At 40.9% G+C, this 72,089-nt stretch overlaps 3 protein-coding genes and 1 pseudogene across 6 annotated transcripts; all 4 read left to right on the forward strand.

Moving 5' to 3' along the window:
* Positions 1-2,757: 2,757 nt before the first annotated feature.
* LOC126065475 (zinc finger protein 215-like) lies at positions 2,758-4,268 on the forward strand (annotated as a pseudogene).
* Positions 4,269-15,492: 11,224 nt separating this feature from the next.
* On the forward strand, positions 15,493-29,236 carry LOC126065631 (arylamine N-acetyltransferase 1). Of its 2 annotated transcripts, none has more exons than XM_049865872.1 (2): positions 15,493-15,554; positions 28,274-29,236. In XM_049865872.1, exon 2 carries the CDS (start codon positions 28,280-28,282, stop codon positions 29,150-29,152), a length of 873 nt encoding a protein of 290 aa, XP_049721829.1. In that variant the 5' UTR covers positions 15,493-15,554; positions 28,274-28,279; the 3' UTR covers positions 29,153-29,236. The 2 variants fall into 2 exon arrangements, with proteins under 2 accessions (XP_049721829.1, XP_049721828.1); XM_049865871.1 differs by having other exon boundaries at positions 15,502-15,594.
* A 10,075-nt stretch (positions 29,237-39,311) lies between these two features.
* On the forward strand, positions 39,312-45,439 carry LOC126065939 (arylamine N-acetyltransferase 1-like). The gene is made up of 2 exons (XM_049866570.1): positions 39,312-39,400; positions 44,312-45,439. The coding sequence occupies exon 2, from the start codon at positions 44,318-44,320 to the stop codon at positions 45,188-45,190; it is 873 nt and encodes a 290-aa protein (XP_049722527.1). The 5' UTR covers positions 39,312-39,400; positions 44,312-44,317; the 3' UTR covers positions 45,191-45,439.
* Positions 39,332-58,261, forward strand: LOC126065937 (arylamine N-acetyltransferase 1-like). Of its 3 annotated transcripts, none has more exons than XM_049866568.1 (2): positions 39,332-39,400; positions 56,684-58,261. In XM_049866568.1, exon 2 carries the CDS (start codon positions 56,690-56,692, stop codon positions 57,560-57,562), a length of 873 nt encoding a protein of 290 aa, XP_049722525.1. In that variant the 5' UTR covers positions 39,332-39,400; positions 56,684-56,689; the 3' UTR covers positions 57,563-58,261. The 3 variants fall into 3 exon arrangements, with proteins under 3 accessions (XP_049722525.1, XP_049722524.1, XP_049722526.1); XM_049866567.1 differs by lacking the exon at positions 39,332-39,400 and adding an exon at positions 47,846-48,005; XM_049866569.1 differs by lacking the exon at positions 39,332-39,400 and adding an exon at positions 49,544-49,581.
* Positions 58,262-72,089: the final 13,828 nt, after the last annotated feature.

Below are 72,089 nucleotides of genomic sequence, written 5' to 3' on the forward strand. Positions count from 1 at the left end.
AAAAAATCTAGAATTCTCAAAGAGCTAACAAACCAAAACTAAACCCACTGCTGCTGAGTCTATTCTGACTCATAGCGACCCTGCAGGACAGAGTTGAACTGCCCCATAATAGGGTTTCCAAATAATGTTGGGACAGAAGCAGATTGCCACATCTTTTTCCTTCAGAGCAGCCAGTGGGGTCAAACTGCAGACCTTTCCATTAGCAGCTGATCACTTAACCACTGCACTGCCAGGCTTCTTCAAAGAGCTACACTATTAAAAAAATGATGAACCAGGGAAACATCAGCCCAGAAGAAAAGCAAGACCACAATAAATGCATCTGTCTTGGCTGGGCCCAGGGCAGAAAAAAAGTCTATCTCTTTGTATACTACCTAAGAGATCTGGAAAACCTTAAGCTGAGAAATCAGTACAAAGAAATTCACTTAAATGGAAGACTGAATGACTTATAAACATTTAAACTACGAATGAAAAGTTCAATGAGATACCATTTTACACAGTCAAAAATATTTTAAGTCTGACATTACCAAGTGTTGGAGAAAGTAAGAAGATCACCTTTACCTCAGATCCCAAAACACCTCCAACAGAACCTCAGAGTCCTTGTCAGTCCCCAGGAAAAATGAAAGACCTCTAATAGTCTCCAGAGTGTTCTGAGGAGCTACTTATTAGTTCAAGATGGTGCCACTCAAGGACAGCAATGACTGTGAGGATGGTGTTGGACCGGGCAGTATTTCATTCTGTTACACAAAGGGTCACTGAATTGGAACCTACTCAAGTGCACCTAACAAACACGAGCGTACATGTATTTGTTTGAGTGCCTGTTTACAACTTTTGGGGGTATACACCTAGGAGTGGAATTACTGGGTTATATAGTAAAAAAAAAAAAAAAAAAATTTTTTTTTTTTATAGTAATTCTGTTTAACTTTTGAAGAACTGCCAAACTTTTCCATAGTGGCTGAATCATTTTATATTCCCACCAGCAATGGGCCTCAAACCAAACCAAGCCCACTGCTGTCAGGTTGATTCTGACTCATGGTGACCCTATGGGACAGAGTGGAACTGCTCCATAGGGTTTCTAAGGTTGTAATCTTTACAGAAGCAGCGTGTTTTCTCCTCTGAAGTAGCTGATAGTTCAACCTCTGACCTTTCAGTTAGCAGCTGAGTGCTTAACTATAGTGCCACTAAGGCTCCTACCAATGGACAAAGGTTCAAATTTCTCCACATCCTCACCAACATTTATTTTCATTTTTTAAAATTATTATAGCCATCCTAGTGAGTGTGAAGAGGTACCACATCATGGTTTTGATTTGCATTTTCCTACTGACTAATGAAGATGCCCTCTGGTGTGAATGACTGAACACCTGGGTAACTGAAAGGTTGGTGGTTCGAACCCTGCCAGTGACTCCACAGTGAGGAAGACTTGGCTGATCCTCTCCTGTTCCCTTTGCAGATCCATTTTCTCCAACCCAACCAATGATACCAGGGTTCCTGAGGGTTCAATCCTGGTCCTTCTCCTTTTTACTCTATATTCTCTCTTTCTCTCCTCTCCCCTCCTGCACCCCTGCAATCTCATCCCTAATCACAGCATCAATTACCATCTTTCCAGAACTGACACAAATTTTACATCTCTAGTCCTAGACAGGAAACTCTGGTGGTGTAGTGTTTAAGTGCTACAGCTGCTAGCCAAAAGAAGAGCAGTTCGAATCCACCAGGCCCTCCTTGGAAACCCTATGGGGCTGTTCTACTCTGACCTATGGGATCGCTATGAGTCGGAATTGACTTGATGGCTCTGGGTTTGGTTTCAGATTTTTGGTAGTCCTAGACAGCTCTAAGCTCCAACTCCTCTTGGACATTACAAAAGCACCTCATATTTAACATGACCAAACTATACTTGGGATCTTCTGCAAGACCCTTTACCTGATGCACAAATAAATGAATGAATTGATGAATCAGTAAGTCAATGAAAGTCGCTGTCTTGTCGAAATTAGGTCACTGTTTTTGGTTGCAGGCAAATGGGTAAGAAATATTTTGTCCAGTATTCCCTGATACGATGGGGCAGGCGACTGAAGTCTGATACGTACCTCTCCTAACCCACCAGAAGCGCAGAGTGATTCCTTTCTTAGCACCAAAGTTAGGTACTTGTCTACGGAGTAGACGGGGCCTGAGGAGAGAGACAGGACTGGTCCCAAAAAGAGCAGGAACAGGCCTTTGGAACGCTTTACAGACTCAGGCTGCTGGAGCTTCCGGGTACTGCTTCGACAGCTGATGCGCGTGCGCGAAGGCGGTGCGGGGCGCGGCTTGGGATGGCAGCTTTTCTAAAATTCCTGGATGGCAGCAAGGTTTAAGGGCCGGATTTGGCCTATAATTCTAGCGTGACTGCCACGCCAGCTCCCTGCACCTTCCAGGACGGCGACTTCTGCGGCCGCTCTCATAGCTGGCACCTGACTGTGACTGAGCTCAGCCTTTGCCGGAGAATCTGAAGGAGGGAGCGAGCCGATGGAGAGGAAGAAAGTATTTGCTGCGGAAAGGAGAATTTGAGGCATGGAAAAGTTAGAAGTGGTCTCTCAGGTACCTGAATATTCACTTTGTATCTGAATCTTCTGGAACTTTTCTGCTTACTGAGATACAATACTAAAAAAGCTTGGGTCAAATCACACTGCATATAGTATATAGCACACAGGTGTCTAGCCCAAGCTTGAGAATTATTGGAATCTTCTGGAAAAACGAATTTGAACTACAGGGGGAGTTCTATCTAGGATGATGCAGCCTCTGAAAGAGTTGATGGCCATCTCAAAGCCTCAAAACCCAGCTCCGTGTAAACAAAATAAGCTCCTGAGAGCAGATGTGTCTCGGAAGAAGGAAACCATTCAAATAATGGAGATGTATGACTCTGAGGCCTCTTGTCAAAAGTTCAGACAGTTCCAGTATCTAGAAGTGGCTAGGCCTCATGAATCCCTAAGCCAACTCTGGGAGCCCTGCATTTGGTGGCTGAGACCAGAGATTCATACAAAGAATCATATGTTACAGTTATTGGTGCTGAAACAGTGCCTCATAATTCTCCCTGAAGAGGTCAGGACTTGGGTGAAATTACAACATCCAAAGAACAGCAAAGAGGTGGTGACCCACTTGGAGGATGTGATTGAAATGCTTAAAGACAAAAACCTACCCTGTAAGGATTCTGCCCTCCAGAAGGACGGCATCAAGGAGGAGGAAACAGAAGCTGACTCAATGACAGGCAAATCCCAGGAATCAGTGACATTCAAAGATGTGGTTGTGGAATTCAGCAAGTAAGAGTGGGGACAACTGGACCCTGCTGAAAAGAACCTGTACAGGGATGTGATGCTGGAGAACTACAGGAACCTGAATTTATTGCGTAAAGAGCATCTACTTTCCAAACCAATTGAGATCTCCAAGTTGGAGAGTAAGAAAAAACCACAGATCATGGAGGGAGAAATCCCAAGAAGGACCGTTTTTGACAGGGAGACTATTTCAGAAAACCAAGATTTAGTTCTAAAGCAGAGGATTTCCAGAGAAGAATCATCGCATGAAGTGATTATGAGAAGCAGATTCTCTTCCTTAGATGCCTGGAAAGATAACAGTTGGTTATATAGAAACCAGGAAAATCAGAACATATATTTGCCACAGGAAACTTTCATTCAGAAGACAATCCACACTAAGGAGAGAGACTTTAAATATGCTGAATATGAGAAAGGGATTCCCAGAGTGTAATAAATTTAAAACCAATTTCAAATTTAATTTAGACTTCATAGGTAAGCAACATTCAGAATATAATGAATGTGGGAATACCTTGAAACAGAGTAGATATTTTTCTACACCAAGAAACTCATACCACCATGAATTTCTATGAATGTTTTCAATGTGGGAAATTCTTCAGCTGGAGTTCATCCCTTATTTGACATCAGGTCATTCACACAGGAGAAAAACCATATAAATGCAGAGAATGTGGGAGATTCTTGAGCCAATGTACCTTAATAGACATCAGAAAATTCATACTGAAGCAAAGATCTATGAAAAATAATGGATGTGGAAACAACTTCAGTAAGAATGAAGACAGTAATAAAGATCAAATGCTCCATTCTGGAAATAATCCCTATGAATGTGTTGACTGTGGAAAATCCTTCAACCGAAGCTCCTTCCTTATTCGACATCAAATGACTCCTACAGGAGAGAAACCATTGAAACGTAAGGAATGTGAGAAAACCTTCTTCAGGAGGCCAAACCTTATTAAACACCAAAAACTTCATGCTTGAGGAAGTACTGTAAAAGGAAGAAACACAAGATTGCCTGCAATCAGAGGGCAGAACTCATTCAACTTCCAGAAATTCATATTGGAGGGAATCCCATGAATATACAGAATGTAAAAAAGTGTTTGCCAGAGAGAATTATTTAATTGATGTGATAATTAATATTGGAGAGAGGTCTTTAATGGGACAGAAATCTGTTTGAGGAAGCTATTCCAGGCTCCCAAATGAAGACACAAGGGTCTAAAGTTAAATGATATCACCATACAAATTTTCTTATATCCATTATACTCACTTTTCCCTAACTGATACATGGGATCTATAGTATATATTCATCTGATCTATTGATGAAGTAGACATTAGGGAGAAGCCAAGCAATATTCTAAGAACTGATATTTAATAAAACTCAAACTTTCAGTCCTTTATTTAAAAAAGTCACAAGAAAACAGGAGTTCATGAGAACACAGAAGGACACTTTTAAGGACTGAAATCTCGGAATTAATGGCAAAATCTACAGTGACAGCCAATTACTCCACCCCTGATTGTATCCTTGGTTGTCCTAGTAATGGGTAGAAACTAGAATTGGGACAGGGTTATCAACCGCAATGGAAGATAGATGTATTGTTTTTGTCATGTATTTTTTTATATGTATTCTTTAAAAACTACATTAAAAAAAAAAAAGTACTCTTCTGGGATCTAGGCTGCAGAGACATACATAGCCTTAGATATATCATTTATCCCAGACAGTGTAAGATCAATAAAGTGTCCTAATACTCTGTGCAACAGAACTGCTTCTTCTATAGGCTACCTCAGGATCCCAAAGGGATCTTGAGCCAAGAAACATGCCTTAGTCTACCCAAGAAGACTCATACTGGAGACATTCCCATTGAATGAAGGTGGTGGCTTTCAGTCAGAGTTCACACCTTATTCCAAAGCAGAAAAGGTGTATTGGAGTGAATCTCCAAGAGTTAATAAATGTGGAAAATTAAAAAAAAAAAAAAAAAGATGGTACCAAGACAAAATGGCTTCCAAATGTCTGGAGCCTGGGTTCAGTAAAATAAGGATGCTTATTGTTGTTGTTGGGTGCCATTGAGTAAATTCCAAATCATAGTCACCCCACGTCACAGAGCGGAACTGCCCCATAGAATTTTCTTTGACATATTTATTTCTCTTCGTTAAAGCAAGACACTTCAGGCCAACATTGGGGTTACTGTTAATGAAAATTTCTTATTAAATGTATTATCAACATCAATATTCCTTAACTTAAACCCAAAACCAAACCCACTGCTGTCAAGTAGATTCCAACTCTAACTTAGAGCCATGTAATTAAAAAAAAAAAATCACACCATATAAATTTCATGATAAGTTGTTAGAATCAACTCATCAGCAACGTTTTGTTTTTGTTTTTACCTCAGATAAAACATTAAATCGGCAGCCAAAGGAACTATCTTAGTCATCTACTGCTAATATAACAGAAATACCGCAAGTGGATGGCTTTAACAAAGAGAAATTTATTCTCTCACAGTCTAGTAGGCTATAAGTCCAAATTCAGGACACCAACTCCAGGAGAAGGCTTTCTCTCTGTGTCGGCTCTGGAGGAAGGTCTTTCTTGTCAATCTTCCCCTGGACTAGGAGCTTCTCTGAGCAGGAACCCCGAGTCCAAAGGATGCGCTCTGCTCCTGGTGCTTCTTTATTGATGGTATGATGTCTCCACTCTCTGCTAGCTTCCCTTTCCTTTTATCTCTTGAGAGGTAAAAGGTGGTGCAGGCCACACCCCAGTGCAATGCTCTGTGTATTGGATCAGGGATATGACCTGGTAAATGTGTTACAATCCCACCCAATGCTCTTTAACATAAAATTACAATCACAAAATGGAGGACAACCACAGAATACTGGGAATCATGGCCTCGCCAAGTTAATACACACATTTGGCGGCGGGGGGGCGGGGAATAAATTAGTCCATGACAGGAACTAAAAGCCACAAGGAAGGCAAGTAGAAACCATAGAAGCTTAGCTTGTTTTCTGTCAGTGATGTGAATCATATTTTATCAAAAGATGATGTAAGTTTTTCAAGCACTGAAATTTCTTCATGATTTTGACTCAAGGCTTTAATTGCTGGCTCTAGAACTAGAATTCAAAATCCAGTGCTGGATGACATTTAAGTTGTTGGTGGAATTGTTTGTTTTAATCAGCCACCCATTTTCTGGCTACTGTTCTCTTCATCCTTACAGTTTGTCCCCAAATGTGTCTCCAGTACCCCTCCTTTTTTTTTTTTTTTTTTTAACAAACCAACACACCCATTTGCTCTGGCTTCCTTAATTCTATAAATCTATATACTCTCTTGATTAGCAAAATTCATCATTAGAAAGGTGGGGAGGAGGAAAGACTGTGAATGCCTATTCTTTTATATATTCTTTATATAAGTGTAAATATATTTTTACAGACACATAAAATTTTTCTTTTTTTATGCACACAGATATAAAGAAAAGTCCCTCAAATAAGAAAATACAGTATTTTAGGATAGTCAACAGAGAAAAATAACCTTAGATTAGAATATCTTTCAAAAATTCTACATAAAAGACACTGGCCCAGGATCCTACCCACTTTGGACTGAAACCCGGGGACCTTCAAAGAAGACACATCCTTTTGGGTTCTAGTTTGGTTATGAGTTGCCTCCTGGGTCCCATTTCCTGTGAAGCATCCCTGAACCAAACCAATATCTTCAGGCAGAAACAAGTGGCTGCACATCAGTTGCCAGCCTCCCTGATGGCTGTCAGCCTCAGCAACACAAAAGCCTGATAACCTGGCTCTGTCACTAACTCACTGTGGGAACTTTGACAAACATACTCACCTCTGACCCTCGGTTCCCTAAACTGTAAGTTGGAGTTCATAATGTTCTTCATTGCTACAGGTTTTCAATGGGTTCAAATGAGAATGCATACAGAAAACACAAAGTACAACACCCATGGAATAGTGGAAGATTAAAGCAGGACCAGACTAGTTGCCTTCAGGTTGATTCCAACCCTATCGGACAGACTAAAATAGCCCCATAGGGTTTCCAAGGAGCTTCTGGTGGATTCGAACTGCCAATCTTTTGGTTAGCAGCTGAGCTCTTAACCACTGTGCCACCAAGGTTCCCAATGAAGGGCAGCTGTCTCTTAAACACATAGCCACCATAGTACACCCTAAGACTAAATTACTCTTCACAAGATGTGGAACATTCTTTAAATAACAATTGAATTGGATCCCCTTTGTTTAGATCTGAAAATGGATTGGAAAATCAGAATTGGAGTCAAGTAAGATGATTGAAAACCTGGAAATTAAGATCTATGAGGAAAAGCTAGGAAAGGATCAAAGCTAACAACATTTTAAGAGTCAAATTCTAGCACTTGCGTACGCTATTTAAGCATAGCCTTATGCAGCATAAAACATTATTTTCCTAAAAAGAAAAAAAATAAGTTATTTAAAAATCCATAGCGATCTTTAATGACATGTATTTCCCATCTTCTAAGTGGGAGGTTACCCTCACTGTCGGCCAATGAACTCCCTGATTTCCATGTGTTCTGCAAGTTAGATTGCAGTAGTGATCAATCTTTCTACCATTTAACTGGTGTTTCTGAGAACAGTTTTTTGACCCTGAATTGGTTAAAAGAAGGTACGTGAGCAATAGTACTACACCTGTGGCAAGAAATAAAGGTGGAGTATCTCAGCATGTTTTATGGTGCTGTGAAGGTCCTTCAAGGAAATGGTGAAGAAAGTAGGAGAAAAAATCAACAAGAAATAGAAGATTTGCAAAACCACAATGAGATACCATCTCACCCCAGCATTACTGGCGTGAATCAAAAAACCAAAAAATAACAAATGTTGGAGAGGCTGTAGGGAGATTAGAACTCTTATGCACTGCTGATGGGAATGCAAAATGGTACAACCATTTTGGAAAATGATAGAAATAGAAATACCATATGATTCAGCAATTCCACTCCTAGGAATATGTCTTAGAGATATAAGAGCCCTCACACAAATAGACATATGCACACCCATGTTCATTGCAGCATTGTTCACATCTAGGAAACAACCTAGATATCCATCAACAGATGAGTGGATAAACAACCTATGGTACATAAACACGATGGAGTGCTACGCAACAATAAAGAACAATTGTGAATCTGCGAAACATCTCACAACATGGATGACTCTGGCGGGCATTATGCTGAGTGAAATAAGTCAATCACAAAAGGACAAATATTGTATGAGACCCACTGTAACAAACTCATGAAAAGGTTTACGCACAAAAAGAAACAAACCTTGAAGGTAACCATGGAGGGGAGCCCCCAAGTGTCTATCAGTTTGTCATACTGTGGGGGCTTGCATGTTACTGTGATGCTGGAAGCTATGCCACCAGTATTCAGATACCAACAGGGTCACCCATGGAGGACAGGTTTCAGCTAAGCTTCCAGACTAAAACAGACTAGGAAAAATGACCAGGCAGTCTACTTCCGAAAAGGATTAGCCAGTGAAAACCTTATGAATAGGAGCACAGCATTGTCTGATATAGAGCTGGAAGATGAGCCCCCCAGTTTGGAAGGCACTCAAAAGATGACTGGGGAAGAACTGCCTCCTCAAAGTAGAGTCGACCTTAATGACGTGGATGGAGTAAAGCTTTCGGGACCTTCATTTGCTGGTGTGGCATGACTCAAATGAGAAGAAACAGCTGCAAACATCCATTAATAATCAGAACCTGGAATGTACAAAGTATGAATCCAAGAAAATTGGAAATCGTCAAAAATGAAATGGAACATAAAAACATCAATATCCTAGGCATTAGTGAGCTGAGATGGACTGGTATTGGCCATCTTGAATTGGACTATCATATAGTCCACTACGCCAGGAATGACAACTTGAAGAGGAATGATGTTGCATTCACCCTCAAAAAGAACATTTCAAGATCTATCCTGAAGTACAACACCATCAGGGATAGGATAATATCCATACGCCTACAAGGAAGATCAGTTAAAATGACTATTATTCAAACTTACTCACCAACCACTAAGGCCAAAGATGAAGAAATGGAAGATTTTTATTAGCTTCTGCAACCTGAAATTCATCGAACAGCACTGATAATTACTGGTAATTGGAATGCAAAAGTTGGAAACAAAGAAGGATCAGTAGTTGGAAAATATGGCCTTGGTGATAGAAACAATGCTGGAAATCAAATAATAGAATTTTGCAAAATCAACGACTTCTTCATTGCAAATATCTTTTTTCACCAGCATAAACGGCGGCTATACACATGGACTTCACCAGGTGGAATACACATAAATCAAATCAACTACATCTGTGGAAAGAGACAATGGAAAAGCTCTATATTATCAATCAGAACAAGGCCAGGGGCCTACTGTGGAACAAACCATCAATTGCTCAAATGCAAGTTCAAGTTGAAAACAAAGAAAATCAGAGCAAGTCCATGAGAGCCAAAATACGACCTTGAGTATATCCCACCTGAATTTAGAGACCATCTCAAGAATAGATTTGATGCGTTGAACACTAACGACTGAAGACCAGATGAGCTGTGGAATGACATCAAGGACATCATACATGAAGAAAGTAAACAGTCATTGAAGACACAGGAAAGAAAGAAAAGACCAAGATGGATATCAGAGGAAACTCTGAAACTTGCTCTTGAACTTCGAGCAGCTAAAGCAAAAAGAAGAAATGATGAAGTAAAAGATCTGAACAGAAGATTTCAAAGGGCGGCTCCAGAAGACAAAGTAATGTATTACAATGACAAGTGCAAAGAGCTGGAGATAGAAAACCAAAAGGGAAGAACAGGCTCAGTGTTTCTCAAGCTGAAAGAACTAAAAAAAATTTCAAGCCTGGAGTTGCAATAGTGAAGGATTCTGTGGGGAAAATATTAAACGACGCAGGAAGCATCAAAAAAAAAAAAAAAAAAAAAAGATGGAAGGAATACACAGGATCATTATACCAAAAGGAATTAGTTGATGTTCAACCATTTCAAGAGGTAGCATATGATCAGGAATCGATGATACTGCAGGAAGAAGTCCAAGCTGCAACGAAGGCATTGGTGAAAAACAAGGCTCCAGGAATTGATAGAATATCAATTGAGATGTTTCAACAAACAGATGTAGTGCTGGAAGTGTTCACTCATCTATGCCAAGAAATTTGGAAGACAGCTGCCTGGCCAATCAACTGAAAGAGATCCATAATTATACCTATTCCCAAAAAAGGTGATCCAACCGAATGCGGAAATTATCGAACAATATCATTAATATCACAGCAAGCAGAATTTTGCTGAAGATCATTCTAAAGCGGCTGCAGCAGTATATCAACAGGGAACTGCCAGAAATTCAGGCTGAATTCAGAAGAGAACATGGAACCAGGGATATCATTGCTGATGTCAGATGGATCCTGGCTGAAAGGAGAATGGCAGACACATATTTACTTGTGTTTTATTTACTATGCATAACAAATTATGGATAACATTGCAAAGAATGGGAATTCCAGAACACTTAATTGTGCTCATGAGGAACCTGTACATAGATCAAGGAGTTGTTTGGACAGAACAAGGGGATACTGAGTGGTTCAAAGTCAGGAAAGATGTGTTTCAGGGTTGTATCCTTTCACCATACCTATTCAATCTGTACGCTGAGAAAATAATCCGAGAAGCTGGACTATATGAAGAAGAACAGGGCATCAGGATTGGGGGAAGACTCATTAACAACCTGTGTTATGCAAATTACACAACCTTGCTTGCTGAAAGTGAAGAGGACTTGAAGCACTTACTAATGAACATCAAAAAAACACAGCCTTCAGTATGGATTGCACCTCAACATAAAGAAAACAAAAATCCTCACAAATGGACCAATAAGCAACATCATGATAAACAGAGAAAAGACTGAAGTTGTCAAGGATTTCATTTTACTTGGATCCACAATCAACACCCATGGAAACAGCAATCAAGGAATCAAAAGACACATTGCATTGGGCAAAATCAGCTGCAAAGGACCTCTTTAAAGTGTTGGAAAGCAAAGTCATCACCTTGAAGACTAAGGTGCACCTGACCCAAGCCATGGTATTTTCAGTCATATCATATGCATGTGAAATCAACCCAAGTTACTGGGTTGAGGGCTGTGGGGATCACGGTCTCGGGGAACATCTAGCTCAAGTGACATAACAGTTTATAAAGTAAATATTCTACATTCTACTTTGGTAAGTAGTGTCTGGGGTCTTAAAAGCCTATGAGCAGGCATCTAAGATATGCCACTGGTCTCACCCCTTTGGGAGTGAGGGAGAATGAAGAAAACTAAAGACACAAGGGAAAGATTATTCCAAAGGACTAGTGGACCACAACTACCATGGCCTCCACCAGACTGAATCCAGTTCATTGAGATGGTGCCCGCCTACCACTACTGACTGCTCTGACAGGGATCACAATAGAGGGTCCTGGACAGAGCTAGAGAAAAACGGAGAACAAAATTTTAACTCACAAAAAAGACCAGACTTACTGGCCTGACAGAGACTGGACAAGCCCCAAGAGTATGGCCCCCCAACACCCTTTTAGCTCAGTGATGAAGTCATTCTTGAGGTTCATCCTTCATCTAAAGATTAGACAGGCCCAATAAAGAAAGTGAGGCTAAAGGAGCATACCAGCCTAGGGGCAAAGACTAGAAGGCAGGAAGAGACAGGAAAGTTGGTAATAGGGAACCCAAGGTCGAAAAGGGAGAGTGTTGACGTGTTATGGAGTTGTTAACCAGTGTCATAATACAATATGTGTACTGACTTTAACAAGAAGCAAGTTGCTCTGTAAACCTTCACTTAAAGTACAATTTAAAAAAACAAAAAAAAAGGAGGACATTTGTTGCAGTCCTTTGACACAAAGGTCACCATAAACTTGGTTGCAACCAGAGAGCAATAACCCACAGTAAATTAACAGAAGCTACTTGGGTGGAAACTGGCTGGAGTTGCGTTATAACTCGAAGGACTTTAGCACTTCTGAAGAGGGATTGCTAACATGTGCGTCCACACTGAAAGGCCCAAAGGAGGTGGTGTGGGCATTGACAGTCTGCTCTGGCGACCTCTTCAAAATGAAAATACGGACATACCAACCCCCACCTGCAACTTAAAGCTTTCAATGGCTTCCCATTGATTTTAGAAAAAAGACAAAATATCTCTCCTGCCTATAAGGTCCAGCATGGATTTTCCCTCCAGCTCCAGCTCCAATTCCTCTCCCCCTCCAAGTTCTCAGCACTGCAGCCACACTGACCTCCTCTTGTCTCTGCTTAAGGCTGTTTCATCAGTCACAGGGCCTTTTCACATCCTGCTCCGTCTGTCTGGAAGGCTCCTACCTCTCCAATTTACCTTATCGGTACCTATATAACTTGCAAACCTCATCTCAAGCACCTTTCCCTGAGCTCCCTCCCCAAAACTAGGCCAGAATCCTTTTGTTTTTGACTGCCATGGCAACCCAACTTTCCTAACTCCCTCATCACGCTTTATTTATTTGATTATTCGATTAATATTATCTCACTCTCTCGACAGTTAGCTCCATGAAGACAAGGGTTGCCATCTTTTGCACACTATTGAGGGTTTACTGTGCCTGTTTTTCTACATTACTGAGAGTTCAATGTCCTTCTGGCAAACCTCAATAAATATTGGCTTTTATTAGGTATTCTTTTTACAATTTTTTAAAAGGAGTTTAATTTTCTTAAGTCATCTGAGCAGATTTATCAAAATTTAGATAACTAGGCCCAGTCCAGACATGTAGTGATTCAACTGGTCCTAGTGTGGCTTAACAACAACAACAAAAAACAGTTGCCATCTAATCAATTCCAACTTATGGTGACTCAATGTGTGTCGGAGTAGAACTGTGTTCTGTAGGGCAGTCAGTAACTGACCTTTCAGAAGTAGCCGAGCACTTTACCATTTGCACCACCCAGAGACTCTTGGGTGTGGCTTAAAGATCTGCAGATGATTCTAACGTTATCAAGGTGTGAGAATCATGGAGCCACACTAATAGGTGAGTATAAATGAACACTTATGTAATATGAGGAAGACAATGGACTTTCGAAATACGGCACCAAAGTCAGAATTGTAAAGGGAAAGACTGATAGATTTGACCCCATAAAAATAAAAGCCTTCATGTTAAAAAATTTCAATTGGAAAAATTAAAAGAAAAAAACATTTTGTAATATATATGTTGGTGGATTAGTATGCTCTATAAATACAAATCTTTAGGAAAGTAATACCATATTGACCTTTCAATTAATTTTAAAATGGGCAAAGGATATAAATAGGTAATACACAGTAGAATAACACAAATGAATAATAAATCTATGGGAAGTGCACAAAATCACTAAGAATTAAAGAAATGAGAATAAAAACAAAAGTGAGATACCACCTTTTCACTTCACAAATTGACAAATTAAATAAAAATATCGGAAACCCCGGTGGTGTAGCAGTTAAGTGCTACGGCTAACCAAAAGGTCGGCAGTTCGAATCCGCCAGGCGCTCCTTGGGAAACTCTATGGGGCAGTTCTACTCTGTCCTATAGGGTCTCATGAGTTGGAATCGCCTCGACGGCAGTGGGTTTTTTTGGTTGGGTTAAATAAAAATATGATAATATTCAGTATGGCTACGTGGACGGGAAATCGACACTCACATACAAGCTGCTGGGAATGTGTAAAATGGTGGAGGAGTAGTAGTAGCGGTAATACCCGTCTAACTTTAGGGGAGATAATGCGAATCAAGATCAGCTTAAGGCTGAGCCCTATGAGGTGGAGGTCAGACACACCTCCACTCTCCAGCCTTTTTTCCAGTTCTGACACTAACCATCCGTCCCATGGCACTCTCTATTTCTCTTCTGGGTTCGATAACGCACTGCAACGGCCACACTGAACTCACAGACCATACCTACAGTTCAGTGGTTTATTAAGGAAATAACAGGGTACAACTCAGGATCAGGATCAGGTTCAGAAAGCATGTAAGCGAAGCCTCCCTTCTTCAGTGCAGGAAAGCTCTCTCTCTCAGCTCCTCTCAGCCATGCAGGGCAGTCGAAGGACAGTCTCTTCATGGCCCTCTTAAAAAATGGAAGTCAACATAATTTGCTGTTGGATTAGATATAAGCATGAGAAATAGAAGTAGCCACAACAACGGCCTCAGTCACGCCAACAATCTTGAAGATGGCTCAAGACTGGGAAATGCTTCATGCTATTATCCATAAGGTCACCACGAGTCAGAACCAACTTGATGGCAGCTAACAACAACGAGAACATCACAAGAAAAAGGAGTCAAACACAACACCAATGTTGAATGAGAAAGGAGAGTTGCAGAATGATGAACACAGTAGGCTATCCTTCTTAGATAGTTTAAAAGCATACAAAACAATGCTATATGTTGTTTCTAATACACATATATAGAAAAATATAAAAACGTGTATGAGAATGATACACACATTTCAGAAAGAAATTATTTCCAGTGAGAGGGAATGAGAGAAGAAAACAGCATCAGGGAGAGTGAACATGGGGCTTAAAATCCATTGTGATCAGGTAAGCCTGGGTAATGGATGCACTAGGGTTCATTATATAATTCTCAGTACCGCTCTGTATGCTTGATGGATTTCATAATTTGTTTTTAAAGATAATGTTTCACAGCAGAGAACTAGATAAGAGCTAGTAAGGAGTAAAAAATGCTTTGTTTCAATTTTCCAGCAAGACAAGTCATAAACTATTGGCTTTCTCTACTTCTTGTCCTTTCACCCATATCCCTAACTCTTGCACCCTAAATGTAAAAAAAAATATTCCCTACTAAATACCTGCATTTAACCCTTTTGTCTCAGGTTCTGCTTTTTTTTTGGCCCTACAGTGAAAATCTCTCATGTTCCTCTCCTGCCTGCTCTAGGTTTTGGCCCTACCTTTCCCTGACCCTCTCAAGCTCTCACCACCACATCGAACACAGGAAATTTTCTTCACTCATCCTGAGAGCAGGGACTGTGCCAAATACAAGGTCACACCCCTCACAGCCTGTGGCATGGGGCTCATGAGACAATCACGTCTGCATATTTTTTCAATGAACAAATTTGAATAAGACAGCTTCCGCACCCCAGGCCTCAGAACTACATTTCCTCAGGACTACATTTCCCATGATCCTGGGCCTGATTCCAAAGTGGACTCTGGAGGCGGAACTGTGTGGAAAGCCAATGAAGGCTCTTCCACTTCAAGTCTGAGAACTGCTCTCCATTTGGTTCCTGGTTGCTGGTCCTAAGGCGGCTCCGTAAGTGAGGTACAGTGTGATTTGAATATGGAGATAAATCTTCTATCAGGTAGGAGGCCAGGGGAAGATATACCACAGCCTGCATGAATTTCAAACCCTAAGGTGGTCCTGCGGAGCCCTGGTGGCCCAGTGTGTAAACTTTTCTAACCAAAAAGATCAGAGGTTCTAACCACCAGTGGCTCCAGGGGCAGCTGGCTTCTGTGAGGATTACACCTTGGAAAACCTGTGGGACAGTTCTACTTTGTCTTACAGGATTGAGTTTGATTTCGTTTTAAGGTGGTTCAGAAAGTTTGACTGACTCATACTTTGAACCCTAATCTGTAGCTGCTGTAGAGCATAAAGGTGGCTGTAACAGACCTCTGATTCAACCTGTTCGAGTTAGGGTGACAGCCACATCACGAACTTAATTAAGCAAGTCACTTAGCTCCTGTAAGACTCAGTTTCTCCATCAGTAAAATGGAGCTGATAATTGTGCTTACTTAACAGGGCTGTTGTGAGGATTACATATGTGTACTGAAATGTAGCTATGGTTGTTCTGGTTTTTTTTTTTTTTTTTTAATAATTTTTATTGTGCTCTAAGTGAAAGTTTACAAATCAAGTCAGTCTCTCACACAAAAGCCCACATTTTGCTACACGCTTCCAATTACTTTCCCCCTAATGAGACAACCTGCTCTCTCCCTCCACTCTCTCTTTTCCTGTCCTTTTCGCCAGCTTCTATCCCCCTCCACCCTCTCATCTCCCCTCCAGGCAGGAGATGCCAATATAGTCTCAAGTGTCCACCTGATCCAAGAAGCTCACTCCTCAGCAGCATCCCTCTCCAACCTACTGTCCAGTCCAATCCGTGTCTGAAGAGTTGGCTTCGGAAAAGGTTCCAGTCCTGGGGCAACATAAGGTTTGGGGGCCATGACCACTGGGGTCCTTCCAGTCTCAGTCAGACCATTAAGTCTGGTCTTATGAGAATTTGGGGTCTGCGTACCCCTGCTCTCCTGCTCCCTCAGGGGTTCTCTGTTGTGTTCCCTGTCAGGGCAGTCATGGGTTGTAGACCAGCACCATCTAGTTCTTCTGGACTCAGGATGATGTAGTTTCTGGTTCATGTGGCCCTTTCTGTCTCTTAGGCTTGTAATCAGCTTGTGTCCTTGGTGTTCTTCATTCTCCTTTGATCCAGGTGGGTCGAGACCAATTGATGCATCTTAGATGGCTGCTTGCTAGCGTTTAAGACCCCAGACGCCACTCTTCAAAGTGGGATGCAGAATGTTTTCTTAATAGATTTTATTACGCCAATTGACTTAGATGTCCCCTGAAACCATGGTCCCCAGACTCCTGCTCCTGCTACACTGACCTTCGAAGCATTCAGTTTATTCAGGAAACTTCTTTGCTTTTGGTTTAGTCCAATTGTGCTGACCTCCCCTGTACTGTGTGCTGTCTTTCCCTGCACTAAAGTAGTTTTTATCTACTATCTAATTAGTGAATGCCCCTCTCCCACCCTCCCTCCCTCCTCCCGCCTCTCGTAACCACAAAAGAATGTTTTCTTCTCAGTTTAAACTATTTCTCAAGTTCTTATTATAGTGGTCTTATACAATATTTGTCCTTTTGCAACTGACTAATTTCACTCAGCATAATGCCTTCCAGGTTCCTCCATGTTATGAAATGTTTGACAGATTCCTCACTGTTCTTTATCGATGCGTAGTATTCCATTGTGTGAATATACCATAATTTATCCATTCATCTGTTGATGGGCACATTGGTTGCTTACGTGTTTTTGCTATTATAAACAGTGCTGCAATAAACATGGGTGTAAAGGCTCTTATTTCTCTAGGATATATTCCAAGGAGTGGGATTGCTGGATCGTATGGTAGTTCTATTTCTAACTTTTTAAGGAAGCGCCAAATCGATTTCCAAAGTGGTACCATTCCCACCAGCAGTGTAGAAGTGTTCCAGTCTCTCCACAGCCTCTCCAACATTTATTATTTTGTGTTTTTTGGATTAATGCCAGCCTTGTTGGAGTGAGATGAAATCTCATTGTAGTTTTAATCTGCATTTCTCTAATGGCTAATGATCGTGAACATTTCCTCATATATCTGTTAGCTCCCTGAATGTCTTCTTGAGTGAAGTGTCTATTCATATCTTTTGCCCATTTTTTAATTGGGTTATTTGTCTTTTTGCAGTTGAGTTTTTGTAGTATCACATAGATTTTAGAGATCAGGCGCTGATCAGAAATGTCATAGCTAAAAACTTTTTCCCAGTCTGTAGGTAGTCTTTTTATTCTTTTGGTGAAGTCTTTCGATGAGCATAAGTATTTGATTTTTAGGAGCTCCCAGTTATCTAGTTTTTCTTCTATGTTCTTTATAATGTTTTCTATACCGTTTATGCCATGTATTAGGGCTCCTAACATTGTCCCTATTTTTTCTTCTGTGATCTTTATTGTTTTAGACTTTATATTTAGGTCTTTGATCCATTTTGAGTTAGTTTTTGTGCATGGAGTGAGGTATGGGTCTTGTTTCATTTTTTTGCAGATGGATATCCAGTAATGCCAGCACCATTTGTTAAAAAGACTGTCTTTTCCCCATTTAACTGTTTTGGGGCCTTTGTCAAATATCAGCTGCTCATATGTGGACGGAATGATGTCTGGATTCTCAATTCTGTTCCAGTGGTCCATATCTGTTGTTGTACCAGTACCAGGCCATTTTGACTACTGTGGTGGTATAATAGGTTCTAAAATCAGGTAAAGTAAGGCCTCCTACTTTGGTCTTCTTTTTCAGTAATGCCTTATTTATCCTGGGCCTCGTTCCCTTCCATATGAAATTTTTTGGTGATTTGTTTCTCTATCTCATTAAAGAATGTCCTTGGGATTTGGATCGGAATTGCATTAAAAGTATACATCGCTTTTGGTAGAATAGACATTTTTATAATGTTAAGTCTTCCTATCCACGAGCAAGGTATGTTCTTCCACTTATGTAAGTCTCTTTTGGTTTCTTGCAGAAGTGTACTTTACTTTTCTTTGTATAAGTCTTTTACATCTCTGGTAAGATTTATCCCTAAATATTTTATCTTCTTGGGGGCTACTGTAAATGGCATTGATTTGGTGATTTCCTCTTCGACGTTCTTTTGTTGGTGTAGAGGAATCCAAGTGATTTTTGTATGGTTATCTTGTATCCCAATACTCTGCTGAACTCTTCTATTACTTTCAGCAGTTTTCTAGAGGATTCCTTAGGGTTTTCTGTGTATAAGATCATGTCACCTGCAAACAGAGATACTTTGACTTCTTCCTTGCCAATCTGGATGCTCTTTATTTCTTTATCTAGCCTAATTGCTTTGCCTAGGACTTCCAGCACAATGTTGAATAAGAGTGGTGATAAAGGGCATCCTTGTCTGGTTCCTGATCTCAGTGGGAATGTTTTCAGGCTCTCTCCATTTAGGGTGATGTTGGCTCTTGGCTTTGTATGAATGCCCTTTATTACGTTGAGGAATTTTCCTTCTATTCCTATTTTGCTGAGAGTTTTTTTCATGAATGAGTGCTGAACTTTGTCAAATGCCTTTTCTGCATCAATTGATAAAATCATGTGATGCTTGTCTTTTGTTTTATTTATGTTTCTGGGTTGGGTAGATTACATTAATTGTTTTTCTAATGTTGAACCATCCCTGCATACCTGGTATGAATCCCACTTGGTCATGGTGAATTATTTTTTTGATACGTTGTTGAATTCTATTGGCTAGAATTTTGTTGAGGATTTTTGCATCTACATTCATGAGGGATATAGGTCTATAATTTTCTTTTCTTCTGGAGTCTTTACCTGGTTTTGGTATCAGGGATATGGTGGCTTCATAGAATGAATTTGGTAGTATTCCATCCTTTTCTATGCTCTGAAATACCTTTAGTAGTAGTGTTGTTAACTCTTCTCCGAAAGTTTCGTAGAACTCTGCAGTGAAGACCTCCGGACCAGGGCTTTTTTTTTGTTGGGAGTTTTTTGATTACCTTTTCAATCTCTTCTTTTGTTAATGGGTCTATTCAGTTGTTCTACCTCTGTTTGTGTTAGTTTAGGTAGGTAGTGTGTTTCTAGGAATTCATCCATTTCTCCTAGGTTTTCAAATTTGTTTGAGTGTAGTTTTTCACAGTAATCAGATATGATTCTTTTAATTTCAGTTAGGTCTGTTGTGATATCACCCACCTCATTTCTTATTCTGGATATTTGCTTCCTCTCCTGTTTTATCAGTTTGGCCAATGGTTTATCAATTTTGTTGAGTTTTTTTAAAAAATCAGCTTTTGGACTTGTTAATTCTTTCAGTTGTTTTTCTGTTCTCTATTTCGTTTAGTTCAGCTCTAATTTTTATTATTTGTTTTCTTCTGGTGCCTGTGGGTTTCTTTTGTTGTTCTCTTTCTATTTGTTCAAGCTGTAGGGATAGTTCTTTAATTTTGGCGCTTTCTTCTTTTTGGATGTGTGCACTTATTGATATAAATTGGCCTCTGGGCACCGCTTTTGCCATGTCCCAAAGGTTCTGATAGGAAGTGTTTTCATTCTTATTGGATTCTATGAATTTCTTTTTTCCATCCTTAATGTCTTCTATAATCCAGTCTTTTTTGAGCAGGGTATTGTTCAGTATCCAAGTGTTTGATTTCTTTTCCCTGCTATTCCTGTTATTGAGTTCCACTTTTATGGCCTTATGGTCAGAGAAGATGCTTTGTAATATTTCAATGTTTTGGATTCTGCTAAGGCTTGCTTTGTGACCTAATATGTGGTCTATTTAGAGAATGTTCCATGTGCCCTAGGAAAAAAAGTATAGTTGGTTGCTGTTGGTTAGAGTGTTCTGTATATGTCTATGAGGTCAAGTTGGTTGATTGTGGCATTTAGATCTTCCGTGTCTTTATTGAGCTTCTTTCTGGATGTCTTGTCCTTCACCGAAAGCGGTGTGTTGAAGTCTCCTACTATTATTGTGGAGCTGTCTATCTCACTTTTCTCAATGCTGATAGAGTTTGTTTTATGTATCTTGCAGCCCTGTCCTTGGGTGCATAAATATTTAATATGGTTATATCTTCTTGGTGTATTGTCCCTTTAATCATTATATAGTGTCCTTCCTTATCCTTTCTGATGGTTTTAACTTTAAAGTCTATTTTGTCAGAAATTAATATTGCCACTCCTGCTCTTTTTTGATTGTTGTTTGCTTGATATATATTTTTCCATCCTTTCAGTTTTAGTTTGTTTGTGTCTCTAAGTCTAAGGTGTGTCTCTTGTAGGAAGCATATAGACGGATGTTGTTTTTTAATCCGTTCTGCCACTCTCTGTGTCTTTATTGGTGCATTTAGTCCATTTACATTCAGGGTAATTATGGATAGGTATGAACTTAGCGCTATCATTTTGATATCTTTTTTTGTGTGTGGACAGCTTCTTATTCCCACTTGATTTTATGTGCTGAGTAGAATTTCTTTATATATTGTCCTTTCCTCATATTTGTTGTTGTTGATTTTGTTTCTGCTGAGTCTGTATTTTCCCCTTGTATTTTATTTTGATGAGTAGGATAGTTTGTCTCCTTTGTGGTTACCTTATTATTTACCCCTATTTTTCTAAATTTATAACTAACTTTTATTTCTTTGTATCGCCATATCTTCTTCTCCATATGGAAGGTGTATGATTACATTTCTTAGTCCCTCTTCATTATTTTAATGTTGTCTTCTTTTATATAATAACATCACCGTTACCCCGTGTTGGGCTTTTTTTTTTAATCTTGTTTTTTTATTTTTCCTGTCTGGGTTGACTTCTGGTTGCTCTGCCCCGTGTTCTAGTCTTGGGTCGATACCTGATATTATTGATTTTCTAACCAAAGAACTCCCTTTAGTATTTCTTGTAGTTTTGGTTTGGTTTTTATGAATTCCCTCAACTTGTGTTTATCTGGAAATGTCTTAATTTCACCCTCATATTTAAGAGACAGTTTTGATGGATATAGGATTCTTGGCAGGCAATTTTTTTCATTCAATTTTTTAAATATGTCATCCCATTGCCTTCTTGCCTGCATGGCTTCTGCCGAGTAGTCTGAGCTTATTCTTATTGGCTCTCCCTTGTAGATGACTTTTCATTTATCCCTCGCTGCTCTTGTAATTGTCTCTTTATCTTTGGTTTTGGCAAGCTTGATTATAATATGTCTTGGTGACCTTCTTTTAAGATCTACCCTATGTGGAGTTTGATGAGCACCTTGGATAGATATGTTCTCATCTTTCACAATATCAGGGAAGTTTTCTGCCAACAAATCCTCACCAATTTTCTCTGTATTTTCTGTTATCCCTCCCTGTTCTGGTACTCCAATCACTCGTAGGTTATTTCTCTTGTTAAAGTCCCACATGATTCTTAAGGTTTCTTCATTTTTTAAAAATTCTTTTATCTGATTTTTCTTCAAATATATTAGTGCCAAGTGATTTACGTTCAGCTTCAGAAATTCTAGCTTGTACTTGCTCAATTCTGCTCCTCTGACTTTCTATTGAGTTATCTAATTCTGTAATTTTATTGTTAATCTTCTGAATTTCTGATTGTTATCTGTCTATGGATTTTTCCAGCTTATTAAACTTTTTGTATGTTCCTGAATAATCTTTCTGAGTTCTTCAGTTGCTTTATCTGTGTGTTCCTTGGCTTGTTCAATGTATTGCCTCATTTCCTTCCCGATGTCTTGAAGGGTTCTGTATATTAAACTTTTGTATTCTGTATCTGGTAATTCCAGGAATGCACTTTCATCTAAAAGATCCCTGGTTCTTGGTTTTGAGAGCCTGTTGAGGTGATCATGGTGTGTTTCTTTATGTGACTTGATATTGACTGTTGTCTCCAAGACAACCATAAGTTATTGTATTAGTTTATGCTTTCTTACTCTGTTGTAGCTGCTTGCTTTGTTTTGATTTGGTATACCCCTATGGGTTTCTTGAGTGAGCTGGCTTGATTATTTTCACCTTTGGAGCTCTGGTGTCCTGTCCCCAGCTGGCTAGAGCTGTTATCAGGAATATCAGTCTAGGAGTCCATTCAGTTTTCTTGTATGAAATCAGCTCAGGTTTCCAGGTAGCTGACATCAAGTGTGTGGTACAGGCTCTGTCCTACAGTCTTAGAGGGGCAGGGGTGATTGGCGTATATACTGGTATCTGATTGCATCAGGGGGTCACGCTCTGAACAAGGCAGGGGGCTGAGAACCAACCCCCAAGTGTCTCTGAGGAAAACGCATCTCTGTTCCCTAGAGTGTGCTGGTGGGTGGGCTCTGTAGAGGGACCATGGGCACCCAAAGATTTTGTTTTAAGGGCTGGGAGGTACCAGTTATCTCTGGGCCCCTGTCGTGGGTGGTTGGGAGACCCAGGTGGAGCCACCAGTCCTTAGGCCCCTGTTGTGGGTAGGTAAGGACCTTGTATAAAGGCAAAGCAATGTGAAACATCAAACGTCAAACACCCACCTCTCCACCGCACCGCTGAAATGGTTGGAGTTTGCCAACAAGGGCTTATTCTCCCAAAATAGGCCCACACAGGTCCCTGCAGAAGGGAAAGGTGCTCAAGGTCCACGGACAGTTTATGCTTGGACAGGAGCCACTCCTGTCCTGAGCTCCCCCAGTTAATGGAGCTAGCAAATTAACATTTCCCCCCAGTTGGAAATTTTTTCCTTCCCCAAGGCCAGGAGGACGGCTCCAGGTGCTCACCAGGGTCTATCTCAGGCCTAGGGATTCAGTCGCTGAAGCTGGCTTGGGGGGTGGGGGCGTGGTAAAATATAGGCAAGTACTTAGCTTTTGCCAAGAGCACCCTTCTCCTCAGGTCCCGGAGGTGTGAGTGGGCTGTGTGGCTGGCTGCTTCCCCCTGAGGAAACTGCGGCCAAACGCTAGGACCAGCCCACCACCACCACCGCTGCTCCGGGAATGGTGCCTGAGGGCTCCCTGCGATTCAGGTCCGCTAACTCCTCTCTGCTTCTGACCAGTCTTTTCCTTCCCCTGCCCCTCAGTTCCTTGTCTAAGCTTGCCTTTGATGCTCAGGGCTCCTAGCTTGTCACAAATATACTCGTTTCACTTGTTTTTCCTGTCTTTGTTGTAAAGAGGGCTCGAGGGAAGCGTCTGTCTATTGTGCCATCTTGGCTCCACCTCCTAGCTATGGTTTTTAAGGGAACTTCCGTAACTGGATTTAACTTTTAACAGCGATTTAGTCCCTCCTCTGTCCCCAACTGTGTGTCCCAGAGGACCAAATTAGTCTTGTACGTAGCAAACTCATAACCGTTCCTGACCCTCCTGTATTCCCTAATCAGAAATCCCTTAATGCACACAAAACTCCGGGGTGTGGTTGGATTGTGCTTTTTGCAGTGTCCAGGGCTGGATTTTCTCATGTTGGAGGCAGGCTTAGAAGGCTAGGGTCTCCAGGAACCAGAAATGACAGACACTGGACTCCTCAGTATCAGGCTGACTGAGGGCATTATCTCCCGGGCACAGGCTTGGTGGAAAATCCCCCAGTAAAATGGATCCTGCCTAAGCATGCAGCCCCAGGAGCAAGTTGCCAATGTACCCCGATGGGCTATTTGCTCAGGGACCTGTCCTCCAGCCCTGGCTCTATGCCCACCTACAACATCACCTATCAGCTCTGATAAACTTCTCTTTTTCCTCCCTCAAAAAACCAAAAACCAAACCTGTTGCTGTCAACTCGATTCTGACTCATAGTAACCCTATAAGGCAGAATAGAACTGTCCCATAGGGTTTCCATAGATCAGCTGGCAGATTTGAACTCCCAACATTTTGGTTAGCAGCAGTAGCTCCTAACCACTGCACCACTCTTTCCTCAGGCCCCTCCTTTTCACTCCTCAAAAACAAAACCATACCCTGCCTCTCAAAAGGAAGTGGTTAATAGTCCATGCTCCATCTCTGTTTGGCCTGGAGACTTATTTTTGTTTGGCTTTTACAAATTTTAAAAAGTTCTGAGCCAATTTTAAAAACAGGGAGTTTTCACCTGAAAGTCTGTGTTTTCTCCCTCTCCTGGGGAAATGAAAAAACCATTCATAAGTCCTGGCTACCTTGGGCCTTCATTCTACACATCTTCAGCTATAGGAGCTGTTTCCCTTTGCGTGGGGCTTTCTCCCACTTTGAACTCTTCAGTCCCTTCACCTCATCATTTCTTCCTTTTGCTTTAGCTGCATAATGTTCAAGAGTGAATTTCAGAGTCTCCACAGAATCCACACCACCTGTCTGGCCTCTGCAGGCATTTGCTCCACAGCCAAGGCTGGGACCCAGGACTTCAGGACATGAAGGACTGTTGAATGATGGTCTTTGGGAAGCACTTGACCAACAAGTTCTGTTTCTCCATCCAGAAAATCAAAAGACTGTCTACCTGCCTCTGGTGGAGGGGGTCCCCTAAAGAGAGTCCCTTGTGCAGGTTCATAAAAGCACAAGAACAGAGGGGCCAGGACAGAGGCATAAAGAAATGGTACAAGAGATCTGAAGGCATTTGGGTGGAGTTCACAAGGCATTCTCCCCATCTAGCCTCAGTCCTCAAGCCTAACCAACCCCCTGTGCCCTCTCTAGGTACACTAAGAAGGTTCTGTGCTTTTGTCTTTGTGAACCTGTAGTGGAGGCCAATAGGTCTAATGGATTTCGTTTGGGCCACCATACTAAAAAATGTTTTTTCAATATCTTTAGAGTCAAAAACACTCTCCAAATCCGTTCAGGGCCCATCACTTCCTATTTCATTACACCTGGTGATTCCTGACTATATATTTCAATAATTTCACCAGAATATGTTCCAGTGGTAAGCATGCTAGATCAGATTTTCCTAGAATCTAGTCACTCTTGATTTTCGATTCAATTTTTGCTATTTCCTGTGAACATTTTCTATTGCACTCGTGTTCTCGTCTTCAGAAGCACCAATTGGTGCTTCTATATTGGACTGTCTATATTGGATTGTCTTTGAATGCTTTCTATATCTAGCTTCTCTCTGGCTATTTTAATGGCCTTATCTTTTTCACTACCACTTACTGTGAGCATCAAGCTTTCCTTCTATAGAAGCAATTTGATCTTTTTGCAGTATCTATTCTGCTCCTTGCTGTTTATAATTAATTGTTAGCTGTGTTTATGACTTCCATGTTACCTCAGGTCTGAAGTCTTTCTTTTCATAACACTGCATCATTTTAACATCTTATTTTTTTTTTAGCTCTTTTGTTATTGAGTCTATTTTCAATGTTCTATATAAAAAAAAGAAAAAAAAATTTTTTTTCTTTTTTATAGTCCCAAGTATCTGTGAAGAATTTCTTTCTAGTGTTCAGTTTATTTTTCTTCTTGAAATTGATTGTCTATTTTTTATAACATTTACATGCTATGATTTTTTCCTCCTTACCTCCATCTCACATGATATCTGCATACTATTCTTCATCATATACACACTTGTGCAGTGCAGCTCCATCTACACCTTTTACTCATTTTCTGAATCCAGTGTTACTGGTAAGATGTCCAGCTGGGGCTGGGCTTAGACTCCTCACTACTTCAGTGGAGGTGAGGGGAAATGGGTGAGCCAGGACATAACCTGATGGCTGATCTTCTGTACACAGGTGCTCCATCATCCTCCCTGGTTACACCAGCTATTTAGGGTGTTGCCTTATTTTTTTACCCCAAGTATCCCCAATTACTTAAAAAAGACCAGGTGCTATCAGAACATACTGTTCTTTGGTGTATGTGGTAGAGAACTGAGGCATGGAATAGGGTTAAACATTTTTTTCTGATCCCATGAAAAGTAATTATCAGGCTGGTTGCTTTTGGACCACCCTTAGTGGCTTCTATAACATCCAGGTTTAGAGCTCTATCAGTTGTTCTTCAAAATTTTTTTGCTGACTTTTTCTTAAGCAGTTTTTCCCCAGTACCTTTTGGCTAATATCCTACTAGCTGCTATCAGCCCGAGAGACAGAAAGTGTCTACTTGCCACCAGTTTCAGCAAAGTCCTTGAATAGAATCTCAGGGTCACATGCCATCCATGAGCCAAGCATTGGGAATAGAGCATATGTGCTTTGAATTGGTCCTATCTGGGTCACGAATCTATCAATAGAGCCCAATATGTACAGCCCATCCTCTGTACAGTAGCCAGAAAGGTCTGTTCGATTACACCACACTTTGTTCAAACTGCAGCTCTCCCCGCACCTTGAAAATGATTTTTTGTTTTACTTATTGTGAAAGCCAAAATGCTAGCACTGGCTATAAGGCCACTTATTACCTGTCTGATCCCATTATATCCATTCTCTGTCTCCCTCATTCTGCTCCAGTCACCCTGGCTTCCTACATGTTCCTTAAAAGCTCTAATAGTTTCACACCCCCCCCCCCAAAAAAAAAACCAAACCCACTGCTATCAAGTCAATTCTGACTCATAACAACCTTTTAACTTTCTGTTCCCTCTGCCTAGAATGGCTAATCTCCTACCATCATTAAGATTTTAGTGAGGCTTTTTTGATTACCATATTTGAAATTGAAGCTCCTCTCAGTTGTTTTCTCCAGAGTACTCATGACACTCTAACAGATTGTTTTTATTTATTCAATTCACCACCAGTGTTACCTCACCCCTCTAAAATATAAACACTAGATCAGAAGATAACACATAGTAGGCTTTCAGCATATTATTTATTGAATGTTCCAGTGAATGAATGAATATAAATTGGGAAGGAGTAGTTCCCAAATAGAAATAAGCTCACTCTTTTTTTATGGAAGAGTGAATGGATGCAAGGCAGCCATAAAACCCCATAGATGCACAAATACAGGGAGCACCATTAGCATTGTATTACGTCTCCAGGAGGGGCTGTGCACATCGAATCCAATGTACACCCCACGTAACTATGTCAGGCAGGGGCCTGGGAGGATAAAAACCATGGTGTCCAGTACAAAGTTCTAGGCTAGGAATAAGCCAGTACTACCTCTAAAATTGTTCCTAAAGTAGGACTTTGAGAGAGGAAGTTTCAGCTGAAGAGAAAAATCAGTGGGTCACATACTATGAATATGATATACTCTTCTGTATAATTCTCCTGTTGATACCAGAGATACTTTTTAAGCCCTATTTTGATTAATACCATTAGAATCACATTTTATTCATCACCAAGGAAACCATATATAAACTGTCATTTGGCTAATCCCTTAATTTGGACTTCTATTTACCCATGTTTAAAAGACGGAAAAGTAAAAGTGAAGATGACATTACTTTATTTACAGGGTTACTGAGATTATTAATTGACTTACAGTGAAAGTAATTCCTGCATAAAATCACTAAACAATGAATTATTACTACAGATATTCGTAACCATTGTTTGTAATTAAATACACCCACTATTTACTATTCAACATGGTTAAGTTCCAAAGACCAGGTCATTACGTGAAAAGCAGCATTATGCAAAATGGAGGATGACCACATCAAATCACAAAATGGAGGATGACTACATCATAATGTAACTGCCAAATTACATGATTATATAACTGCCAAACCACTGAGAATCATGGCCCAGCCAAGCTGACATATAACCTTAACCATTACAGCCAGTGTTACTCTTGCCTAGCACGTTGGCACTCGTTACTCCCAGTTTTACATTGTTAATTGGTGAAATAGAGAGTACATTTTTTTACTATTGTACATGCAAATTATCAGATAATGAGATAGTCAAATAAGTGAGGAGTAGGTGTATTTAAAATACATTATAGCTATAATTAGCCAAGAAAAGCCAAGTAAAAAAGTCATTTTATTTATTTTTTTATTTTGTTTTATTTTCTTGCTTTAGGAGATCATGGACCTTGAAGCATATTTTGAAAGAATTGGGTATACAGGCCCTAGGGGGAAATTGGACTTGGAAACATTAACTGACATCCTTCAACACCAGATCCGAGCCATTCCCTTTGAGAACCTTAACATCCATTGTGAAGAAGCCATGGAGTTGGACTTGGAGGCAATTTTTGATCAAGTTGTTAGGAGGAAGCGAGGCGGGTGGTGTCTCCAGGTCAATCACCTCCTGTACTGGGCTTTGACTACAATGGGTTTTGAGACTACAATGTTGGGAGGTTATGTTTACAGCACTCCAGCTGAAAGATACAGCAACAAAATGATTCACCTCCTGTTGCAGGTGACCATAGATGACAGAAACTACATAGTGGATGCTGGGTTTGGGCGCTCCTACCAGATGTGGCAGCCTCTGGAGTTAATTTCTGGGAAGGATCAACCTCAGATACCCTGCATCTTCCGCTTGAGAGAAGAGGGAGGAACCTGGTGCCTGGACCAAATCAGAAGAGAGGAGCACATTCCAAATGAAGAATTTCTTAATTCTGATCTCCTGGAAAAGAATAAATACCGAAAAATCTACTCTTTTACTCTTGAGCCTCGAACAATTGAAGATTTTGAGTCTGTGAATGAATACCTTCAGACATCTCCACTATCTGTGTTTACAAGCAAATCCTTTTGTTCCTTGCAGACACGAGAAGGGGTTCACTGTTTAGTGGGCTTCACCCTCACCTCTCGAAAATTCAATTATAAGGACAATACGGATCTGGTAGAGTTTAAGACCCTAAATGAGGATGAAGTAAAGGAAGTGCTGAAGAATCTGTTCAATATTTCCTTGCAGAAAAAACTTGTGCCCAAACACGGCGACCGATTTTTTACCATTTAGAGGAAGAAGCGAAAAACAGTCATCGGTATTACTTCAGGTATTCAAAGTTGTTATTTTTGAAAGTTTCAAACATATATAAAAGTAAAGAGAATATAATACTAAACTTGTCTTGTTTTAATTACCCAGCTCATCAACTCTCAACTGATGGCTTATTGTATTCCTTCTATACCCCCAAATTATGGTGAAGAAAATTCTAGACATTAAATCATCATTTCACCCATAAAAATTTTAGTACATATCATTAAATGATAATATTTCAATAAAACATAATCATACACCTTTTCAAAATTAATAATAAAAATGGCATTTTATCATTGTGGCCTGGGTTATCCTGGGAAGCATTGTGATTTGTGCTGGAAAACCTTCAAAATTTTTAAACGTTAAAGATTTTCCAACGTAAATATCAGAAAATATGATAATACAATATAAAGGAGATCATTTCCATTGAGAGGAAGCAGTTCTTTGGAAGGTCCTGAAGGGTTGTCGTTCCTCCATCCCTACTAGCATTCCTTGACTTCAGGAACAAACAACCACCACCACCACTCCACCCACAAACACCTGCCTGATAACTTGTTGTTTTTGTTGTTAGGTGCCATCAAGTCAGTTCTGACTCATAGTGACCCTATGCACAACAGAGGGAAACACTGCCCGGTCCTGCGCCATCTTCACAGTCTTTGCTATGTTTGAGCCTATTGTTACAGCAACTGTGTTAATCCATCTCGCTCAGAATCTTCCTCTTTTTCACTGACCCTCTACGAAGCATGCTATCCTTTTCTAGGGCCTGGTCCCTTCTGATAACATGTCCAAAGTACGTGAGGTGCAGTCTCGCCACCCTCATTTCTAAGGCGCATTCTGACTGTACTTCTTCCAAGACAGATTTTTTCATTCTTCTGGCGGTCCGTGGTATATTCAATATTCTTTGCCAATACCATAATTCAGAGGCATCAATTCTTCAGTCTTCCTTATTCAATGAAATTCTGATAACTAGCAGGGCTGAAGTGTTACATTCCAGGCTGGTGCCCGTATGCCTAACCACCCACTCCTCAGGTGGTCAGGCTAGAAAATCCTTATAGTGAATCACCCATCCCTCAGAATATAAAACTGGCTGAGGGAGGAAATAGTTGGTCCCTCACCTACTGTGCAAAGTGAGAGCACACATAGAAGAGTCTACACCTCTGCCTGGATACCTTTTTTTGAGCCAGAGGGAATCACTCTCCATGAAACTGTTCCTATTATTTGCTGTCTCTTTTCTCTCAGTAAACGGCTTTTGCTTGCCAACAGTTTGTGAGTGTCTCATGTATATGGCTCAGTCAGACTAGGTGGATATAGCACCCATAGATGAGTTGATGCTACTGGTTGTCTTGTGGCTACTTGGGGTTTTAGAATTGCCTCTGGGACAACCTGTGTGTATCGTGCATCCATTAAATTCAACCAGCATTTATCCTCTGTCGACTTTTTACAAAATACTGCGTGTATAATTTGGGATTGGAACTCAACAAAGAAAAATGAGATATGATACTTGCCTCCAAATAGCCCAATAGCTCCCAGGGCGAGATTTCAACCAATACATGGTAGTATGTGACTAGGTATCAAGAGAGTGGCACAGCTAATCATTTCTATTGCAGTGACTTTTAGCAACTATGGTTATTCATGCACCATTTCGTTAACATGAGAATACAATATCAGATTGAGAATTTCCTACTTAACGCTTTCTCCCTGCCCTGGAGCTTACCTGTTGACATTGCTGCCCAGGCCTCCTGTTCAGCACACACACATGCCCAAACCAGAAACATTAGGAATATTTAATGGAGAAATGGGATGAAAAAATGTGTGGAACAGAGAGGTGGCTGACTTGGAAAGGTATTGGCTCTCTGTCCCTCCCTGCTTTGCCACCCATTTCTCAAACTCTTCCATCGTGGATCACACTCCCCAACAGAAAATTGAGTTTAAACCTTTTTCTCAGGTGCTGCTTCCTGCAGGAACCCAAGTAGTATTTGAGTGGCATTTAAAATCATAGCAATGAGTGAGATTACCCAGGGAGTATGTGTACACTGAGAAGAGAAAGTGCCCCACAACTAAGGCATTAAAACCCCTATAGGTGGAATAGAGAAGGCAAGTCCAGCTAAATAGGACAAACGGTGAGTTACGGGGAAATCAAGAGATAGTGGAATCATGGAAGACGAATAGAAAAAGTGTTTCATGCAGAAGGAAAGGGTCAAGTGTGTTGAATGCTGATGGGAAATAAAGAATTATAATAAAAACATGAATTTGTCTTATTTAATAACATGGACATCATTGGTGACTTTGACAAGAGCCATCTTGTATGTAGTTGGGGATGGAAGTCTGATCGAAGTGAGCTGAGAAGATGGCAGTGGGAATTTGAAACAGGTATGGAGTGTGATCTCACTGTATCAAGACAGGAACAAACAACACGATACAATATATTCCGATAAGGATAAAAAAAGGATAAGTATATGAAAACACATAGCAAAATATCTGGGTGTTTACATACCAAACAAATAGTAGTTGTTCAAAGATGACTTTAATCTCCCATGCAATGTGTTACTTTTTTTACAAGGGGAGAGTCCAGATGCGTCACTTACATCAATCATCAGAGACTGTAGTGCTTTACTTATTCTCCTCTTCTTCACGGGCACAGGGTAGACCACGTCACTGACCCCCCTCAGCAGTTAGATACAACCGTGTCGACTGAGTTCTAGCCAATGGAATGTGAGTGGGATGACAAAGCTATGTCCAAACTTCTGTTCTTGCCTAGGTTCTTGTAATGGCTTTTGAAGTCCAATTCCTACGTTATAGCCTGGGCCTAGCCTGTAGACATCTGGAAGATGACCGTTCCTCTGATCTGGTATATTTATTTAAAGGAATGTTTATGGAATATCTACTCTGTATTTCACTACACCTGTAATAGGTTTTTGAGTAGGATGATGCTCATGGTCTGTTTGGTGCGATCCAGGTTTACACCTTTGTCCCAGCATAACTGAAGATTCCACTTCACTCTCAAATATTATTCGGACAATACATTGTATGATCACACTAAATAAGACAGATGTTCACTGAGCTACCAACCCGGTTCTTGCCCTAGCTCTTTTATTCTTGCCCAGGTCTAAGTAATAGTTTTTTATTTCTCTATCTCCAATTCACTTTGATTAAAAAAACAAAACAAAACACACGCACACAAAACCATATGTTTTAACTGTCCTAATAAGATAAAGGAAGCCAACCTCTGAAACAAACAAGCAAATAAACACCCCGAAAAACCACTCTCTCATTATGTTACAGTTCATGTTGTGCCACACAATCTTACTAGGACCCTGCTGCTCTTTTTCTTCTTTCATTTGTGTCCCAACTCTCCCCTATGTTGTAGGTGTCTTTTCCATTCAGCCAGAGGAGAAAGAGAGCAAAGAACACATCACTGGGGGGTGTTTATGGCTAAGCATGTCATCCCACTCACATTCCATTGGCTAGAACTCAGTCGACATGGGAATGGTAATGCTAATACTTACCTCGTAGGACTGTTAATGAAGATTAAATCTGATAATCGAGGTTAAGTGCTTCTAACAGTGCCTAGCACACAGAAAACGCTCCAAAAGGTCAGCGGTTTGAATCCACCAGCCGCTCCTTGGAAACCCTATGGAGCAGTTCTAAGCAACTGCTTTAACAATCATAGTTAAAAAGAAAATGTCCAAATAGGAGCATTTTGGGCCATTCCGCAGTTGACTCTGCTCTGTCCTAGCCTTACATATGGGGTGTCTTATTCCATCCAAGAGTTGGAGAATGTAGCCCATGTTTCATCAAGTTTTGTCTGCTGACCTCCCGAGCTCTCTACCTGAGCAGAACCATCTGTGCTCATGCAGGCACATAGGGCTGTGATGTCTCACTGTGACCCACCACACCAGTGACTAGCCTGGCCCTTCCTGCTTTTCTTTCTTCTCCCAAGACTCCCAGAGCCAAAATTTCTTTCCCTCTGGCAGAATAGCCTTTCTCTCTACTCAATTCTGTCCACTAACATTCGCCTGGTTTTTACAACATTCATCTACCTGCAGCATCACTTCCCACCTTTACTAAAGGTCCAACACAGCTGACTAAGTAGTCCCAGAAACCCTGGTTGAAGATCAAGAATCTAAACTGAGGAAAGCCATCATAAGACTCAGGAAATTTCCCACTTATCTTAGTCCGAGGGGAATTATTTCCGAAATGATATTATGCCTGAAGTAGAAATGTTGCTTATTTAGCAGCTTCCTTGAACACGTCAATATTCCTAGGAATCCTAGATCATCCTGGAAATGATGAAACATGAAATTATCCAAAGTATTCATCTGCTCAAGACACAAGTATAATCTCTCGCATCTCTAAAACTATGTTCCAAAAAGAAATTTGTCCTTAAACATGTCTACCAATAGACATTTCATATCCTGATTAGGCACTTGGCTATTTCTACTTGGAGGACACTATTCCAGGTAGAAAATTATTCCTGAGACCATGTCTTCTGAATGCCATTTAAAAACAAAACAAAAAGGAAGAACAGCTTTTGATAAAATCTTAGCACTACATGGTCATAGGTACCTATATGGGGAAAACATGGAACTCACAACACAGAATTATTCAAAAATAGTCTTCTTCTTAGAGCCAGTGCCCTCCATGGATGCCTTTTTCACGTACTGCCACAAACTTTTTTTTTTTCAGGGGAGTACAGAAAAGGAAAAACATTTCTTCCTGCCTGCCTGCCTTTGCAAGGAATTAAAGTGTGAGCACACTTCAGAATTTTGAACTAAAAGTTATTTAGCACATATTAGAATCATTAAACTAAAACATACTAATTCTAATACCTTCAGTTTTTTTTTTTTTTTTAAATATTCTTCCGACTACATATGTGACAGTGAGCAGGGAGCTTTTGTTAATATCACCATAATTACTACCCTTTCCCCACCTCTCAATGCCATCACTTCTGTGGTAAGGAGTTGCACATTAAGAATTCCCATTTTCCGAGTTCTGCTCCCCTTTCCACATGTAAAACATTGGAAATACTCATATTTCCAGTTTGAAAGTAGTTGATGTAGTTCCACCAGGAATAAAGGGAGGTTCAAGCTGCTAACATCTCAGTTCTACAACCACACAGGTTCTTGGGTTGCAGTACCCAATCTTACTCTCCTTCACCCACCAGACTCCAGGTCACAGTTTCCTGTGACAATTCTTAATGAAGATCCTTAAGAGCCTCTGTCACTTTGGCTAGAACTTACAAAAGCAACCTCAGAATAATAAATCTGACCATTATAGGTTGTAACGCCTTTAATTCAGCTGTCAAATTTCCCAGAATCAAGGGAATAATGGCAAAAATCAATAGAACAATTACTCCCATTCTCTGTGTGAGGGATGGTCTAGAGCCCAAAACCTTCAATCTGGAATTATTTCCTGCCCCAGGATATTCTGGCAAAATCTGCTCTGTAACCCATTCCTCATCACTGTTGTGTCCTAGTTAATTGGGAAGAAGGAGTTTCTCCTCAAAACCTTGCCATCCAATTCACAGAAGGGAAACATGAAAGATCAGTAGTTACATGGAAAGCTGCTCAAATGCCATAGTCTTTGGGGAAGTGCAAATTAAAACAACACTGAGCTATCACCTAACACACATAACAGTTTAAAGGTTGGATGACACCTGATGTCAATTAGAATGTGGGGGAAATAGCACAGGCAGACAGTCATCTGGTAGTGCGGAGTGAAATATAGCTCACATATGCGCTGTCACCCAGCAGATTCCACTCCTGCTACACACACACTAGAGTGTTTCTTATGTCCATCTAAACAGGATATTTAGTAGGATAGCCATCACAAAGTAGTTTATAGTAGCAGGGAGTTGGAGGCAACCTAATAGCTGGATGTTGGAGTCCTTCACCAGTGGAACTGGTTAACTATACAGTCTTAGGTTGGATCCCTCTAGATTAGATTGAGAGACAAGGATCACAAGTAAGTACTACATCCGAGAGGTGATTTGAGAAGCAATTATATGAGCAGAAAGTGAGTCCAGATTGGTGGAGAGAAAGCTGAAAATCAACAAAAGGTAATTATTGGCAGGTTCTAACACCTGTCTGTCAGTTAGTCACACTGTGATGGTTTGCATGTTTCTTTGTTGTTGGAAGCCCTGCCATCAGTATTTTCACTACCAGCAGGGCCACCCATAGTGGACAGTTTTCAGCAGAGCATGCAGATGAGACACATTAGGAAGATAGCCTGAAAATGTACTTTTGACAATTAACCCAAGAAAATTCCATATATACTAACAGAATATTACCAGAAATGGTGCAGGAAATAGAGCCCACCCTGGTTGGAAGAAACTCAAAAGAAGACTGAGGACGAGTTATCTCTCAAATTAGAGTTGACCTTTATGATGCCATTGGAATAAAGCCTTCTAGACTTTCATTTACTGATGTAGCATGACTCAAAACGAAAAGGAACAGCAGCAAACATCCATTAGTAATTGCAATGTGGAATTATGAAGTATGAATTGAGGAAAACTGGAAGTGGTCAAAAATGAAATGGAACATTTAAGATCAGTACCCTAGGCATTACTGAGCTGATATGGACTGGTATTGGTGATTCTGAATCTGACAATCATGTGGTCTATGCTGGGAACAACAAATTGAAGGGGAATGGCATTACATTCATCGTTAAAAAGAACACTTTGAGTTTTATTCTAAAGAACAACATGGCAAGTGGTGGATTAATATCCATACACCTTCAAGGAAGGACAGCTATATAATGAATATAATGATATTATTCACCTTACACAACAAACTCAAACACCAAAGATGAAACAATTGAAGATTTTTGTGACTTGCCGTGATCTGAAATTCATAATTTATTGATAATTACTGGAATTGGAATGCAAAAAAATCACTAGCTGGAAAAGACACCTTGGTAATAGATGTAACTTCGAAGATCACATAATAGAATTCTGCAAGACCAATGACTTACTCGTCATAAATGCTTTTTTTCAACAATGTTAGTAGATGACTAGATGAGTGGGCCTCACCAATGGTACAAAGGAGTCAAATCAAATACATCTGTGGAAAGAGATGATGGAGAAGTTTAATATCATTCGCCAAGATGAAGTCAAAAACCTGAAGTGGAAAAGACCACTAATTGCTCATGTGCAAGTTGAAATCGAAGCTGAAGAAAATCAAAGCAAGTCCACAAAAGCCAACACATTCTGCAGGAATTTAGACCACCTCAAAAATAGATTTGACTCACTGAACCGAAGACAAGAATATTTAAAGAGAAATATCAACAGCATAATACATGAAGAAAGTAAAAGCTCACTAAAAAAGAGGAAAGAAGGAGAAGACCAAAATGGATATCAGGAGAGAATCTGACTTGGTTGTAAGCACAGAGCAGCTAAAGCAAACAGAAGAAATGATGAAGTAAAATGGCTGAATAGAAGATTTCAAAAGACCACTTGAGAAAGAAGGCAAAGTATTATGATGAAATGCGTACAGACCCGGAGTTAGAGAATCAAAAGTGAAGCACACAATCAGCATTTACGAAGCTGAAAGGACTGAAGAGAAAATACAAGCCTTAAGTTGCATTACTGAAGGATTATACAGACAAAAAAATTGAATGATGCAGAAACCATCAAAAGAAGATGGAAGGCATACAGAGTCACAGTACCAAAAATAATTAGTTGATATTCAACCAATTCAGAAAGTAGCATGTGAAGAAGGGCTGCTGGCACTGAAGGAAGAAATTCAAGCTACACTGAGGCCTTGGCAATAAACAAGGTTCCAGGAATTGACTGAATACCAACTGAGATGGTAGAGCAAACAGATGCAATCTGGAAACACTTACAGATTTGTGTCAAGAAATTTGGAAGAGAGCTACCTGGACAAGCAACTGGAAGAGTTCCATATTCATGCCCATTCCAATTAAGGCTATCAAAAAGAAAGCAGAAATCAAATAATACCATTAATATCACGCTAGCAAAATTTTGCTGAAGAGAATTCAGAAATGACTGTAGCTTTACATCAACAAGGTTTTGCCAAAATTTGAAGCTGGTTTCAGAAGAGGACATGGAAAGAGGGATATCATTACTGATGTCAGAAAGATCTTGGCCTAAACCAGAGAATACCAGAAAGACGTTCACCTGTGTTTTATGGAATACATGAAGGCATTCAACTGTGCGTATCATTACAAAGTATGAAAAACGTTACAAAAGAACAGGAATTCCAGAACACTTAATTGTGCTCATATGGAACATGTACATGGATCAAGAAGAGGCAGTTGTTTGAACAGAACTAGGGGATAATGCATGATTCGAAGGTGGAAAAGGCGTGACATGGTTGTGTCCTTTCACCTACTTATTCAATCTGTATTCTGAATAAATATGATCAGGACGCAGCATCAGGATTGGAGGAAGACTCAGTAACAACCTGTGATATGCAGCTGGCACCACCTTGATTGCTGAAAACGCAGATGACTTGAAACACTCACTAATGGTTGTCAAAGACTACAGCTTTCAGGATGAATTACTCCTGAAAGTTAAGAAAAGAAAAATTGTCACAACTGGACCAATAAGCAACTTCATGATAAATGAAGTTGTCAAGGACTTTGTTCTACTTGGGTCAACAATCACAATACAGAGAAGCAGTAGTCAAGAAATGAAATGACATATTACATTGGGCAGACTCATTGCAAAAGACATCTTTAAAGCTTAAAAAGCAAAGATGTCACTTTGATGACTACAGTAACCCAAGCCATGGTTTTTTCAATCACATAAGCATAGAAACGGTAGACAATAAAAAATGGAAGACAGAAGATTCATGCATTCTAACCATAGTGTTGGTGGAGAATATTGAATATACTACGGACTGCCAAAATAACAAACGAATAAATCTCAGAAGACATGCAGAAAGAATTCACCTTAGAAGCCAGAATTGTGATACCTCAGCTTACTTACTTTGGACATGTTCTCAGGAAAGACCTATCGCTGGAAAAGGACATCATGTATGGTAAAGCAGAGGGTCAGCAAAAAGAAGGGAAATGCTAATAGAGATGGATTGACAAAATAGTCACAATGATGAACTCAAACGTACCAACAATCATGAAGATGGCACAGGACCAGGCAACGTTTCCTTCTCTTATACATAAGGTCACCATGAGTTGGAGCTGATTTGACAGCAACCAATGACAGCAACTTTGGCAGGTTACCATCATGAACAAATGCCTCTTAATCCCACTGGGAGGACTCTGGGACATGGAGTGTTGTCCATGTCTCAGAGCAATCCCACCCAAGGAGGAAGAAGTGCAGGGAGAGAGATTTATCTTCCAACTTCCATCATCATGGGCTGAGTGCTGGTCCCAGGGCATTAATTTGCATGTCCCTCTACCCACCCAAGCTGAGGCCAAGAGAAAGCCTTCAGGTAGAGTTTCACAAGTTCTTGCAGCAGGTCACAGGTGCATGTACTAGAACAGTAAGGGCTGAGGCCGTACCACAAGGCAAGAATAGTGTCATACATACATTTCTTAAAACATATTTTAGAGTGTAAAACATGATAAACAGCAAGACTTACAGACATCATTTATGTGCATTCAAAACACATGCAAACACAAAACCACATGACATATATTACTTCATACCATATACGTGGGCACAACTTAGACAATTATACGGGGTACCTTTGGGTGGAGACGTGAGTGTGAGTGGGGATGGGAAATAAAAGGAAGAACAATATAAACAGAGGGGTCTTTCAGAAATTAATAACAGAAGTGCACCCTAGGGTGAAAATCTTTCATCCTCTTCTCCTGCGTGCCCTAGATTAAAGGATCTGCTGTTCCCTGACCTTCTCGTGCTCTCACCTCCACATCACATGTAGAAAGCCTTGTTCACACAACCTGAGGGCAGGAAGTATGTCAAATACAAGGTCACACACCTCACAGCCCCTGCCATGAGGCTCATCACTCAATCAAGTCTACACATTTTTTAAATGAACATATTTGAATAAGACAGCTGGGTTCCCCAAGGCCTCAGAACTACATTTCCCAGGAACCCGGGGATGATTTTAAACTGGGGTGGGGGAGGGGGCGGGACTGTGCAAAAAGTCAAGGAGGGCACTTCCACTTCAAGCCTGAGGACTGCTCTCTGCCTGGTTCCCTGTTCCTGGTCTGCTTCCTCATTCCTGCTCTGCTTCCTGGATGCTGGTGGGCTTCCTGGTTACTTACTGGTCTTAGGACAGCTTGGTAAGTGAGGTTCAATATACTTTGAATTTGAGGCTGACGTGGAAAAATCTTTTCTCAAGTGTGAGGCCACAAAAAAAAAAAGGCCTGCCTTAATTTCAAGTCCTAAGGTGGTTCGGAAACCCTGGTGGTGTAGTGGTTAAGTGCTACGGCTGCTAACCTAAAAGGTCGGCAGGTCAAATCTGCCGGGCGCTCCTTGGAAGCCCTATGGGGCAGTTCTACTCTGTCCTGTAGGGTCGCTATGAGTAGGAATTGACTCTACGGCAATGGTTTTTTGGGTTTAAGGTGGTTCAGAAAGTTTGACTGCCACATGCTTTGAATCCTAATCCGTGACTGCTATACAGCATAATGGTGAAGATAACAGGCCTCTGATTCTCACTGTTCAGGTTAGAGTGACAGCCACACCAAAAACAAGCAAGTCGCTCCTGTAAGACTCAGTTTCTCTATGAGTAAAATGGAGCTAATAATCCTGCTAATAATAGGGCTTTGAAATTTTTTTTTTTTTAGTGAGAATTAAATATGTATAATGTAATGTAATGTGGCTACGGTTTTTTAAGGGAACTTCCTCAATTGGTTTTAACTTTTAACAGTGGTCTACTCCCTCCTCTGTCCCCAACTGTGTGTCCCAGAGGGCCCGGTTAGTCTCGTAGGCAGCAAGCTTGTCGCCATTCCTGACAGTCCTGTATTCCCTAATCAGAAATCCCTTAATGCCTACAAATCTCTGGGGTGTGGTTGAATTGTGCTTTTTTGCAGTGTCAAGGGGTGAATTTTCTCATGCTGGAGGTAGGCTTAGTAGGGGCAGGATCTCCAGGAGCCAGAAATGACAGAGGCTGGACTCCTCAGTATCAGGCTGACTGAGGGCATTATCTCCCAGCCACAGACTTCGTAGAAAAGCCCACAGTAAAAGGGACCCTGTCTCAGCATGCATCCCCTGAAGCAAGGTGCCAACACGCTGTGATAGCTCTCTGCTCAGACACCTGTTCTCAGGCCTTGGCTCTATGGCCACCCACAACACTGCCTGTCATCTCTGACAAACTTCTCTTTGCTCCTTAAAAACTAAAAACCAAACCTGTTGCTGTTAACTCGATTCAAACTGCCAACCTTTTGGTTAGCAGCTGTACCTTCTAACCATTGAAGCACCAGGTCTCCTTCCTCAGGCCCCTCCTTTAGCTCCTCAAACACAACCACACCCTGAGTCTCAAAAGGAAGTGGTTAGTAGTCCACTCTCCAGCTGTGTTGGGCCTGGGGACTTACTTTGTTTGGCTTTTATAAATTTTAAAAAGTTCTGAGCCAAATTTAAAAACATGGAATTTTCACCTATAAGTGTGTATTTCCTCCTTCTCCTGGGGGGGAAAATTCCGAACTTCTGGCTGCCTTGTACCCTCATTCCACACATCTTGAGCTGTAGCAGCTGTTTCACATCGCATGGGGCAAAGGATCCACACCACCTGCCTGGCCTCTGGAGGCATTTGCTCCACAGCCAAGGCTGGGACCCACACCTTCAGGACATGAAGGGCTATTGAATGATGATCTTTAGGGCAGACTTGCCCAGCAAGTTCTATTTTTCCATCCAGAAAATCAAAAGACTGTCCACCTGCCTCTGATGGAGGGGAGTCCCCTAAACAGAGCCCCTTGCGCAGGTTCTTAAAAGCATAAGAACAGAGAGGCCAGGACAGAGACGTAGAGAAATGGTACAAGAGATCTGAAGGGATGTGGGTGGGGTTCACATGGCATTCTCCCTATCCAGCCTCAGTCCACAAGCCTAACCAACCCCATGTGCCCTCTCTAGGTGCACTAAGCATGTTCTGTTCCTTTGCCTTTGTGAACCTATAATGGGGGCCAATAGGTCTAATGGGTCTTATTTGGATCAGCATATTTAAAAAAAAAAAAGTTTTTTCAATGTCTTTAGAGGCAAATACACTCTCTAATTCTCTTGAGGGTCCATCACTTCCTATTTTGTTACACCTGGTGATTCCTGCCCCTGTATTTCAATACTTTCACCAGAATATGTTCCAGTGGTAAGCATACTAGATCAGATTTTCCTAAAATCTGGTGTCTCTTGATTTTCTGATTCAATTTTTGCTTTTTCTTGTGAACATTTTCTATTGCACTTGTGTTCTCTTCTTCGGAAGCACCAATTGTTTTTATACTGGATTGTCTTTGACTGCTTTCTATATCTAGCTTCTCTCTGGCTATTTTAATGGCTTTATCTTTTTCAGTACCAAGCTTTCCTTGTATAGAAGCAATTTGATATTTTTTGAAGTATCTATTCAGTTCCTTGCTGTTTATAATTAATTATGTGTTAGTTCTGTTTATGACTTCAGTGTTACCTCAGGTCTGAAGTCTTTCTTTTCATAGCACTCTATCATTTTATCATATTTTTTAGCTCTTTTGTTACTGAGTCCATTTTAATGTTCTACAGTTCCAAATACCCATGAAAAATTTCTTTCTAGTGTTCACTGTATTTTTCTTCTTTGATGTCTATTGTTTTATAACATTTACATGCTATTTTTTTTTTGCCTTCTTACCTCTGTCTCACATGATATCTGCATACAATTTTTTCATCATATACACACTTGTGCAGCTGCAGCTATGCCTTTTATTCATTTCCTGAACCTAGTGTTAATAGTGAGATGTCTAGCTGGGGCTGGGCTTGGACTCCTCACTCCCTTCATTGGAGATGAGGGGAAATGGGTCAGCCAGAAGATAACCTGAAGGCTGATCTTCTGTATATGGTTACTCCAACATTTTCCCTGGTGACACCAGCTATTTAGATTGCTGCCTTGTTATTTTCCCCAAATAGCCCCAATTACTTAGAAAAAGACCAACTGCTGTCAGAACATACTGTTCTTTGCTGTATCTGGTAGAGAACTGAGACATGGAATGTGGTTCAATATTCCTTACTGATCCCATGAAAAGTAATCATCAGGTTGGTTGCTTTTGAGCCACCCTTAGTGGCTTCCATAACATCCAGGCTTTGAGCGCTATCAGTTGTTCTTCAAAATTTTTTGCTGACCTTTTTCTTAAGCAGGTTTTCCCCAGTACCTTTTGGCTCATATCCTGCCAGCTGCTACCAGCCCAAGAGAAAGAAAGTGTCTACTTGCCACCAGTTTCAGCAAAGTCCTTGAATAGAATCTCAGGGTCACATGCCGTCCATGAGCCAAGCATTGGGCACAGAGCATATGTGCTTTGAATTGGTCCTAACTGGGTCACATGTCTATCCATAGAGCCCAATACATAGAGCCCATTGTACAGTAGCCAGAAAAGTCAGGTTGATTACATCACACTTTGCTCAAACAGCAACCCTCCACCCCCGCCCGACCCACCCCTTTAGAATGATTTCTCATTTCACTTACAGTAAAAGCCAAAATGCCAACATCAGGTATAAGGCCCCTTACCACCTGTCTGATTCCATTTTTATCTACTCTCTGTCTCCCTCACTCTGCTCCAGTGACCCTGGCTTCCTAGAAGTTCCCTGAAAACTCCAGTAGTTTCACATTAGGACCTTTTAACTCTCTGCTCCCTCTGCCTTGAACAGTTCGTCCCCTCCCATCATGAAGATCTTAGTGAGGCTTTTTTGTTTACCATATTTGAAACTGAAGCTCCTCCCAGTTGTTTTCTCCAGAGTACTCATGACAATCTAAAAGATTGTATGATTTTATTTATTCAATTTTCCACCTGTGTCACCTCACCCTTCTAAAATATAAGATTTTAATAAGTACTAGATCAGAAGAAAATACATAGCAGGCTTTCAGCATATTATTTATTGAATGAACCAATGAATGAATGAAAATACTTTGGGAAGGGATAGTTCCCAAATAGAAATAACATCACTGTTCTAGAAGGGTGAATGGATGCAAAGCAGCTATAGAACCCCAGAGATGTACAAATCCAGGGTCACCATTAACATTGTATTACGTCTCCAGGAGGGACTGTGCACATCAAATGCAAGGTAAACCCCACTTAACTATGTAAGGCTGGGGCCCAGGAGGATAAAAGCCATGGTGTCTAGTATAAAGATCAAGGCTAGGAATACGCTTGTGCTACCTCTAAAATTGTTCCTAAAGTTGTTCCTAAAGTAGGACTTTGAGAGAGGAAGTTTAAGCTGAAGGGAAAATGCAGTGGGTCACATATGATGAATACCATATATTCTTCAGTATAATTCTCCTGTTGATACCAGAAACACTTTATAAGCCCTATTTTAATTAATACCATTAGAATCACATTTTATTCATCACCAAAGGAACCATATAGCTTTGTCATTTGGCTCATCATTTATTCTGGATTTCCATTTACCCATGTTAAAAAGATGGAGGAAGTAAAATTGAAGATGACATTATTTACAGGGTTACTGAGATTATTAAATGACTTACAGTGAAAGTAATTCCTACATAAAATCACTAAACAATGAATTATTACTACAGATATTTATAACCATTGTTTGTAATTAAATACACCCACTACTTACTTTTCCACATGGTTTTGTTCCAAAGACCAGGTCATTATGCAAAAATCAGCATTGTGCAAAATGGAGGATGACCACATGAGATCACAAAATGGAGGATGGCTACATGATTATGAAACTGCCAAATTACATCATTACATAACTGCCAAACCACTGAAAATTATGGCCTAGCCAAATTGACACTTGCGCTTAACCGTCGCAGCCTGCATTACTCTCAACTTGCACCTCTCTGTTCATTACTTCCAATTGTACATTGATAATTGGCAAAATAGTCAGATACTAGATTTTTTACTCTTGTCATAAATACGAAATACCAGATAACAAGTTGGTCAATAATTGAGGAGTGGGTGTATTTAAAATACATTATAGCTATAAATAGCCACTCAAGAAATCCAAGTACAAAAGTCATTTTATTTATTTTTTTATTTTGTTTTATTTTCTTGCTTTAGGAGATCATGGACATTGAAGCATATTTTGAAAGAATTGGGTATACAGGCCCTAGGGGGAAATTGGACTTGGAAACATTAACTGACATCCTTCAACACCAGATCCGAGCCATTCCCTTTGAGAACCTTAACATCCATTGTGAAGAAGCAATGGAGTTGGACTTAAAGGCAATTTTTGATCAAGTTGTTAGGAGGAAGCGAGGTGGATGGTGTCTCCAGGTCAATCACCTCCTGTATTGGGCTCTGACTACAACGGGTTTTGAGACCACAATGTTGGGAGGTTATGTTTACAGCAGTGAAAGTGACAGATATAGCAAAAAAATGATTCATCTCCTGTTGCAGGTGACCATAGATGGCAGAAACTACATAGTGGATGCTGGGTTTGGACGTTCCTACCAGATGTGGCAGCCTCTGGAGCTAATTTCTGGGAAGGATCAACCTCAGGTACCCTGTATTTTCCGCTTGAGAGAAGAGGGAGAAATCTGGTACCTGGACCAAATCAGAAGAGAGCAGTACATTCCAAATAAAGAGTTTGTTAATTCTGATCTCCTGGAAAAGAACAAATACCGAAAAATCTACTCTTTTACTCTTGAGCCTCGAACAATTGAAGATTTTGAGCTTGTAAATGAAGACCTTCAGACATCTCCAGTATCTGTGTTTACAAGCAAATCTTTTTGTTCCTTGCAGACACAAGAAGGGGTTCACTGTTTAGTGGGCTTCACCCTCACCTCTCGAAAATTCAGTTATAAGGACAATACGGATCTGGTAGAGTTTAAGACCCTAAATGAGGACCAAGTAAAAGAAGTGCTGAAGAATTTGTTCAATATTTCCTTGCAGAAAAAACTTGTGCCCAAACATGGTAATCGATTTTTTACCATTTAGAGGAGAGAGCAAAAAACAGTCATCAGTATTATTTCAGATATTGAAACTTTTTATTTTTGAAATTTTCAAACATATACAAAAGTAAAGAGAATGTAATACTAAACTTATCCTGCATATTAATCGCCCAGCTCATCAACCCTCAACTGATGGCATATTGTATTCCTTCTATACTCCCAAATTATTGTGAAGAAATTCTAGACATTAGATCATCAATTTACCCATAAAAATTTTAGTACATATCATTAAATTATAATTTTTTAATAAAACATAACCATACACCTCTTCAAAATTAATAATACTAATGGCATTTTATTATGACAGCCTGGGGTTATCTTGGGAAACATTGTGATTTATGCTGAAAAATCTTCAACATTTTTCAATGTTGAATTTACAGAGAATATGGTAATACAATATAGAGAAGATCGTTTCCATTAAGAGGAAGCAGTCCTTCAGAGGGCCCAAATGGCTGTAGTTCCTCCCTCCCTACTAGCATTCTTTGGCTTCAGGAACAAACAATCACCATCCTCCCACAAGCCTGATAACTTGTTGTTGTTGTTAGGTGCCTTCGAGTCAGTTCAAACTCATAGCAGCCCTTTGTACAACAGGACAAAACACTGCCGGGTCCTGTGCCATCATCATAGTCATTGCTATGTTTGAGCCCATTGTTGCAGCCTCTGTGTCATTCCATTTCATTGAGGATATTCCTCTTTTTCACTGACCATCTGCTTTCCCAAGACTGATGTCCTTTTTCGGGGCCTGGTCCCTCCTGATAGTATGTCCAAAGTAGGTGAGACAGAAGTCTCAGCATCCTTGTTTCTAAGGAGCACTCTGGCTATACTTCTCTCAAGATAGATTTGTTCATTCTTCTGGCAGTATATGACATATTCAATATTCTTTGCCAACACTGTAATTCAAAGGTATCAGTTCTTCTGTGGTCTTCCTTATTCAAAAGACCACATGAGAAAGAAGGCAAAGTATTATGATGAGATGTGTACACATCTAGATTAGAAAATCAAAAGGAAAGCACATTATCAGCATTTCTGAAGCTGAAAGAGCTGAAGAGAAAATACAAGCCTTAAGCTGCATTACTGAAGGATCCTACAGGCAAAAAAATTGAATGACACAGAAAGCATCAAAAGAAGACAGAAGGAATACAGAGTCACAGTCCAAAAATAATTAGTTGACATTCAAACAATTCAGAATGTAGCATATGATCAAGAACTGCTGGCACAGAAGGAAGAAATTCAAGGTACATAGAGGCCTTGGCCAAAAACTAGGCTCTAGGAATTGACTGGAATTGATTTTAGGAATTGACTGAATATCAATTGAGATGGTAGAGCAAATGGATGCAGTCTGGAAGCCCTTACTGGTCTATGTCAATAAATTTGGAAGACAGCTGCCTGGCCAAGTGACTGGAAGAGTTCCATATTCATGCCCATTCCAAAGAAAGGCTATCAAACAGAATGTAGGAATTATCAAATAATACCATTAATATCACATTAGCAAAATTTTGCTGAAGATAATTCAAAAACAAGTGCAGCTATATATCAACAAGGAGCTGCCAAAAGTTCAAGCTGGTCTCAGAAGAGGACATGGAAAGAAGGGTATCATTACTGATGTCAGAAGGATCTTGGCCAAAAGCAGAGAATACCAGAAAGTTGTTTACCTGTGTTTTATGGAATACATGAAAGCATTTAACTGTGCATATCATAAGAAATTATCAATAACGTTACAAAAGAGCAGGAATTCCAGAACACTTAATTGTGCTCATGCAGAACCTATACATGGATCAAGAGGCAGTTGTTTGAACAGAACTAGGAAATAATGCATGATTCGAAAGTGGAAAAAGTGTGTGGCAGGGTTGTGTCCTTTCATCTACTTATTCAATCTGTATTCTGAATAAATATGAATAGGACGCAGCATCAGGATTGGAGGAAGACTCATTAACAATCTGTGATATGCAACTGACACAACCTTGATTGCAGAAAATGAAGATGCCTTGAAGCACTTACTGACGAAGGTCAAAGACTGTAGCTTTTGGTATGAATTACACCTGAACTGGAAGAAAACAAAAATTCTCACAACTCAACAAATAAGCAACTTCATAATAAATGAAGAAAAAAAATGAAATTGTCAAGGATTTTGCTCTACTTAGATCAATAATCATAGTCCAGAGAAGCAGCAGTCAGGAAATGAATGGCATATTATGTTGGGCAGATGCATTGCAAAGGACATCTTTGAAGTTTTAAAAAGCAGATGTCACTTTGATAACCACAGTGACCCAAGCCATGGTTTTTTTAATCAGATCATAAGCATAGGAAAGATAGACAAGAAAAAAAGGAAGATAGAAGAAGAATTGATGCATTCCAATTGTAGTGTTGGCGGAGAATATTGAGTATACCACAAACTGCCAAAATAACAAAGAAGTCTTAGAACAAATACAACCAGAATCCACCTTGGAAGCAAAGATGGTTGTACTTCAGTTCACTTGCTTTGGGCGTGTTCTCAGGAAAGACCAATTGCTAGAGGAAGACATTATATTTTGTAAAGAAGAGAGTCAGCAAAAAGACAGGAAACCCTAATAGAGATGGGTTAACAAAATAGTCACAATGATGAACTCAAACATACCAACAATCATGAAGATGGCACGGGACCAGGCAACATTTCCTTCTGTTGTACATAAGGTCACCGTGAGTTTTGGAGCTAAATTGACAGCAACCAGCAATAACAACTTTGGCAGGTTACCTTCATGAACAAATGCCTCTTAATCCCAGTGGGAGGATGCGGGAACATGGAGTGTTGTCCATGTCTCAGAGTAAGTCCACCCAAAGAGGAAGAAGAAGTGGGAGGAGAGGGATTTATCTTCCAACTCCCATAATCATGGGCGGAGCACTGGTCCCGGGGGCATTCATTTGCATGACCATCTAGCCACCCAAGCACAGGCCAAGAGAAAGCCTTCAGGTAGAGTTTCACATGTGCTTGCAGCAGGTCACAGGTGAATGAACTGGAAGACTAAGTGCTGAAGTTGTAGCACAAGGCAACAATAGTGTCATAAATAGATTTCTTGGAAAACATAGTTTAGAGGGCCAAGCATGATAAACAGCAAGGCTTACAGACAATATCATTTACGTGTATTCAAAACACATGCAAACACAACACCACATGAAGCATATTACTTCATACCATATACATGGCCACAATGCAGACGATCACAAGGGATAACTTTGGGTGGAAACATGAGTGTGAGTGCGGACAGGAAGTGAAAAGAGGAAAAATAAAAACAGAGGGGTCTTTCAGGAATTAATACCAAAATGTGCCCTGGGGTGAAAATCTTCCATCCTCTTCTCCCCCCTGCTTTAAAGGATCTGCCATTCCCTCACTTTCACATCACAGGTAGGAAGCCTTTGTGGCCCTAATACCTCGCAACATATTTTCTCCTTTTCAAAACGGGTGATTGAGAGCTTGACATAACTAACTCCATAATGATGCTGTAAGTAATCTACAAGCATTTTTTATTGTTACCAGCTGCAATGGTCTCTTCCAAAGGCATGCAGAGCCATCTCTGCTCCTGTGGCCTTGGTCTCTCCTCTTCTTTGTTCTCTTGAGACGTGGCCTTCAGCCTGCAAGATGGAAGCTAGGAAGCCTGCCGGGTGCTTTTGGTCTGCAAGTTTCTTTCTTGCTCCTTATTTCAGTCAGAGTGGACTTGGCAGGCCAGTTCTACTAGCTGAGAGATTCTTATGTAAGTTTTTTTCAGTCTGTTGCAAACATACAGATTAGGGTCCAGGTGTCTGACATGCATATCTTTAGTTTAATAAAGACTAACTTGTAGTTGTTTTGTGATGTATAGGACTATCTTTGGGCTACTTGCTTAAAAACATTAGGTAATCCTTGCAAAAACGATATATAAGCTGTGATGAAAAAATCGCTCCTTAGGACTCCATAGAGGCACCCTGTGTTGCTGCCGGATCCCCTGGTGGTATATACATCTCCTGAATAAACTTTCTCACTCTTTCTGACTTGGAGTACATTTCATTGGCTCCACTGCTCCAGGGCACAGACCCCAATTGGGTAACACCTTATTCACACACCCTGAGGGCAGAAACTGTATCAAATACAAGGTCACACCCATCACAGCCTGTGCCAAAAAGGGGCTCATCAAACAATCCAGTTTTTTCAATGAACAGATTTGAGTAAGATAGCTGCCTCCACTCCCTCCCCGAGGCCTCAGAACTACGTTTCCCAGAGATCCCGGGGCTGATTCTAAACTGGACTCTGATGGCAGGACTGTGTTGAAAGCCAATGAGGGCCCTTCCGCTTAGGAGCAAGGATTGCTCTCTGCCTGGTTCCTGGTTGCTGGTCTGCTTCCTGGTTGCTGGTCCTAAGACAGTTTGGTATGTGAGGTGTAATGTACTTTGAATTTGGGAATAATGGGGATAAATCTTATCTCAAGTGTGAGGCCAGAAGAAGAGATAACACAGCCTACTTCAATTTCAAGTGCTAAGGTGGTTCAGAAAGTTTGACTGACACACACTTTGAATACTAATCTGTAATTGCTGTGCAGCATAATGTGCCTAAGGTTGTTAAGGGAACTTCCTCAACTGGATTTTAATTTTAACAGTGATCCACTCCCTCCTCTCTCTCCAACTGTGTGTGTCCCAGAAGGTCCAATTAGTCTTGTGGGCAGCAAGCTCATAACCATTCCTGACCCTCTTGTATTCCCTAATCAGAAAACCCTGAATGCACACAAAACTCCAGGGTGTGGTTGAGTTGTGCTTTTGGCAGTGTCGAGGGCTGGATTTTCTCATGTTGGGGGCAGGCTTAGTAGGGCAGGATCTCCAGGAGTCAGAAATGACAGAGACCGGACTCCTCAGTATCAGGCTGACTGAGGGCATTTTCTCCCGGCCGCAGACTTGGTGGAAAATCCCACAGTAAAAGGGACCCTACCTCAGCTTACAGCTCCAGGAGCAAGGTGCCAAGGTGCCCTGAATGGCTCTCTGCTCAGGGACCCGCTCTGGAGCCCTGGCCTGGCTCTATGCCCACCCACAACAGCGCCTGTCAGTTCTAGGTAAACTTCTTTCTCCTCCCTCAGGCCCCTCCTTTCAGTTCCTCAAACACAAAACAGCTAACCACACCATGTATTTCAAGAGGAAGTGGTTAACAGTCCACTCCCCAGCCGCCTTCTACCTGGAGACTTATTTTGTTTGGTTTTTACAAAATTTTAAAAGTTCTGAGCCAATTTTAAAAGCAGAGTTTTTCCCTAAAAGCCTGTGTTTCCTCCTTCTCCTGCGGGAAGGAAAAACCATTCCAAACTTCTGTCTTTCTTGGGCTCTCATTCCACATATCTTCAGCTATGGCGCAGTAGTTAAGAGCTAGGGCTGCTAACCAAAAGATCGGGAGTTTGAAGCCACTAGCCACTCCTTGGAAACCCTGTGGGACAATTCTACTCTGTCCTGTAGGGTCACTATGAGTCAGAATTGACTCACAGCAACAGGTTTTGTTTGCTTTGGTTTCCCTTTGCATGGGGTTTCCAGCCGCTCCACAGTCCCCACACCACCAGCCTGACCTCTCCAGAGCCAAGGCTGGGATCCAGCCCTTCAGGACATGAAGGACTATCGATGGTCTTTGGACAGCACTTTCCTGCAAGTTCTGTTTTTCCACCTAGAAAATCCTCTGGTGGGAGGCTTTTCGGGGTGGAAGGCTGGGTCTAAGTGTCAATCCAGTGGGATGCCATGTCTTCACTGGGACAGAAACAAAAGGAAAGAGAGAAAGGAGGAAAAGGAAAAACACACACAGACAGAGACAGAAAAGCCACCCGTTAGTACTCCTCAAATTTTTTCCATTCAACCCAGCATTTCCACTCCAAGATATAAGCCCAAGAAAAGTGAAAACAGGTACTCAAACAGAAACTTGTGCACAAATGGTCATAGCAACACTATACACAATAGGCAAAAGGTGGAAACAACCCAAATGGCCATCAGCAGATGAAATGGTAAACAAAATGTAGTACCTGCATACAACGAAATGTTCTTCAGCCATAAAAGCAACGATGTACTGACACATGCTACAATGTGGATGAGCCTCAAAAACATTATGCTCAGTGAAAGAAGCCAGGCATAAAAGGTCACATCGTATGCTTCCAATTATATGAAATATTGAGGATAGGTAAAGCCATAGAGACAGAAAACTGATTGGTGGTTTCCTGGGACTGGTGGCAAGAGGGAGTAGGGACCGAATTGTATTTATGCTACTTGTAGTCTTGAAGAGTGGTGGCAGCATCTCAGAACTCTCAGGAGCATGTCAGTTTGCTTTTGTTGTTGTGTGCCATCGAGTCAATTCCTACACATAGCAACCCTATGGGACAGAGTTGAACTGCCCCATAGTGTTTCCAAGGAGCAGCTGGTGGCTTTGAACTGCCGACCTTTTGGTGTGCAGGCTGAGCTCTTAACCGCTTCGCCACCAGGGCTCTTTTAGTACTTCCATATTGGGCTCTTGCTTAAGATTTCCTTTGGGGGGAAAAGTAAGGGTTTCTTTAACCTAAAAACAGATGAAAGAGTCCTAGAGGCTGGGAACTGGACAAGGGGTTCTGCATATCTACCTGCTACACAGGGAACTATCCAACAAGGTGATTTGTAAATGAAGTGACATGTCACTTGGGGATAAATCACAACAATCACTCCAACTATTGAATACTGGCCATTCAGCAAAACAAGCATCCCTTATATTTACAGAAAACAGCAAGTCTTTTGCCTAACCTTCAAAGTCCTGACTGTCAGCCTCTTCCTGTCTGCCTTTCTTTCACCCCACTCTTCAAAATGAAGCACCCATGTGTCTTAAGTCAGGTTCCCCAGAAGGAGACCCTGAGACAAGGACTCCTGTGCAAGTGACTTCTTCAGGAAGTGCTCCCAGGAGAACCTATAAGGGCATTGGAAGAATGGGAAAGGAAAAGGAAGAAGCCAAGCAAGTATGGGAACCAAGCAGAGGCCCAGCCTCACTTTAGCCTGGATGTGAGGCTAAAGTGAGGCTGGGCCTCTGCTTGGTTCCCATACTTGCTTGGCATCCAGGCTAAAGTGAGGCTGGGCCTCTGCTTGGTTCCCATACTTGCTTGGCTTCTTCCTTTTCACTCAGAGTTTGTCCAGACTCAAGGCAAGGCAGCTGGGCTTTCATAACCTCCCACTATTCACTGAGAACTTCCCTGGTGGGACATGTATTACCTAGAACAGAGAGGCCAAGACAGAGGCATAGAGAAATGCCCCAAGAGATCTGAAGGCATTTGGGTGGAGGTCACACAGCATTCTCCCCACCCAGCCTCAATCCTCAAGCCTAACCAACCCCATGTGCCCTCTCTAGGTGCACTAAGCATGTTCTGTTCTTTTGCTTTTGTGAACCTATAATGGGGGCCAATAGGTCTAATAGGTCTTATTTGGATCACCAGATTTAAAAGAAAAAAAAAAAGTTTTTTCAATGTCTTTAGACACAAATGCACTCTCCAATTCCCTTCAGTGCCCATCACTTCCTATTTCATTATACCTGGTAATTCCTGTCCCTATATTTTAATAATTTCACCAGAATATGTTTCAATGGTAAGCATCTTAGATCAGATTTTTCTAGAACCTGGTCTCCCTTGATTTTTAGATTCAATTTTGGCTATTCCTTGTTAACATTTTCTATTGTGCTTGTGTTCTCTTCTTCAGGAGCACCAATTGTCTTTATATTGGATTGTCTTTGCTTTCCATATGTATTTGCTTCTCTCTGGCTATTTTAATGGCTTTATCTTTTTCACTACCACTTACTGTATCAAGCTTTCCTTCTTCAGAAGCAATTTGATATTTTTACGGTATCTATTCAGTTCCTAGAAACCCAGGTGGTGCAGTGGTTAGGAGCTACAGCTACTAACCAAAAGGTCAGCAGTTCAAATCTACCAGGCACCCCTTGGGCACTCTATGGGACAGTTCTACTCTGTCCTATAGGGTAGCTATAAGTCAGAATCAACTTGACGGCAAAGGGTTTGGTTTTTTTATTCAGCTCTTTGCTGTTTATGATTAATTATGTGTTAGCTCTGTTTATGACTTTAACGTTTCCTCAGGTCTAAAGTGTTTTCTTTCCATAACACTGTATCATTTTATCATCTTATTTTTTAGCTGTTTAGTTATGGAGTCCGTTTTCAGTGTTCTATAGTTCCAAGTACCCATGAAGAATTTCTTTCTAGCATTCAGTTTATTTTTCTTCTTGAATTGATTGTCTACTTTTTTTCTAACATTTACATGCTATGTCTTTTCTTCTTACCTCCATCTAATGCCATATCTGCATACCATTTTTTCACCATATTCATGCTTGTGTGGCTCTGTCTACACCTTTTATTTATTTCCTGAACCCACTGTTACCAGTGAGATATCCAGCTGGGGCTGGGCTTGGACTCCTTACTCCTTTAAGTGAAGGTGAGGGGAGATGGGTCAGCCAAGAGATAACCCGATGGCTGATGTGCTGTACGTGGGTACTCCATTGCCTCCCTGGTAATAACAGCCTTTCTGGGCATTGCCTTGTTTTTAATGCCATAAATATCTCCAATTACAGCTTTCCTAGAAAAAGACTATGTGTTATCACCACATACTAATCTTCGGTGTGTGTGGTGTATGCACGGTAGGGTCGGGAGCGTAAAAGAGGATCAGTTCTCCTTGCTGTTCCCATAACAGCTAACCATCAGGTTGTTTGCTTCTGGGCCCTCTCCTATTGGTTTCCACAACCTGCCAGCTTACAGCCTCACCAGTATTGCTCCCACTTCCTGTGATTATACTTTCCACACTCTCTTTCATGCAAACCAGATGGCCACCTTACTCTTTAGTCATTTCCATTCTGCTTTGATTTTCAGGTAATCCTCACAATTTATGGTCTACCAAGAACTACCCCTTTTGTTTTTCAGGAAGGTTATGTTATCTTTTTAGCTATCTTTCTTTTATTTCTAGAAAATGGACTAAGAAGAGGAGAAACCTCAAAGTCTTTTTAAATAAAAATGAAAATTAGCCCTTTGTGTGTAGTTATGGACTACTCAAATATAATGTGGTTACAACACGTTTTTTGCACCCAGGTTCCTAACAAACTAGTTTCTTTTGAATAGATTTGCAATTAGTAAACTGCAAGTCAACAAATTATAGGATTTAAATAGAAGTATAAAATATTTCCCAATAGAAAGAATGATGATCTAAACAAGACTCAAATTGTCAGGCATGTGTAAACCACCTGATTTCTTTTAGGGTCACCTTCACTTCTCACGGAAACCCTGGTGGCATAGTGGTTGAGAGCTATGGCTGCTAACCAAAAGGTCGGCAGTTCGAATCCACCAGGCGCTCCTTAGAAACTCTATGGAGCAGTTCTGCCCTGTCCTGTAGGGTCGCTATAAGTTAGATTCGACTCAACGGCAATGGGTTTTCACTTCTTACCTTACTCAGTGCTGATACTGGGTGTAGGATCCGGAGAGAATGAAGGATGGTCTGGCAAAATTCCAGTTGTTCTCTCTGCACATAAGTGTAAAGTTTTAGAGCTTCCATAGACGTTGAAAAAGTGTGCTGGCGCAAGTCAAGATGAGAAGAAATAAAATGAACCAGATAGATTTAAGAGAAATAATGTTACAGATATAACAATAGAGAAAGTCGAAAACACTAATAAGGGAAGTATGTTGTTATTAGTTGCCGTCGAGTCAGCCTCTGAATCATGGTGACCCCATGCACAATGGGATCAGATCGTGATGATCCATAGGGTTTTCATTGGCTGATTTTTGGAAGTAGATTGCCAGGCCTTTCTTCTTAGTCTTTCTTAATCCAGAAGCTTCACTGAAAACTGTTCAGCATCACAGTGACACACAAGCCTCCAGTGACAGATGGATAGCAGGGTTAAAAAAGAGAAGTAGGAGAATCTGAAAGAAATGACATGAGGCAGGACAGTAGAGATAATTTATCGCCATTAACATCAGAGACAGGCTGCTTTGTGCCATGTCACCTTAAACCAATCCACATTATTAACAGGCTGGTCTTGATGTCTGTGCGCCCGGTGCCCAGTATCCACACTAGATTAGGATTGTTTGGTAGCAGGTGACAGAAAACTAAAGAAGACTTTTTTTCTTTCTTTGGTTCCATTACTGGAAAGTCAAGAGATAGCTTTAGGCTTGATCTAGGTCTTTCTCTCCTCCTCCCATCTCTGTCTTTCATTCATCAGCTTGACAGATTCTTTGCTGACTTTTTTTTTGTTTGTTTAACCTAGTAGCTTTGGGTTAATATTCTACCAGCTTCTAGTCCAGCAGACAGAAAGTATCTGCTTCCCCCCAGTTTCAGAAAAACCCCTCAATAGTGCCTCAGTGACCTGACTTGGGTCACATGCCATCATGAGCCAACCATTGGCTGCACAGCATAGGTGCTTTGAATTGGTCCTATGTGGGACCATACAGCCCCATATGTACAGCCCATCCTTCACAGAGTAGCCTGAAATCATTTTAATTACATCACACTTTGCTCAAACTGCATCTCTTTTCTTCTCCCCCTTCCACAAACCCTTCTCATCTAACTCAGAATAAAGGCCCAGAGGCTGGCATTGGCTGTAAGGCCCCTCCTACCTACCTGAACTCGTTTCAATCCGCTCTCTGAATCCCTCACTCTGCTTCTGTCTCCTTGGCTTCCTAGATGTTCCTTGAACATTGTAGGTGTGTTCCATTTTAGGGATTTTTACATTCTGTTCCTCTACCTGGAACAGTCTTCCCACAGATATTCATGTGTCTCATTCCTTTATATCCTTAAAGGTTAGTGACCTTTCTTTGGCCACCTTTTTTGAAATTGAAGCTCTACCTGTACATTTCCTGTACCCTTTCCCCGTTGGAGTTATCTGCACAGCATTCATCAAAATCTAACAAATTGCATGTTCTATTTATTATTCATTCACTTTGTGAATGTAGGCATCACCCCCGCCTGCACTAAAATATAAGATTTTTGAGAGCAAACAAGCACTAGATTAGTAGAAAATAGGTAGTTATTGGATCAATGAATATAAATCAGGATTTTTAATGGGTATGGTCCATCCAAAAAGGAAACAGTATGTTAGGTACCACGGATACCATGTATTCTACTATATAGTTCTCCTGCTTATATCAGGAACTGTTTATAACCCTGTTTTATTTGATACCAATTGGAAACTCTTTTTATTCATCACCATGAACATGATATATCAGAAGTTTATCATTTGGCTCACCATTTAATCCGGATTTCCATTTACTCGTGCTTAAAAGTTGGAGGAAATGACAGTACTTAGAGGGTTACTAAGACTATTTTGTGACTTATGCAAGTGAAAGCAATTCCTACAATTAGTCACTAAACTAATGAATTATTACTACAGATGTATATAACAATTGTTTGTAATTAAATATTTCAAATACTTTATAGCCATAATAGCCTACTCAAAAAATCCAAGTACAAAAATAATTTTATTTATTTTTGTTTTGTTTTCTTGCCTTAGGGGATCATGGACATTGAAGCATATTTTGAAAGAATTGGGTATACAGACACTGGGAAGAAATTGGACTTGGAAACATTAACTGACATCCTTCAACACCAGATCCGAGCCATTCCCTTCGAGAACCTTAATATGCACTGTGGAGAAGCCATGGAGTTCGACTTAGAGGCCGTTTTTGATCAAATTGTGAGGAGGAAGCGAGGTGGGTGGTGTCTCCAGGTCAACCACCTCCTGTACTGGGCTCTGACCACAATGGGTTTTGAGACCACAATGTTGGGAGGTTATGTTTACATCATTCCAGTCGACGAATATAGCAGCAACATGGTTCACCTCCTGCTTCAGGTGACCATAGATGGCAGGAACTACATCGTGGATGCTGGGTTTGGATGCTCCTACCAGATGTGGCAGCCTGTGGAGCTAATTTCTGGGAAGGATCAGCCTCAGACACCTGGCATCTTCAGCTTGAGAGAAGAGGGTGCAATCTGGTACCTGGACCAAATCAGGAGAGAGCAGTACATTCCAAACCAGGAATTTCTTAATTCTAATCTCCTAGATAAACATAAATACCGAAAAATCTACTCTTTTACACTCAAGCCTCGATCAATTGAAGATTTTGAGTCTGTGAATACATACCTTCAAACATCTCCAACATCTATGTTTACAGGTGTATCTTTTTGTTCCTTGCAGACGCCAGAAGGGGTTTACTGTTTAGTGGGCTTCACCCTCACCTCTCAAAGATTCAATTATAAGGACAATATGGACCTGGTAGAGTTTAAGGACCTAAATGAGAATGAAGTAGAAGAGACATTGAAGAATCTATTTAATATCTCTTTGGAGGGAAAGCTTGCGCCCAAACATGGCGACTGGCTTTTTACCATTTAGAGGAAAAAGCAAAAAAACATTATCATCAGCATTACTTCAAGTACTAAAAGTTTTTATCTGGAAAGTTTCAAACATATACAAAATTAGAGAAAATACAATATTAAACTTATTCTGTGTATTAATCACCCAGCTTATCAACAATCAACTGATGACCAATCATATTTCATCCACCCCCAGTTCATTTTGAAGAAAATTTGAGACATCAAATCATTTCACCCATAAAAATTTCAATGCATATCATTAAATGATAACTTTTTAAGAAACATAACAACACATCTTTTCAAAATTAAAGATAGTAACAGCATTTTAAGGATGGCCTGCGGTTATCTTGGAAAACATAATGAATTAAGCAAGAAAACTAGCTGAGCATTGAGTGCATAGAAAATGTTTACCTTTGGTTGAGTAAATAGTAAGTTGAGAAAATCATTTTCATTGAATTCAACCAGTCTTTTCCAATGTCTACTTTTTATAAAATACAACTTGGGATTGGAATTCAACAAAGAAGAATGAGAAATGATACTTGCTTCCAAATAGCCTAAGAGTTTCCAGGAAAAGATTTAAACCAACACGTGACTGCACGTGATTAAGTACCAAAAGAGTGACACACCTAACAATTTCTGTCATAATTCTTTTTGTAATCATAATTATTAATATGCTACATTTCTTAATATGGTAAAACGGATCATTAGAATTTTAAACTTCCAGAATGTAGCTATTTGTGTCTAAAAATGATATTTGTGTTCTACAAAATATTTGGAAATAAACCAGCTTACATACCTATGATATGGCCTACATAGTTTGTAGGATCACCTGGATTTCAAATCATCCTACTGTCATTCAATCAATAAACATTTACTTAAAGCATAGATAGGCACTGTGATAAATGCTAAGAATAAAACACAGACTTTCACAGAGGAAAGCATCTTGATGACAACATAGATGACAAGGAGTTTGCCCAACTAAATATATAGGCATTCATGCATTCATTAATAAGGTGGGGCGATATTTTTCAGAAAGTACTGGTCTGAATTTGGTTACCCTGAAAACGGAGCCATCTTCAACTTGTGGCCGTAACAATGAGGTTAAGTGAAAAGGAGGGCTGGAATGAAAGAATGTTAGATTCTTAGGGGCATGGCTGTTATATATAGCAATATAACACTCAGGGACTTGTTTGGAGGTAGTTTATTTGGCAGGTCAAGTGGTTAAGCACTCAGCTGCTAATCAAAAAGTCAGCGGTTCAAACATACCACTCTGTGGGAGAAAGATGTGGCAATCTGCTCTTGTAAGATTACACCCTTGGAAACACTATGGGGCAGTTCTAGTCTGTCCTATAGCCTTGCTATGAGTCAGAATCAACTCAGGGACAACGAGCATAGTTTTTGTTTTGTTTTGTTTTAACCAGGAAGTAGGAGGGGGAGGAAAGGGAAAGTGAAACAGGGAAGAGGGAAAAGTTTATGTGAGGGCTCATCAAGGTTGCTGCTGTGGGCAACAGGAGCTTAAAGCCTCCAGGGCTCCCAAAGGAGCATATGAATGCCTCCCAAGACTGACTACCCAAAGAACAAGAGGGGAGCAGTTTACCCATTGACTCCCCATCTCCAGGTGGTTAGGAGTTCTCCCTGGGGGTGTTACCTCCCTGCACTTCAGAACTTCATATGTTGAGTGAGGTCCTGCAGACATGCATTGGAGAAGTCCTGTGACAGAAAATACCCAGTGGAAACATGAGACAAGACACTTTCAGCATTAAGTGATTGGGAGGCATATGGCTGGAGTAGCCACTCACTTCTAATGATCAAAATACAGCAAAAGCGGTGTTGTTGTGGAGTAGAGGGAGGGAGGCATGCTGGGGTTGGAGGCAAGGGCTCTTGCAAATCACCGTGGGTTGTAGGAGCAGAAGAACTGGGATTAACAGTCAGGTTTGGGACAAAAGCTTCACTTTATTAATCTCCTGGATTGTAAATATCAGACAGAAATGGAAGTAAGAAAGGAACAAACACACAAAGAATCTATGAAGCAGAAGAGAAACTTTGCCATTCTAACAACAGGAAGGTGAACTTAATAAGAACCTTGGAAATACTTTTCCTATTTTCATGACTTTAAAGAGTGAGTCTACACCCTATCTTGGTGTGATAGTTAAGGTTGTGTGTCAATTTGACTGGGCTGTGATTCTCAGTGGTTTGGTAGTTATGAAGTAGTTTAACAGTTATATAAGGTAATTTGGCACTTGTAATCTAATGTAATCACCTCCACAATATGATCTGATATGATCAGCCAATCAGTTGTAAGAGGAGTTTCCTTGGGGTTGTGACATGCATCCAATATATGTGGACATTCTGGCAAAGCTCACTGGCTGTTTCTTGCTCTGGATCCTGCATCCGGCCCGTCATCATTTGACCTCTGGTTCTTGGGACTTGAGTCAGCAGCCTGCCATCTTACCTGCTGATCTTGGGTTTGTCAGCCCCTGCAGCTACATGAGTCAGAAGCCCCCAGCCTGATGCCTGACTCACAGACTTGGGGCTTACCAGCCTTTACAGCCACATGAACCATCTCCTTGAGATAAATCTCTCTCTCTCTAAATATATATATATACTTGTTGTTGGTTCTGACTCATAGAGATCCTATGTACAATAGAACAAAACATTGCCCTGTCCTTTGCCATCCTCATGCTTGTTATGCTTGAGCCCATCGTTGAAGCCTCTTTGTCAATTCATCTCATTGAGGGTCTTGCTCTTTTTTTGCTGAACCTCTGTTTTACCAAGCCTGGTGTCCTTCATCAGGTACTGCTCCCTCCTGATAACATGTCCAAAGTACATGAGACGAAGTCTTGCCCTCCTTGCTTCTAAGGAGCATTCTGGATGTACTTCTAAGACAGATTTGTTCATTCTTCTGGCAATCCGTGTTCGGTATTCTCCAACGCCACAATTCAAATGCATCAATTCTTCTTCAGTCTTTCTTACTCATTGTCCAGTTTTCGCATGCATATGAGATGACTGGGTCAGGCACACCTTAGTCCTCTAAGTGACATCGTTGCTTTTTAATATTTTAAAGGGGTCTTTTGAGTTTGATTTGCCCAGTACAATACGTCACCTGATTTCTTAACTGCTGCTTCCATGAGCGTTGATTGTGGATCCAAGTAAAATTAAATCCTTGACAACTTCAAAGTTTTCTGCATTTATCATGATGTTGCTTATTTGTCCAGTTATGAGGACTTTTGTTTTCTTTATGTTGAGGTGTAATCCATACCGAAGGCTGCGGTCTTGGATCTTCGTCAGTAAGTACTTCAAATCCTCTTCACTTTCTGCAAGCAAGGTTGTGTCATCTGCATAATGCAGGTTGTTAATGTGTCTTCCTCCAATCTTGAATCCACGTTCTTCTTCAAATAGTCCAGCTTCTTGGGTTATTTGCTCAGCATACAGATTGAATAAGTATGGTGAAAGGATACAACCCCAATGCACAAATTTCCTGACTTTAAACCATGCATTATTTCCTTGTTCAGTTCGAACAACTGCCTCTTGGTCTATGTACAGGTTCCTCATGAGCACAATTAAGTGTTCTGGAATTCCCATTCTTCACAATGTTACCCATCATTTGTTAGAATCCACACAGTTGAATGACTTTGCAGAGTCAATGAAACACAGGTAAACATCTTTCTGTATTCTTTGCTTTCAGCCAGGATCCAACCGACATCAACAATGATATCCCTCATTCCATGTACTCTTCTGAATCCAGCTTGAACTTCTGGCAGTGTCCTGTGGATGTATTCCTGCAACTGCTTTTGAGAGATCTTCAGCAAAATTTTACTTGCATGTGATATTAATGATACTGTTTTATAATTTCTGTATCCTGTTGGATCACCTTTCTTTGGAGTGGCCACAAATATGGATCTCTTCCAGTCAGTTGGCCAGGAAGGTGTCTTTCAAATTTCTTGATATAGATGAGTGAGCATCTCCAGCACTGCATCTGTTTGTTGAAATATCTCAGTTGGTATTCTGTCAATTCCTGGAGCCTTGTTTTTCTGCCTTCAGGCCCATCAGTTCTTGATCACATGCTACCTCCTGAAATGGTTGCACATCAACCAGTTCTTTTGGGTGCAGCAAGTCTGTATATTCCTTCCATCTTCTTTTGATGCTTTCTGCATCATTCAATATTTTCCCATAGACTCCTTCGATACTTCAACTCTAGGCTTGGATTATTTCTTCAGTTCTTTCAGCTTGAGAAATGCCAAGCATGTTCTTCCCTTTTGGTTTTGCAACACCAGGTCTTCGCACATTTCATTGTAATACTTTACTCTGTCTTCTCAAGCCACCTTTGAAATCTTCTCCTCAGCTCTTTTACTTCATTATTTCTTCTGTTCGCTTTAGCTACTCTACATTCAGAAGCAAGTTTCAGAGTCTCTTCTGAGATCCTTTTTTTTTTTTTTTCTGTCTTTCCTTTCTTTTCAATGACCTTTTGCTTTCTTCATGTATGATGTCCTTGATGTCTTTCCACAACTCATCTGGTCTTTGGTCTTTAGTGTTCAACGTGCAAAACCTATTCTTGAGATGGTCTCTAAATACAGGTGGGATATACTCAAAGTCATACTTTGGCTCTCCTGGGCTTGCTCTAATTTTCTTCAGGCTTCAACTTGAACTTGCTTTTGAGCAATTGATGGTCTGTTCTGCAGTAAGCCTTGGCTTTGTTCTGACTGATGATATTGAGCTTCTCCATTGTCTTTTTTCCACAGATATAGTCCATTTGATTCCTGTATATTCCATCTGGCAAAGTCCACTGCGTACAGTCGCCATTTATGTTGATGAAAAGAGGCATTTGCAATGAAGAAGTCATTGTCCTTGCAAAATTCTATCATGCAGCCTCAGGCATTGTTTCTATCACCAAGGCCATATTTTCCAACTACCCATCCTTCTTCTTTGTTTCCAGCTTTCACATTACAATCACCAGTAATTATCAATGCATCTTGATTGCATGTTTGATCAATTTCAGACTGCAGAAGTTGGTAAAATATTCAATTTCCTTATCTTTGGCATTAGTGTTTGGTGTGTAATATGAATAATAGTCATATATATAGGTATATAAGCTTCATTTTTGGGGCTTCTCTGGAGAACATAGCCTAAAACACTTGGTAATCTCAGCAGATTTCCCTGTCAGTAATTCCTGTTCTGGTTTTTTGTTGTTGTCGTTGTTTTGTTGATTTTTCCTGGATTTTTTTTTTTTTCAGATTAACTATGATGTAGTTTAGTGATTAGTACTAACCTTTAACTCAGTTAAGCCACTGACATTTGGCAGCTTTTAATGAAATAATGTTCCTCAGAACTTCTGGAGTTGCCTGAGAATTATATCACCCAATAAGCAAAGGGAGTGTCTCAGTCATCTAGTGCTGCTATAACAGAAATACTGCAAGTGAATGGCTTTAACAAAGAGATGTTTATCTTCCCACAGTAAAGTAGGTTAAAGGTCCAAATTCAGGGTGTCACCTCCAGGGGAAGGCCTTCTCTCTCTGTCGGCCTTCTCTTCAATCTTCCCTCAGACTAGGAGCTTCTCTGCACAAGGACCCCAAATCCAAAGAACACACTCTGCTCCTGGTGCTGCTTTCTTGGTGGTGTGAGGTCCCCCGTCTCTCTGCTAGCTTCTTTCTTTTATATCTCAAGGGATTGCCTCAAGACACAATCCAATCTTTAGATTGAGTCCCGCCTCACTAACACAACTGCCGCCCATCCTCCCTCTTTAACATCATAGAGGCAGGCTTTACAACATATAGGAAAATGACACAATACCAGAAATCATGGCCAAGCCAAATTGATACACACATTTTGGGGGGGACATAATTCAATCCATGACAGGTAGTCTTCAAGGAGGCTCATAAACACATGTGGGTCCACATATGAATGGAGATCTGGGCAGACCATAAGGGTGAGAGGAGTTTCCCTCTTGATAGAAGTTTAGACTAAGTTCACAGTAGGCATGGACTGTTCACATTCATCATTTATCCAACTGGTATTTATTTGCTGAATAAATAAATGAATAACTCAGGGTTCTGCCTAGCACAGCGCTCGACAACTATTAGTGCTCAGAATTGTTTGTTGAATTATGGCAGAAGGTATAAACACATACTCATTGTTGGAAGGGAACCTGCAGCACAGTTATCTTAAGTCTACCGGGATAAACTTTTCTATTCCCCACTCCTACCTGCACATCAGGCAGGTTCCTGAGTCGGCCATGGTGTTGGTAGTATATGTTTCAGTTGCTACAAAGGAAGCATACTGTCCAACCCTTTCCATCCACCTGCTTCTGTGCAGGTTAGTCTGCATGTCCTAATCCTTCACCCAATGTAGCAAGATGACAAGGTAGTTTCCCCAAAAGGGAAACTGGAAAGACCAAAACTGAGTAGTCCCTTGCTTTCTCAGCTCCTGGGATTAAGATGCAAAAGACTTATGTACACCTGGAGCAGATTTTATTTGTTCGTTTTTTGTATTTTTCTTTCTGCCATGACCTGGAGAAAGAAGCAGTACTGAAAAGAGCAACCCTCACCAAGGAGCTGGTAAAGGCCACGTCTTAGCAGCAACTTGTCAGCAACGTCACTTGGTTGGTCCTGATACTGAAGAAAGCAACAGATGGGAAGGTTGCCAGCATGGCCATCATGGTCAATGCTGCTAAGACCAGGAGGAATGCCATGCTGGAGGCTTTTGCCATGAAACAGGGCTGTACTCTTGGCCACACAGATACCAGTTAGCAGGCATCACAGCAACCTCCCCCATCAGTAGTGGGTTCCAGTGAGTTTCTCAGTGGGACAGGAGAAACCAACAGTGTCCACCACTGAGTAACTAACAGGTCAGGCCCACAACCATTGCTCTGCTGTTCTTAGATCACCCTCCTTCTCCAATCTAGCACCCAGCAGGCAGGGGCTTCTCATTCACTTGTTTTGTATGTACCACGAAACTATTACCTCTTTTAGGAAAAAGAATACCCAGATGCCTAGTAAATGTAGCCCAGCAAATGAGTAGTTCTGGCAACAGACGTGTCAATAAAACTCTTAATTGTGAGTGTGTTCATTCTTCTTCACAGTTGAGTACACGGTCTAACTCCCAGATTCTGGAATCTGTCATTGTGATCACAGGTAAATTTCAAATGCTACTAAGAAAGTCTACTATCCAATTCTTCCAGTGAGTAAAAAGATACTGTGTGGCCCAGGTGGGTGCCCAAAGAAACAACCATTGGCCTACTAATAGTGCCATATCCAATACTCAGGTTTTATTTCAAAGTAAAGTCAACTCCCAGCATGCCCTTTGCAACAAGATTTAGGAGATATCTCCCATCCCATTTTTTTTGCAATTAAATTTCCTATTTTTTACCAACTGGGGAGGAATTTAGACATGAACAGATGTGGATACTTGGCTTTTGTTTTTCTGTTATTGACTCTAGTTCTGACCTCCATCAATCTGCCAGTCCTGCATCTTAAGTCTTTGTAGCATTTGGGCAACTAAGCCATTTATATGCCATGTGTGCCACTGGTCCCTTTCCATAAGCAAAGGAAATCAGGGTCAGGTATCCAAACCTTGAGATGTTGACCTTCTCATAGTTATCATCTACCCACAGTGAAATCACACCCTCTCTCCATCAAAAACCAACGTATTCATTTAAAATTCAAGCCATGTGGAACAAAGGACCAGTCAAACCAGTTAGAATCTAAATGCATTGGCATTCTCTCTTTTGGCCTTCTTTCTTGTTCACCATGTATTCCTTCTGAGACACAGGCATTCTGTTTTCTCCTTAATCTTTGATAGCTCTTCTCTGCTCACCTCCAGAGAGCCCCTGCTGCAGACAGACTGGTCCTGAGCAAGACTGCCCTCTCTGTACTGGTTTACTCATGCCCACCCCTACTCCCTGTCTTGGGTTGAATAGCCAGAAAAAGAATGAGCTGGGTCTTTTACAACGGACTGAACTTAGTTATATAAATTGTCACTAATTCTCAGAAAAAATCCTGCAAAATAGGTTTCATCATCCCCATTTTATAGATGAGGATACTGAGACTCCTAGAGATTAAATAACTTGCCCAAGGTCAAACAGCTAGTAAATATCAGGGCCCATGGGCCAAATCCTGCTGCTGCCAGTTTTTGTAAGTAAAGTTAAATTGCAATACAGCCATGCCCATTTGATTAGGTATTGTCTGTGGCTGCTTTCAAGGAGCCCTGGTGGTGCAGTGGTTAAGCACTAGGCTGTTAACCAAAAGGTCAGTGATTCAAACCCACCACCCCTTCCATGGGAGAAAGATGTGGCAGTCTGCTTCTGGAAAGATTGACAGCCTTGGAAACTCCATGGGGTAGTTCTACTCCATCCTATAGGTCTCTGTGAATAGGAATTAACACAATGGCAGTAGGTTTGGTTGGTTTGGACATGGCTGTCATTGTTCTACAACAGCAGAGTTGAGTAGTTGCCATAAAGACCTTATGACCTACAAAGCCTAAGATATTTACTACAGGACTCTTCACAGAAACAGTTTGGTGACCCATGTTTTAGACAAATTGGGGTTTATTGTATATCAAAGAAGTCTGGAGGTTGGAAATCCAGGCATAGTATGACAGCTCCCCAAAGTCATCAGGCACCAAAGTGCTTTATATCTTTTTGCCTCAATATCCCTAGTGCATAGTTTATAAACTTGAGATACAAAATGACTGCTGGACCTTCAGCCCTCACATTTGATTTCTAGGCAGGAGAAAGCGGAGAACAAGATACAAAAAGGGGCTCTTCCTACGTGAAACAGCTTAATCAGATATATTCCAGAAGCCCAATCGTTTTCAACAGGCTGGCAGAGAAGAAAGGGCCTGGTCTCAGATGGTAGCAGTGAGATTATAACAAAGGGAAATAGAGCACGATTGTGGAGGTAATGACTCAATTGGATGCGAAGGTGAGGGCAAAGAAGCATAAAAGGACTCTGGAGTTTGTAATGTATCACCATCCTGAAAAAAGGCTCCATGAGACAGGGAAAGTGAGATGGGGAAGAGTGAGGACCACTTTGCAGCGAAGGGGCTGAGTTTAGTTTTGGACAGGGAAGAAAAATGCAGGTAGAAGAAAACTGGTTAATTCAAACTTAGGTTATGCATCTCTGAATCATTGAGAGTTGGCTTTCAGGCCAGGGGCAGGCCGTCTCCATCTCAGCAGAGAACCAGGGAGATGAAAACAGCTGAAAAGATGAAAGTCATTGAAAAATGCAAGTGGCTGTCATCATGGCATGCGATCCTGGGCAGTGCTGTCCACATCCATCTCTAGCCCCTCTATCCACTCCTTGCTCACATCCTGTCCCTCCTGCAGAGTCAGCAGGAGCCAGACCTGCTGCCCACACTGCTTACGAACACACCGAGGCAAAATGGGCACATTCCTTCAAAGACTGGTGGATGAAAAATTAGTTTAGGGAGGGAGCTGGAGCTAACAATGGATTTAAAAGGCACCAGTTAGAAAGCAATTGCTTCCTGCATCCAGCCTCTTAATTAGCAACGACAAAATGACTGGCTAGCGCAGACAGCCCAGTTGTAGGAAGGGCACAATGATGTATTCTCTCATCGCTTTCCCAGCATATTTTCATCTTTTTTGTATTCATAGAATTGTAGAAAATGTGAAATCAGAAGGAATCTATGACATAACTGGGCCCAACTCTCTCATTTTGCAAATTAAGAATCAGAAGAGCTCTTCCTGAACAGGGATCTCCGAGTCACAGCAGGCTAGTGATGGAGCCGGGACTTGGTCTCAATTTTCCTGCTTTTTCTCAGGTCCAGTCCTGAGTCAGGACATAGACTCTCCTCTGAAAGAAAGTGAGTGGATGAGCACCAAAAGGACTCTGAACTGGTGCTGCAAGTCATGCTGTCACAAAGGAAATGCCGGGCAGGCCCTGGGTTCACCGCAGGTTGTTCTGGAGTGACTAGGAGGGGAGAAGGCACAATGGTGCTGTTCCCTGATGCCCAGGCTTAAGAAGTCCTTGTGAAGTAAACAAAACCAAGTTCCTCTGGGAGTACTGACCTCCCTGTGTGCACGTGTGGGAGGAGCAGCTGCCGGGATGCCTGTTAAATAAGGCGAACGTGAAATTTCGAAAGGCAGGAGGACAAAAGGGTTCAACTAAGCAGCAGACATTAATGGAGCAGTCTGGTGGTCTGAAGACTGTAGCATAAACAAATACTGAAACAGAAGGACAAAGGCAGAACTAAGCTCTTGGGATTGCTCTGCTCAGCTCCAGCCCCTGTCAAATGATTCATCAGCTTCTAGAGGTCAGGGACACTGATGGATAGGAAGGGGAAGGGCAGACCTAGCTTCATCAGGCGAGAGGCTGCAGAGCTGGTGGGTGGAGGAGCATCTGAAGAACTCTGACTGAACTCCCCCCCTCAAATGCTTAGTTCCCAGCACTAATGCAACACCAATAAGCATGTGTCCAGCTCTGATGTTAAGCACTGAAAATGAGAGGTTACCACACCATTTTGACTTCTCCCTCAGGGACGAGACAGATATGAACACAACTAACTTTGCCCTCAAAACATATGGCTTTTACTGCTTGTCGTAGCAGGTATTTAATTTCATCTCCTGGTAAAGAGGAAAAGGGATTCATACTGACTGACACTTCAGGGAACGTTTCACAGGGAAGTGACATTGGAGTTCTTAGGATTTCTGTAGGTGAAGTCTGAAAAAAGTAATCACTTCTGGCCTTAACATACTTTTCCATGCTTAGCTCCATCACTTCCCTGGAGGCGCCCCACCCTCAGCCTGAAAAATCACCCCTCTCACTAGTCACCCTGGTTCACTCCCCCATTGCCTGATCCTAACTTATGCTTTTCACACCCTGTTATAGATTGAATTGTGTCCCCTAAAAATATGTGTTGTAAACCCTAACCCCTATACAGTGGATGGAAAACCTGGTGGCACAGTGGTTAAGAGCTATGGCTACTAACCAAAAAGTCAGCAGTTCGAATCCACCAGGTACTCCTTGGAAAGAGTATGGGGCAGTTCTACTCTGTCCTATAGGGTTGCTATAAGTCAGAAATGACTCAGCAGCAACAGGTTTATGGGTTATAGAGTGGATGAGCCCTGGTGGCACAGTGGTTAAGAGCTCAGCTGGTAACCAAAACGTTAGCAGTTGAAATTCCTTAGAAACCCTATGAGGCAGTTCTACTCTGTCCTATAGGATCACTATGAGTCAGAGTCAATTTGGCCTCAATGGGTTTGGTTTGTTTTTTTATATACATGTGGATGTATTCTCAGCTGGGAAAGGGTTTTCTCTGTTATCTTAATGAGGTCACATTAGTGGAGGGTGTTTTAAGCTATCACTTTTGAGATATAAAAGAAGCAGTTTAGGCATGGAGGCAAACACAAATGGGGAAATATTGACGCCATATGGAGAATCATCAAGGAACAGAAGCTGAAAGAGATGAGGATTTTTCCCCTACAGCGGACAGAGAGAGACTTCTCCTAGAGCTGATGCCCTGAATTCAGACTTCTCCCTTCCTAAATAGTGAGATGGCGTTCCCCCTCGATTGGTCATTCTTGGCATAGTAGACCATAGGATTTTCACATTCAAAATGGCCAATACCAGACCATTTTAGATCACTAATGTCTAGGATGGAACCCTGGTGGCACAGTGTTTTAAGAGCTTGGCGGCTGAACAAAACATCAGCAGTTTGAATCCACCAACCACTCCTTGGAAACCCTATGGGGCAGTTCTACTCTGTCTTATAGGGTCACTATAAGTTGGAACCTACTTGACTGCAACTGGTTAACGTGATAACCATCTTCAAGCATTTCATTTCATTTTTGACAGCTTCCAATTTACCTTGAGTCATACTTTGTACATTCCATCTGTCAATTACTAATGATATTTGCAGCGTTCATCATCAGAAAGAACACTTCAAGATCTATCATGAAGTACAGGGATAAGACAATATCCTGCAAAGAAGGCCAGTTAATTTCACTATTATTCAAATTTATGTACCAACTACTGAGGCCAAAGATGAAGAAATTGAATCTTTTTAACAACTTCTGCAGTCTGAAATTGACGAAACATCCAATTGAGATGCATTGATAATTACTGGTGATTGGAATTCCGAAGTTGGAAGCAAGAAGGGTCAGTAGTTGGGAAATATGGCCTTGGTGACAGAAATGATGCTGGAAATGGCATGATAGAATTTTGCAAGGCCGACAACTTATTCACTGCCAATATTTTTTTTTTTCAACAGCATAAACAGTGACTACACATGTGAATCCCACCTGACAGAATACCCATGAATCAAATAGACTACATTTGTGGGAAGAGATGCTGGAGAAACTCAATATCATCAGTCAGAACAAAACCAGGTTTGACTGTGGGAGAGACCATCAATTGCTCATATGTAAGTTCAAGCTGAAGCTGAAGAAAATTAAACAAGTCCATGAATTTGAGTATATTCCACCTGAATTTAAAGACCATCTCAAGAATAGATTTGATGCAGTGAACATTAACAACCAAAGATCAGACGAGTTGTGGGATGATATTAAGGACATCATACATGAAGAAAATGAGAGGTCATTAAAAGGCAGCAAAGAAAGAAAAGAAAAGACCAAAATGGACATCAGAAGAGACTCTGAAACTTGCTTTTGGACATCGAGTATCTAAAGCAAATGGAAGAAATGCAGTGAAAGAGCTGAACAGAACACTTCAAAGGGCAGCTTGAGAAGACAAAGTATTATAATAAAATGTGCAAAGACCTGGAGTTCGAAAACCAAAGGGGAAGAACAGGCTTAGCATTTCTCATGTTGAAAGAACTGCAGAAAAATTCAAGACTCGGGTCGCAGTAGTGAAGGATCCTACGGGCAAAGTATTGAATGATGCAGGAAGCATCAAAAGAAGATAAAAGGAAGACACAGAGTTGCTGTACCCAAAAGAACTGGTCAATGTTCAACCATCTCAGGAAGACAGTAGAGAACCAATGATACTGAAGAAGCCCAAGCTGCACTGAGAGCATTGGCGATAAACAAGGCTCCAGGAATTGATGAAATATCAACTGAGATGTTTCAACAAATGAAGGCAAAACTGGAAACACTCACTTGTCTATGCCAAGAAATTTGGAAGACAGCTACCTGGCCAACCGACTAGAAGAGACCATATACATGCCCATTCTGAAGAAAGATGATCCAAGAGAATGCAGAAATTATCAAACAATATCATTAATATCACAAGCAAGTAAAATTTTGCTGAAGATAATTCAAAAATGGTTGCAGCAGTGCATTGACAGGGACCTGCCAGAAACTCAAGCCAGAATCAGGAAAGGATGTGGAACAAGGGGTATCATTGCTGATGTCAGATGGACCTTGCTGAAAGCAGAGAATACCAGAAAGATGTTTAACTGTATTTTATTGACTTATGCAAAAGCATTCGACTGTGTACATCATAACAAATTATGGATAACATTGTGAAGAATGGGAATTCCAGAACACTTAATTGTGCTCACGCAGAACTTGTACATAGACCAAGAGGCAGTCATTTGAACAGAACAAGGCGACACTACATGGTTTAAAATCAGGAACGGTATGTGTCAGGACTGTATCCTTTTACCACACTTATTCAATCTGTATGCTGAGCAAATAATCTGACAAACTGCACTGTATGAAGAAGAGTGTGGCATCAGGATTGGAGGAAGACTAACAACCTGAGCTATGCAGATGACACAACTTTGCTTGCTCAAAATGAAGTGAACTTGAAGCACTTACTGATGAAGATTAAAGACCACAGCCTTCGGTATGGATTATACCGCAACATAAAAAAAGACAAAAATCTTCACAACTGGAAAAATAAGCAACATTATGATAAACAAACTATTGAAGTTGTCAAGAATTTCATCTTACTTGGATCCACAATCAACACCCATGGAAGCAACAGTCAAGAAATCAAATGACATATTGCACTGGGCAAATTTGTTGCAAAAGCCCCCCTTAAAGTGTCAAAAAGCAAAAATCACTTTGAGGACTAAGGTGCACCTGACCCAAGCCATGGTATTTTCAATTGCCTCTTATGCTTGTGAAAATTGGACAATGAATAAGGAAGACTGAAAAGGAATTGATGCCTTTGAATTATGGTATTGGTGAAGAATATTGAATATACCATGGACTGCCAGAAGAATGAACAAATCTGTCCTGGAAGAAGTACAACCAGAATGCTCGTTAGAAGCAAGGATGGCGAGACTTCATCTCACGTACTTTGGACATATTATCAGGAAAGACCAGACTCTGGAGAAGGACGTCATGCTTGGTAAAGCAGAGTGTCAGTGAAAAAGAGGAAGACCCTCAAGGAGATAGAGTGACACAACGGTTGCAACAATGGGCTCAAACCTAGAAACGACTGTGAGGATGGTGCAGGACCAGGCAGTGTTTCTTTCTTTTGTATGTAGGGTCACTATGAGTCAAAACTGACTTGATGACACCTAATAACAAAAACAACAACAGCAAACTGTGAGACAATATATCTTTGTTTGTTAAAGCCACCCACTTGAGGTATGTCTGTTATAGCAGCACTACATAACTATGA

Source organism: Elephas maximus, chromosome 22 (assembly GCF_024166365.1).
Source record: "Elephas maximus indicus isolate mEleMax1 chromosome 22, mEleMax1 primary haplotype, whole genome shotgun sequence".
NCBI lineage: Eukaryota > Metazoa > Chordata > Mammalia > Proboscidea > Elephantidae > Elephas > Elephas maximus.

What these genes read in the sequence shown, in the direction of transcription:
- LOC126065631 (XM_049865872.1), top strand. Translation starts at nt 28,280, where the DNA reads ATGGACCTTGAAGCATATTTTGAAAGAATTGGGTATACAGGCCCTAGG.
- LOC126065937 (XM_049866567.1), top strand. Translation starts at nt 47,940, where the DNA reads ATGAACAAATGCCTCTTAATCCCAGTGGGAGGATGCGGGAACATGGAG. An exon ending in AGTGTTGTCCATGTCTCAGA is followed by an intron (nt 48,006 to 56,683) that starts GTAAGTCCACCC and finishes TTCTTGCCTTAG; the next exon opens with GGGATCATGGACATTGAAGC.
- LOC126065939 (XM_049866570.1), top strand. Translation starts at nt 44,318, where the DNA reads ATGGACATTGAAGCATATTTTGAAAGAATTGGGTATACAGGCCCTAGG.